This window comes from Nicotiana tabacum, chromosome 1 (assembly GCF_000715075.1).
Source record: "Nicotiana tabacum cultivar K326 chromosome 1, ASM71507v2, whole genome shotgun sequence".
NCBI classification, from domain to species: Eukaryota; Viridiplantae; Streptophyta; class Magnoliopsida; order Solanales; family Solanaceae; genus Nicotiana; species Nicotiana tabacum.
In genome coordinates, this window is record NC_134080.1 from 77,569,643 (window position 1) to 77,641,731 (window position 72,089).

Here is a 72,089-nt window from a genome sequence, read left to right on the forward strand (position 1 = left end):
CCCTCAACAGTAACAGAGATATGTATAATTGACCATACTCATTTCAGTTATACCCTATTGGGGGCTAACATGTGTAGATTATGAAAAGGACGAGATATCATGGTCCGGTTAGGGTTAGGGTAACCCATAATGGTGAATTGATTGTTTGTGTTAGTTGACAATTTCTGAAGCATAATGCAAATGTGCTAATAAATCTCCTTGTGAGATACCCAGATGGCGCACTCTAAAATAGTACAGCTAGATATGAGTACTATAAAGATAGCCACTGGAAGCCTTGAAGGGATAAATATTACCTTAGCATGGCTCGTGTCCCTAGGAGAGAGAATTTTAGGCATCCCGAAGAGCCAGTGAGATGAAGCAAGGGGAGCTAAAAGCAAAAGAATGTCTTGTTGATGTTTTCAGAATAAAGTGATAGACATAAATGTTAGTAGGAAAATAAGAATAGAGTTAATGAAGAATTATGAGTAAGATGTCCACATGGATGACAACGGTGGAAAAAAATGATGATGAAAATGACAGAATTATAGAGTCTATAGTTAAGTGAAGGAAAAAGATGAGAGGTGACATGCCTTGAAACAACAAAGGAGTATAGGCCATAAAGTATCTTCTTTTCGAGAAATAAGTTCGCAACTCTAACGCGATTACCAGCAGGAAAAGATATACCCCCAGAGTAGTAGAAATTAGTATGGGTTAGTAAACAAGATAAACTAAACGTGAACTAGGGACTAAATGATATGATAATAGTCGGCATCATGAGAATTTCAGAGGTTGCGTTCCGACGATAATAGAATGGATGACAAAAGAATGCCCTTTAATGGTCATTCAGGAAGTCGCTTCCCTAAAGATAGCAATATGAGCAACGTTAAGCTTAAGGGACTATGTGCGCCAGTTACACTAAGTGTCATCCTTGCGAGCAAGAAATTTTATTATCCTTGGTACAAAAAGCATTACCACAAGGCGAGTAAGGGTAATCGATGATGTGAAAAGACGTCAAATATATAGAGGTAAAATATCTATAGGTGGATCATCGTAGCTCCAGCTCTTAGTACTCGTCTAAAGGGGGGAATATGGAGTGATGTGACATGAAGTCAGAATTTGGTGGTTCTACTAATCATGGAGTGGTAGAAGAATAATGCGGTAATGTGAAAAAGGGATGAGATTGTACTTATTCAAAGCCTATAGATATGCTACGATATCAGTGCATTATACAAACACGACGTCAAGGAAAGGAAGTAAGGGTTCCTGCCCGAAATGTCATTGATAGATCAGAGGCTAGTGCATGAGGTAAGTTAAAACAAAGGAAATAACCCAAGAAAGATTACGCGGAAAATTGATGTGAGGATAGGCCAACGAGTATTTGGGATTTGATTAAGGAAGAGCCCAGTTATGGCTAAACAGGAGGTTATAGATGAGTCAACAGATCATGCAAGATAAACGTAGTGAATCCTAATATAGTGAATTCAGTCTCGCAAATATGACGTCATAAACCTTGAGAAATGCTCAGATAGGAGTTGGGGTATTTAAAGGTATTGTACAAGTATTACGGGAATAATGGAGGGTACCACTAAGGAGATAATCAAAATCTGATTTTACAATTAATCCTACGAGCACAACGACATGGAGGTATGTAAGTAAGGATGTTTGTAGGCGAGTAAGAATATCAAAAATTCCTTCGAGTATACAGTATAACAAGATCACAACTTTACAAGATCCAAAAGGTCTCCTAAGTACTACCACGAAAGACTAGCTGAGGAAATAAGGAAGAAGGTTTCCACCTAAGCATAGTGACCTAAAAAGGAAATTATCTTTGATCTTGTAACAACAGTCTCACTATAATATTGCATGCACTCCATAAGAAAGTGGCACCTATCATGGCTAATGAACAGAAAAAAAGGAAAAAAAAAATCAAAGGTGATACTTGAGAGCATACGAGTTACAGGGAATTCTAGTGTTCGTGGTCACTATGATAAGCCAAGTATCCATGTAGCAAGTGGCAGAACAACCAGAAAAAGTAATTATTAACATTTAAAGAAAGCTGAGAATGCGCAAAAGGGAATCTAAGGTGCTAGCAAGTTAAAGGAAGGTTCTGAGTAGAATAAATAAATATGTGTAGGTCGCAAGCGAAAGTATAGTAGAGTGAAAAGATTTTGGGTAGATGTGAGTAAGGGTGAGAAAAGGTGAGTTAGAAGCTGATAAGAATAGGTAAGACCTCGGTATTAAGCCCATCAAACAAGAGAGCTGATAGTTTATATATGTTATAAAAGGCTCAGTATAGCTTGAATTAACACGGAGGAGTCTAAGACTATGAGCATTTAGAAGAGATGGAATGCTCCTCTGGTCGTAATGTAAGGGTGTAATAGTGGTAAATTATAAAAGGATGATATATAGGCCTTCATTTGAGTAATGATTCAAAGAGAAAAGATTTCATGGATGGCACGAGACTAGGATACCCCCATAAGACAAATCACATTGGGATGCTATGAAATACGGTTATTGAAGTATAGTATTGTCCCTAGGTGGATTAGGAAAACCACTTCAAGTGTTCCCCGATGAGGCGTGAGACTTGTGGCAATGTATTACGTAAGAGGTTTCAAGTTATTAGTGGTGGATTATAGATTAACATTAAGGTAAATCAATAATAGATGGATAAATATTCCAAAGTATGAGAGGAGATTATGATGTCATTCTTTAGATGAACAGTAATAAGGATTATACATATAGGATAAGCGGTGAGAGAGTAACCTGGAGTTGGGTGGCAGACCTCGGTAATAGTAAACCGAAGTAAGAGTTATTGTATAATATGACCTACCTAGTTGTATTAAAGCCATAAGCATAGATAACTGAGGCAATGAAACAAGATATAGCAAAAGTTGTAAGTTTAACAAAGTACCGAGTGAAGAAATTCACCCATAGATGCCCAGACGGACAAGATATCAAGCGTTGTATATGTTTACAACGTGCTACCTAGAGATTGGATAAAAGTTGGAGAAAAAAAAAGAGTCGCATAGGCGCACATACAAGGAAAAAGTCGTACAGGCTGCATGACAAAAAGGAGCAACAGTTACGAGATTGGAAGGGGTCCGACCACAATTCGTGGTATTAGAAGGAGGACTAAAGGGGGAATACCCTAGACTTTGGATTTATTCAAAAAATAGTTGCCTACATGGCTAGAAGAGTATTAAAGTGTTCACAAGAGCTATGGGTTATGAAAATGATAAGTGGATCAGCCAACATTCGAGGACGAATGTTCCAAAGGGGGGAATGATGTTACACCCTATGTTTTTGTATGTTAGAGTATCCGTAAGTCAATTGATGTAAGCTCAGAAATGAGATCAACTTTGAAAGTACGTAAAGTAAGTTAATCCTTTTATAATGGAGGTTACAAATCTTTATGATCATGAATAATGAGTATCAAAAGGGTTGGAAAGCTTAGGCGCTAAATGAATTAAAGAAAATAAGTTTCGTCGAATGTCGACAAGTTTGGAATGATATAACCTATACTTTTAGGGTGAGACAAGTGTGATTAACATGATGATGAGGTTATGTTATGAGTTATTTTATTTGTATGATAGTCGTGTGTTATGTTTTTAAGTCAAGAAAGTTGTGGAACAAAAGTTGGAGAAGGTCATCACAAGTTACATTCAAAAATGAGTTGAAACTTAGGTTAAATGTAGCTGAGCTTTTCTCCCAACATACTTTGAATCAAGGGATGATCTACATATGAAATTGAATATCTATGAGTCTAGTTTTTAACTCATTAAACCGTTTATCAATACGATCTCTAAGTATAGAGATATTCGCATTTTCACAAGACCGCGCAGCGAGTAGGTGACAAGTAGGTGCATCACCTACTTGCCAAAAAGAGAGGCCTCAACTAAGTCGATCAAGAGGGGACTTTTAAGGTATTATAAACTCAGTTATTTCACCTATCTTTCAGACCAAGAAAACCTAATTGAAACCCTGCAAATCCTCCCCAAAAATCCCACACAAACCCTAGGGTATTCCGGGTGTTACGACACGATTCTAGTGCTGAAAAGTCTGGACAGCTTGCTAGTTTCTCTTTCTCCTTCTTGTAGACGTGTTGAGGAACTTATTTTTGATGAAAAAGGACCAGGTTTCGTGGGTTATAATCAGTACAAGGTAAGTTTATGCTTCTCATTCCATTATCTATGCGTTTGCGAGTTGTAACTCGATCGTAAAGAATAAACCTAGCTAGTTTCGAAAGAATGGTATGTTGTTTGTTCTTGTGTAATGGTTGGCTGGTTGTAAACTAATTTTTAAGTGGAATTCATGGCTGGTTTATTGGATAAGAGGTATAATGATGTACTTTTGGTTGTATTTCCCAATTTGAAAGAAAAGACAAGTCGAAATGTTTTTAAGTAAACTGAAAAATTATTTTTGAGTTGATGAACTTGTGGGAATATTTTTGGGCTGTTTTGTGTTGTTATTGGGTTGTCTCTTTTGCTACTATTTTTATGGAGTTTAGAGGAGGAAGGTTATGGAGAAACACCACATAATGGCAAGGTTGTTTGTTGGTCGTTCGTCGTAACATTTTCGGGTTGGTTGACACTATTATGGTTGTCGTGTTGTGTATGAAGTGATAGGTGTATGTTGGGCTATTCGTGATTGTTTTGACTAGTGTGAAGTCATATATATAGGGGAGGTTCTGTCTGTTTCATTGTAAACTAGGTTGTGGTCGATACATAATAGTTACGACGCTTAAATGATAACGAGAGTGTCATTTCTCTTATTGTAGACTAAGGAGCCGTGAAATTGCATAGCTTGAGGTTGGGAAGAATATAAAAGGTATGTTAAGGCACTTACTTCTTTCTTTTGGCATGATCTAAAGTGACATGAACATAAACGGTACGCTAATTCATAACGGATCTACTCCTAGAAACTAAGGTTGTCCATGTTGTTCTTTCCTTATAAAGTTATTCTAAACAAGTGTGTATGATCCTTAAATCCCACTAAGGTTAATATTGATGGTACGGATGTCCATAATGTTAATCGAAGGTGCAATGACCTTACATCACTCCGAAAGGGTTAGAACGTGATTCCATGAGTCGAGCATGCATTATATATGTATCTATTTTACTCTACCGAGCCGCGCTATAGTAGGTCGGGAACGACACCTATTGTGCAACCACTGATCAGTTGGGTTTACCGAGCTCCATGTGGCCGGGTACGATTCTACCGAGCCTTATGATGGCCGGGTACGTTTTTACCGAGTCCTCTTTGAGGCCGGGTACGATATGATGATGATGATGATGCCCACAGAGGTGAATGTTTTTAAAAAGTTCATGTATATATATGTATTATGCATTTCATGTCAGTAGCCCCCAGAGGCACTCAGATGTTACAGGTTGTATCTCCTCTATCTCTCTTTACATTACTGTTCTTGTTTATGCTTTCCTGCCTTACATACTCGGTACTTTATTCGTACTGACATCCCTTTTGCTTGGGGATGCTGCGTGTCATGCCCGCAGGTCCCGATTTATAGGTTGACAGTCCTTCTAGTAGGCTATCAGCTCAGCGAAGGTGTTGGTGCACTCCACTTGCTCCGGAGTTGCCTAGTTGGTCAGTATACTTTGGATATGTATTGATTGGTATGGCGGGGTCCTATCCCGATCTTTATGATTTTATGTACTCTTAGAGGCTTGTAGACAGATGTCAGGCGTAGGGACACTTGTATGGCCTTGTCGGCCTATGTTTTGAGTTTACAAATGGTCATGTCGGCCTTATAGGCCCGTATGTCACATATATAAGTTTGTATATCATTTTGGGTCTTCATATGTTGAGTATTCCCTTATGTTTTATTCTTGTTATCTCATGACCGGTTTTCTAGCTCATTTACTCATGATAGTATGATAAGAAAGATATGTTACATTAGTACTCGGTTGAGTAAAGCACCGGGTGCCCGTCGCGTCCCTCTGATTCGGGTTGTGACAATTATGATTTTACAGGTTGCAGGTATTGCAATTGCGACCAGGGTTCATTAGACCTGAACATACCAGCTGAAAAACCTGCAATTTCCTAAGTTGAATTCCATTCGTGGCCTATCCAAAACTCACCCGAGCCCTCGGGGCTCCAAACCAAACATGCACACCAACCTAAAAAACATCATACGGACTTGCTCGTACATTCAAATCACCAAAATAACATCAACAACTATGAATTTAGCATCAAAATAATGAAATCACTTAAGAACATTAAATTTTTCCAATTTTCTCAAATAAGGTCTGTTTCACGTCATTTCAGGTCCGTTTCTTACCAAACTTCATAGACCTGACTTAAATCACATATAAGACCTGTACCGGGCTCTGGAACCATAATATGGGCCCGATACCATTAAATTTCAAACGCATTTCATTTCCAAAAACATATAAATATTCCAGAAAATAATATTTTTTAAAAATTCATTTCACGGGCTTGGGACCTCGGAATTCGATTCCGGGCATACGCCCAAGTCCCATATTTTCCTACGGACCCTCCGGGGCCGTCAAATTATGGGTCCAGGTTCGTTTACCCAAAATATTGACCGAAGTCAAATTAAACTCATTTTAAAGGCAAAATTCATCATTTTTCATAGATTTTCACATAATGGCTTTCCAACAACACGTCAGGACTGTGCACGCAAATCAAGGTGAGATAGAAAGAGGTTTTTAAAGCCTCGGAATGCAAAATTTATTTCTAAAACAAGTGATGACCTTTTGGGTCATCATATTCTCCACTTCTAAAACAACGGTTCGTCCTCGAACGGATATAAGAAGGAAGTACCTGAGTCGGGGAAAAGATGGGGATAACGGCTCCGCATATCAGACTCAGACTCCCAGTTCGATGCCTCAGCAGGCTGACCTCTCCACTGAACACGAACAGAAGGGAAACTCTTCGATCTCAATTGACGAACCTGCCAGGCTAAAATAGCTTCCAGATCCTCGTCATAGGTCAAGTCCTTGTCCTACTACATAGTGCAGAAATGTAACACGTGAGATGGATCGTCGTGATACTTCCGAAGCATAGACACATGAAACACTGGATGTACGGCTGATAAGCTCGGTGGCAACGCAAGCCTATAAGCCACCTCTACCACTCGATCAAGAATCTCAAACGGGCCAATGAACCTAGGGCTAAGCTTTCCCTTCTTCCCAAATCTCATCACACCCTTCATAGGCAACACTAGAAGCAATACCCTCTCACCGACCATGAAATCCAAATCACGAACCTTACGGTCGGCATAACTCTTTTGCCTGGACTGAGCTATACAAAGCCTATCCTGAATAATCCTGACCTTGTCCAAGGCATCCTGCACTAGATCCGTACCCAACAACCGAGACTCTTCCGGCTCAAACCATCCAAACGGCGACCGACATCATCTACCATACAAAGCCTCATAAGGAGCCATCTGGATACTGGTTTGATAGCTATTGTTGTAGGCAAATTCTGCTAAAGGCAAAAACTGATCCCACGAGCCTCCAAAGTCAATGACACAAGCTCGGAGCATATCCTCCAAAATCTGAATGGTCCACTCAGACTGCCGTTCGTCTGAGGCTGAAACATTGTGCTCAACTCAACCCGTGTGCCCAACTCTCGCTGAACTGCTCTCCAAAAATGTTAGGTAAACTGCGTCCCTTGGTCCAAAATGATAGACACGGGCACACCATGAAGACGAACAATCTCCCAGATATAGATCTCAGTTAACCTCTCAGAAGAATATGAGACTGCCACAGGAATGAAATGTGCTGACTTGGTCAGCCTATCAACAGTAACCCACACTGCATCGAACTTCCTCTAAGCCCGTGGGAGTCCAACAATGAAGTCCATAGTAATACGCTCCCACTTCCACTCAGAAATCTCAATCTTCTAGAACAAACCACTAGGCCTCTGATGCTCGTACTTAACTTGCTGATAGTTCAAACACCGACCCACATATGCAACAATGGCCTTCTTTATTCTCCTCCACCAATAATGTTGCCGCAAATCCTGATACATCTTAGCAGCGCCCAGATGAATAGAGTACCGGGAACTATGGGCCTCCTCCAAAATCAACTCTGAAATCCATCCACATTAGGCATACAAACTCGACCCTACAGCCTCAAGACTCCATCATCTCCCAATATAACCTACTTGGCACCTCTGTGCTCCACCATGTTCCTAAGGACACAAAAATGAGGATCATCAAACTGCCGATCTCAGATACGCTCCAATAATGAAGAACGAGCGACTGTGCAAGCTAACACCCCGCTGGGCTAAGAAACATCCAACATCACGAACTGATTGGCCAAAGCCTGAACATCCAAAGCAAGCGGTCTCTCATGAGTGAAATATGAGCAAGACTGCCTATATTGGCTGACTTCCTACTCGAAGCATCGGCCACCATGTTAGCCTTTCCCGGATGATATAAGATGGTGATATTATAGTCTTTAAATAGCTCCAACCACCTTCTCTGCCTCACACTTAGCTCCTTCTTATTGAACAAGTACTGCAGACTCTTGTGATCTGTGAATGCCTTACATGCCATGCCGAACAGATAATGTCTCCAAATCTTCAACGCGTGAGCAATGGCTGCTAACTCCAATTCATTAACCGGATAGTTCTTCTCATGAATCTTCAACTACCGCGAAGCATAGGCAATGACCTTGCCATCCTACATCAACACCGCACCAAGTCCAATATGAGATGCATCATAATAAACTGTATATGGCCCTGAACCTGTGGGCAAAACCAATACTAGTGCCATAGTCAAAGCTATCTTGAACTTTTGAAAGCTTACCTCACACTCATACGACCACATGAACGGGGCACCCTTCTCGGTCAACCTGGTCATCGGGGCTGCAATAGACGAAAACCCCTCCACAAACCAACGATAGTTGCCTGCCAAACCCAAGAAACTCCGGATCTCGGTAGCTGATGCGGGTCTAGGCCAGTTCTTTACTGCCTCTATCTTCTTCGGATTAACCTGAATACCCTCTGCTGATACAGCATGACCCAAGAATGCAACTGAACTCAACCAGAACTCACACTTTGAAAATTGGTATGCAACTGACTATCTTTCAAAGTCTGAAGAACCACTCTCAGATGCTGCTCAGGCTCCTCCCGGCTGCGGGAATAGATCAAAATATCATCAATGAAGACTATCACGAACAAATCCAAGTAAGGCCTGAACACTCGGTTCATCAAATCCATAAAAGCTTCTAGGGCATTTGCCAACCCGAATGACATCACCAAGAACTCAAAATGCCCGTACCGAGTGATGAAAGCTGTCTTAGGGACATCGGATGCCATAATCCTCAACTAATGGTAGCCAGATCTCAAGTCAATCTTCGAAAATACCTTGGCACCCTAAAGCTGATCAAACAAATCATCAATCTTCGGTAATAGATACTTATTCTTAATTGTAACCTTGTTCAACTACCGGTAATCAATACACATTCTCACAGATTCGTCCTTCTTCTTAACAAAAAACATCGGCGCACCCCAAGGCGAGACACTAGGTCTAATGAAGCCTTTCTCAAGCAAGTCTTGCAACTGTTCCTTTAATTATTTCAACTCAGGCGGGGCCATATGATACACCGGAATAGAAATGGGCTGAGTGCCCGCAGCCAAATCAATGCAGAAGTCAATGCCCCTGTCGGGTGGCATACTCGGCAGGTCTGAAGGAAATACCTCCTGAAACTCATGAACAACAGGCAGAAAATCAATAGAAGGAACCTCGGCACTAGAATCACGAACGTATGCCAAATAGGCCAAACACCCCTTCTCGACCATATGCCGAGCCTTCATATAAGAGATAACACTATGGGTAGAATGACCAAGAGTCCCTCTCCACTCTAAATGAGGTAAACCCAGCAAGGCTAAGGTCACAGTCTTGGAATGACAGTCCAAGATAGCGTGGTAAGGTGATAGCCAGTCCATCCCCATTGTGACATCAAAATAAACCATGTCTAGAAGTAATAAATCTACACGAGTCTCAAGACCCCCAATCACAAATATACACGAACGATGGACTTGATCTACCACAAAAGAATCACCCACCAGTGTAGACACATATACAAGAGCACTCAAAGAATCACTAAGCATGACTAGATACGGTGCAAAACAAGATGACACATATGAGTATGTACACCCTGGATCAATTAGAATTAAGGCATATCTACTACAAACTAGAACAGTACCTGTGATAACTACATCAGAAGCCTCAACCTCAAGCCTGGCTGGTAGAACATAACATCGGGGCTGGGCCCCACCACCCTGAACGACATCTCTGGGATGGCCTGATATTGGTTGGACTCCACCTGTAGGTGCCTGACCTCCACCTCTAATACATCTACCTCCACCTCTAGCACCTCTACCCCCACCCCTAGCTGGCGGAGCAGACGGTGGAACACATGTTGCCTAAACTATAGCATGGGAACCCTACGACTGAATAGCCACCAATCTCGGGCTTATATGACCATACTCACCACACTCAAAGCATCCACCTGAGTGATGCGGCTGAGGAAACTACGACTGACCCTAGCGACCAGAATGATCGCCTTAAAAACTCTGGAGCGGCGGTGCACTGATAGGAGCTGGTGGTGCACTGTAAGGCTGCTGATCAGAATACTACATATAAGAACCACATCCTGAAGCGCCTTGAGAAACTTGAAGTGCTGACTGAAAAGTCCTAGGAGGATGGCCTCTACCATACGAATCCCTGCCTCCAAATGAGGCATCAGTGAATCTGCCTGAATGATGAGGCCTTTTGTCAGACCCCTGACCATCGCCTGCGACAGAACCATCTCAACTCTCCCGGGCACATTGACCGCCTCCTGAAAAGAAATCTCACTCCCCGTCTCCTTAGCCATCTAAAGTCGAATAGGCTGAATAAGTCCCTCAATGAACCTCCTCACCCTCTATCTCTCTCGGTGGGAAGTACGATAAGAGCATGATGGGCCAAGTCGATGAATCTAGTCTTGTACTGAGTAACAGTCATAGAACCCTACTGGAGAACCTCAAACTATCTCCGACAGATCTCTCTTCGAGTGATAGGGAGAAACTTCTCCATAAATAGCTGAGTAAACCGCTTCCAAGTCAAGGCTGGCGATCTGACTGGTCTAGCCAAACAATAATCTCTCCACCAAATCTTGGCGGGTCCACACAAACGAAAAGTAGCAAAGTTGACCCCATTGGTCTCCACTATCCCCATGTTCCTGAGAACCTCATGGCAGCTGTCTTAATAATTCTAGGGATCCTCAGAAGATGCACTGCTGAAAGTGGTAGTGAAGATCTTGGTGAAACCTATCTAACCTCCACAAAGCCTCCAAAGATGTAGCTATTCTATCACCGGTTTGTGCTACTGCTCGGCGGTAGAAGCGGTACGTGACCTCGCCATTCACGAAAGGACTAGAGTAGAGGTTTCAATTTAGCATTGAGAGAATAAAATCACATGATAGGAAGGAATAAATGTGAAGTTTTTCCTAACTCTGTAGCCTCTGGGGGATAAATACAGACGTCTCTATACCGATCTCTCAGACTCTACTAAACCTGTCTATGAATTATGAGACCTATGTAACCTAAAGCTCTTATACTAACTTGTCACGACCCGGATTTCCCACCCTCGGGAGTCGTGATGGCGCCTACTAGTGAAAGCTAGGCAAGCCGACCATTTACACAAATTACCTTTTTCCCATTTTAATTCTTTTAACAAGTGTGAATCAACAGTTATAAATAGCGAAAATTTAAAGCCAGCGGAAGAAACGATAAACTATTTGAATATGCATCCGATACAACATCTTAAGCAAACATCTACCAAGAACTAGTGTCGCGCTTCACAGACAGTCTAGAATTACTACAAACAAGGTCTGAAAATAAATAATACACTGTTTAGGAAATATGTAAATGAAACAGGATGAAGGGATAGAGGAAGACGCCAGGGCCTATGGACGCCTTCAGGACTACCTCGAATCTCCGACTGGACTAAAGGCAGCAACCCAAGCTAAGGTCCGAATGCTGCTGCTCCAGGATCTGCATACAATGTAGAGTATAGTATCAGCACAACCGACCCCATGTGCTAGTAAGTGCCTAGCCTAACCTCGGCGAAGTAGTGACGAGACTAGCACCAGACTACCAAATAAACCTGTGCAGTTATATCATATACTGCGGAAAATAAAACAAAAATATACAAATAAGGATGGGAGAGGTACTTGCTGCGGGGTGGATATCATTTACCAACAGTAACTCAGGAGAAAAGTATAAAGAACAATCTAAGATCTACGGCAGAAAGAACAAGGAAACTATAACCAAACAATAACCACTTTTATCATTTATTGTTGCGGTGCACAACCCGATCCATATCATAAAATAACTATTGCGGCGTGCAACCCAAACCATATCACTTATCACTGTTGCGGCGTGCAACCCGATCCAATTATAATGTTATTGCGGCGTGCAACCCAATACAAATATAATATTGTTGCGGCGTGCAACCAGATCCAAATATAATATTGTTGCGGCGTACAGCCCGATCCAAATATAATACTGTTGCGGCATAAAGCCCGATCCAAATATAATATTATTGCGGCGTGCAACCCGATCCCAATATACAATTCAACACCAATCACAAAAAGAGTCCCGGCAAGGGAACAATAAGGAAACAATACTCTCCTGACCAGGGAATCAACAATATAAGTAAATACGTCCCGGCAAGGGAGTCATCTATAACCAAACTTGTTCCAACATTAACTTCACAAAAGAAACCTCAACTAGTACCAATACTCAACAATAAACAACTTCCATGAGAGTAAACATAATTCTTGCCCAACAAAGAAAATCAACAACTTAGGCACTCGTAGTACTTATTAAGAAGACAAGATTTCAATTTAAGACTCATGGTCATGCTTGACACCAACGTATAGGTACTCATCACCATACCTCAAGCTAAGGTTAGACCAAACACTTACCTCGATGCCACGAACATAATTCAAGTCTCAACTATCGCTTTACCTCTTGATTCCACAACCAGTTTGCTCGTATCTAGCCACAAGTTACTTAATTACTTCAATAAATGCTAAACGAATCAATTCTAATGCATGAAAATAAATTTTCTAAAGTTTTTCCCAAAAAGTCAAAAATTGCCCCCGGGCCCACATGGTCAAAACTCGAGGTTTGAACAAAACCCCGATCACCCATTCCCCCACGAACCCAAATAGATAATTTATTTTGAAATCGGACCTCAAATCGAGATCCAAAACCCCAAAATTTGAAAACTTAGGTTCTACCCAAAACACCTAATTTCCCCCATGAAAATCATAGATTTTGAGTTGAAATCATGTGAAAAGATGTTAAAGATTAAAGAAAACAAGTTAGAAATGACTTACAATCGATTTGGAAGAGAAGTTGTCTTTGAAAAATCGCTCAAGAGTGTTTTGGTTTTGAAAGGGTTTGAAAAATGGAAGATTTTTGGCTCAGTTATGATTTTACAGGTTGCAAGTATTGCAACTGTGACCAGGGTTCGTAATTGCGAACCCCTCAGAAAACTGACCCTTTCGCATATGCGAAGATAATGTCGCATTTGCGACCAAGTCAATTTTCACCTTCGCATTTGCGAGGGAACTTTCACAAATGCGATATCGCTTTTGCGATAGAACAGTCGCATTTGTGCCAAGGCTGCCCAGGTCCGTTATCGCATTTGCGATGCTTTGTCGCATTTGCGAGCCAGGCTTTGCATGCAGACCTGAACATACCAGCTGAAAAACCTGCAATTTCCTATGTTGAATTTCACTCCGTGGCCTACCAAAACTCACCCGAGTTCTCGGGGCTCCAAACCAAACAAGCACACCAACCGGAAAAACATCATACGGACTTGCTCGTGCATTCAAATCACCAAAATAACATCAACAACTATGAATTTAGCATCAAAATAATGAAATCACTTAAGAACATCAAATTTTTCCAATTTTCTCAAATAAGGTCTGTTTCACGTCATTTCAGGTCCGTTTCTTACCAAACTTCACAGACCCGACTTAAATCACATATAAGACCTGTGTCGGGCTCCGGAACCATAATACGGGCCCGATACCATCAAATTTCAAACACATTTCATTTCAAAAAACATATAAATATTCCAGAAAATAATTTTCTTTAAAAATTCATTTCTCGGGCTTGAGACCTCGGAATTCGATTCCGGGCATACGCCCAAGTCCCATATTTTCCTACGGACCCACCGAGACCGTCAAATCATTGGTCCAGGTCAGTTTACCCAAAATATTGACCTAAGTCAACTTAAACTCATTTTAAAGGAAAAATTCATCATTTTTCATAGATTTTCACATAATGCCTTTCCGGCTACGCGCTCGAACTGTGCACGCAAATCAAGGTGAGACAGAAAGAGGTTTTCAAAGCCTCAGAATAAAAAATTTATTTCTAAAACAAGTGATGACCTTTCGGGTCATCACATTCTCCACCTCTAAAACAACCGTTCGTCCTCGAACGGATATAAGAAGGAAGTACCTAAGTTGGGGAAAAGATGGGGATAACGGCTCCTCATATCGGAATCGGACTCCCAGGTCGATGCCTCAGCAGGCTAACCTCTCCACTAAACACGAACAGAAGGGAAATTCTTCGATCTCAACTGACGAACCTGCCGGGCTAAAATAGCTACCGGCTCCTCCTCATAGGTTTTGTCCTTGTCCAACTAGACAGTGCTGAAATCTAACACGTGGGATGGATCGGTGATACTTCCGAAGCATGGACACATGAAACACAGGATGCATGACTGATAAGTTCGATGGCAACGCAAGCCTGTAAGCCACCTCTCCCACTCATTCAAGAATCTCAAATGGGCCAATGAACCTTGGGCTAAGCTTGCCCGTCTTCCCAAATCTCATCACGCCCTTCATAGGCGACACTCAAAGCAATACCTACTCACCAACCATAAAAGCCAAATCACGAACCTTACGATCGGCATAAATCTTTTTCCTGGATTGAGTTGTACAAAGCCTATCCTGAATAATCCTGACTTTGTCCAAGGCATCATGCACTAGATCTGTACCCAACAACCGAGCCTCTCCCGGCTCAAACCATCCAACCGGCGACCGACACCGTCTACCATACAAAGCCTCATAAGGAGCCATATGGATACTCGACATATAGCTATTGTTATAGGCAAACTCTGCTAAAGGCAAAACTAATCCCACGAGCCTCCAAAGTCAATGAAACAAGCTCAAAGCGTATCCTCCAAAATCTGAATGTCCCGCACAGACTGCCCGTCCGTCTGAGGATGAAACGTTGTGCCCAACTCAACCTGTGTGCCCAACTCTCGCTGAACTGCTCTTCATAAATGTGAGGTAAACTGCGTACCTTGGTCCGAAATGATAGACACGAGCACACCATGAAGGCAAACAATCTCTCGGATATAGATCTTAGCTAACCTATCGGAAGAATAGGAGACTGCCACAGGAATGAAATGTGCTGACTTGGTCAGCCTATCAACAATAACCCACACTGCATCGAACTTCCTCTGAGCCCGTGGGAGTCCAACAATGAAGTCCATAGTAATATGCTCCCACTTCCACTCAGAAATTTCAATCTTCTGGAACAAACCACTAAGCCTCTGATGCTCATACTTAACCTGCTGACAGTTCAAACACCGAGCCACATATGCAACAATGTCCTTCTTCATTCTCCTCCACCAATAATGCTACAGCAAATCTTGATACATCTTAGCGGCGCCCGGATGAATAGAGTACCGGAAACTATGGGCCTCCTCTAAAATCAACTCTTGGATTCCATCCACATTAGGCACACAAACTCGACCCTGCAGCCTCAAAACTCCATCATCTCCCAATGTAATCTGCTTGGCACCTCTGTGCTGCACCGTGTCCCTAAGGATACACAAATGAGGATCATCAAACTGCCGATCTCGGATACGCGCCAATAATGAAGAACGAGCGACTTTGCAAGCTAACACCTAGCTGGGCTCAAAAACATCCAACCTTACGAACTGATTGGCCAAAGCCTGAACATCCAAAGCAAGCAGTCTCTCACCGACCGAAATATAAGCAAGACTGCCCATACTGGTTGATTTCCTACTCGAAGCATAGACCACCACATTGGCCTTTCCTGGATGATATAAGATAGTGATATCATAGTCTTTCAACAGCTCCAACCACCTTCTCTGCCTTAAACTTAGCTCCTTCTGCTTGAACAAGTACTGCAGACTCTTGTTATCCATGATTGCCTCACATGCCACGCCGTATAGATAATGCCTCCAAATCTTCAACGCGTGAACAATGGCTGCTAACTCCAAATCATTTACCGGATAGTTCTTCTCATGAATCTTCAACTGTCGTGAAGCATAGGCAATGACCTTGCCATCCTACATCAACACTGCACCAAGTCCAATACGAGATGCATCACAATAAACTGAATAAGGCCCTGAACCTTTGGGCAAAACCAACACTGGTGCCATAGTCAAAGCTGTCTTGAGCTTCTAAAAGCTCACCTCACACGTCCGACCATCTGAACTGGGCACCCTTCTGGGTCAACCTGGTCATCGGAGCTGTAATAAACGAAAACCTCTCCACAAATCGACGGTAGTAGCCAGCCAAACCCAAGAAACTCCGGATCTCTATAGCTAATGCGGGTCTAGGCTAGTTCTTGACTACCTATATCTTCTTCGGATCAACCTGAATACCCTCTGCTGATACAATATGACCCAAGAATGCAACTTAACTCAACCAGAACTCACACTTTGAAAACTTGGTATACAATTGACTATCCTTCAAAGTTTGAAGAACCACTCTTAGATGCTGCTCATGCTCCTCCCGGTTGCAGGAATAGATCAAAATGTCATCAATGAAGACAATCACGAACGAATCCAAATAAGGCATGAACACTCGGTTCATCAAATCCATAAAAGTTGTTGGGGCATATGCCAATCCGAATGACATCACCAAGAACTCATAATGCCCGTACTGAGTGCGAAAAGCTGTCTTAGGGACACTGGATGCCCTAATCCTCAACTGATGGTAGCTAGATCTCAAGTCAATCTTCGAAAATACCTTGGCACCCCGAACAATAGGCACAAAATCAATAGAAGGATCCTCGGCACTAGAATCACGAACGTATTCCAAATAGGCCAAACACCCCTTCTCGACTATACGTCGAGCCTTCATATAAGAGATAACACTATGGATAGAATGACCAGAAGTCCCTCTCCACTCTAAATGAGGTAAACCCGGCAAGGCTATGGTGGCTTCACATTGCAGACCTAAACATACCAGCTGAAAAACCTGCAATTTCCTCAGTTGAATTCCACTCGGTGGCCTATCCAAAACTCACCCGAGCCCTCGGGAATCCAAACCAAATATGCACACCAACCTAAAAACATCATACGGACTTGCTCGTGCATTCAAATCACCAAAATAACATCAACAACTATGAATTCAGCATCAAAATCATGAAATCACTTAAGAATATCAAATTTTTCCAATTTTCTCAAATAAGGTCCGTTTCACGTCATTTCAAGTTCGTTTCTTTCCAAACATCACATACCCAACTTAAATCATATATAAGACCTGTACCGGGCTCCGAAACCAGAATGCGGGCCTGATACCATTAAATTTCAAACACATTTCATTTTCAAAAACTTATAAATATTCCAGAAAATAATTTTCTTTAAAAATTCATTTCTCGGGCTTGGGACCTTGGAATTCGATTCCGGGCGTACGCCTAAGTCCCAATTTTTTCTACGGACCCTCCAAGGCCGTCAAATTATGGGTCTGGCTCCGTTTACCTAAAATGTTGACCGAAGTCAACTTAACCTCATTTTAAAGGCAAATTTATTATTTTCCATAGATTTTCACATAATGGCTTTCGGCTACGCATTCAGACTTTGCACGCAAATCGAAGTGAGACAAAAAGACACAGCCTCGGAATGCAGAATTTATTTCTAAAACAAGTGATGAGCTTTTGGGTCATCACAAGGGACTACTAAGCCGCGTACTTGTTTTTAAATCTTATGATATCTCATGGTTTAGACATTTATATTGTATTATGGGTTGTATGCCATGTTTGGGGCCTTGTGCTGACTTGTTGAGACCCTTAGAGGCATTTTTACTATTATTCCTCACTCTATTTATTTGAGAGCATATCCTCAGTCATGTTTTACCTGTTTATTGTTTAAAACTGGTTTTATCACTCTACTTCTTAAATGTAAGAACTGTTTGGACTGAGTTTCCTTGAATTCTTCTGTTATGCCCGAGTGGCTGTGAGGTTAATGACTAAGAGAGGTTGAGTACCGAATGGTGAGGATTATAAATATTACGGATCGGGCTGCACGTCGCAGTAATATATTATATGCATACATTATGGATAGGGCTGCACGCTGTAGCGATACTTATATGGATCGGGTGCACGCCGCAACGATATATATATATATACTGGATCGGGCTGCACGATGCAATGATATATATATACTAGATCGGGCTGTGCATCGCAACGATATGACGCTTGTTCTGTAGGATCCCAGTGAGCGTAGTCGACTATAAACTATGGATCGGGCTGCACACCGTAGCGGTTACTATGATCATTACTATTATGATATATTAATGAGCCTGATTACTGAGAGTGAGTACTGGGTGACAAGAGCTGAGTCACGAGTGACTGAGAGGCCATATTTTGAGTGATACCTTGCCCGGGGGACCCATTTATGATATTTTCACTGATTTCACTCTTCTTTTAAAATAAGACTCTGTTGAAAATTGCTAAGTAAACGATTTCAAGTATTCCAATTAAAACTAAAGTTATTATGACGAAGATGGTTTTTAATCTGTGGAGTTTGATCTGTTATTCTGTTGTTTACTCCTTTATATGATTTTAACTGCTCGTCACTGCTTTCAGGCCTTATTTACTTTAGATACTTACTGAGTTGGCGTATTCACGTTACTCCCTGCACCTTGTATGCAGATCCAGATGCCCGAGCGGCAGAGTGAGGGTCCTCAGCATTATCAGAGTTTGTCGGAGACTGCAAGGTAGCTGCATGGCATCCGCATCCCTGCTTTCCTCCTTCCTATCTTGTTCTTTTCTGCATTTTAGACTTGTTATATATTAGACAGTTAAATTTGTATATTTAGAGGCTCTAGACTCATGACACCAGATATTTGGGCTGTGTTGGTTTAATGTTTTATTGATTTTCTGCACATATTTGGTTGTTTATACATTTCTTATATAAATTGAGATTTAAGTTCGTGTTAGAAAATGGTTTTAGAAAAGAAATTTGTTGTGATTAATGGTTTGGGTTGGCTTACCTAGTAATGTGATAGGTGCCATCACGATCGGGTATTTGGGATCGTGACAAGTTGGTATCAGAGCATAGGTTACATAGGTCTCGCGAGTCATGATCCGGTCTAGTAGAGTCTCGTGGATCGGTACAGAGACGTCCGTACCTATCCTCGGGAGGCTACAGAACCTTTAGGAAAAACTTCATATTCTTGAAATTATTGTCGTGTGAATCTGTTAATCCAAGTACGAAACTTCTGTTATTCCATTCTCTCACAGATGGTGAGGATACGTGCTACTGGTTAGATGACCACCAGTACCACCAACTGGGGCCACTTGAGGCCGAGGATGCAGTCGAGGCCGTGGTAGGGGTAGAGCAGCTAGGGCAACACCTACAGATCCACCAACGGCCCCAGTTCAGGATCAGGTCCCAGTTGTGGATGCTACAGCAGCACCAGCTCAGGCACCAGCTGTGCCTATTGTGATTCCAGGCCTTTAGGAGGTTTTATCTTAGATTTTATCAGTGTGTACCGGTCTGACTCAGGCGGTCTCAGTTACTACAGTCGCAGCTACTTCTCAGGCCGGGGGAGGTACTTAGACTCCCGTTGCTCACACACTTAAGCAGGTTGTGCAGGGACTTCAGACACCGGGTGCACCTCTAACCCAACCGATTGCACCAGCTTAGGAGTATGTGGTACCAGTTATGCCAGACGATGAGCAACATCGTTTAGATAGGTTTAGTAGACTTCAGCCACCGACTTTCAGTGGTGCACAGGGTGAGGATGCCCAGGGTTTCTTAGATAAGTGTCAGAGGATGCTTCGTATAGTGGGTATTCTGGAATCAGCGGGGTCGCTTTCACTACCTTTCAATTTTCTAGAGTTGTCTTCACTTGGTGGGAGGCTTACGAGAGGCATAGGCCTATTGGTGTAGCACCCCTTACCTGGCAGTAGTTCTCTGTTCTCATTCTGGAGAAATATGTGCGACAGCCTCGCCGAGAGGAGCTGCGCAGGCAGTTCAAGTAGTTACGTCAGGTAGAGATGATTGTGACACGGTATGAGATGCGGTTCTCTGAGTTAGCTCATCATGCGGTCTGGTTGGTTCCCATAGATCGTAAGAGGATTAGGAGGTTCGTTGATGGCCTCACATATCAGCTTTAGATTCTCATGACTAGGGAGAGGGTGTCAGGTTCTACTTTCGAGAAGGTTGTTGACATCGCCCGTAAGATTGAGTCGGTTCATCGCCAGGAGCGAGAGGAGAGGGAAGCCAAGAGGCCTCGGGGATCTGGTAGCTTTAGTAGTTCTACTTCGAGGGGTCAGTTTTAGCACGGCAGGGGCCATCCATTCAGGTAGGCTCAGTAAGCTCACCCAGGTTATCGTGGGGCATCATCAGGTCATGGTTCTCATAGTTCTCATCAGGGCCATTCATCACTCAGTTCCCTTCCAACTAGAGTTTGCCCCGTGCTCCATCAGTTTAGGGTTTTTCCATGGAAGGTCCTGCTACTGGTCATTCTGGTGCCAGGGGTTCCCTTCAATCCCCATTTCCAGCACCGGGGAGTTGCTATGAGTGTGGAGAGTTTGGGCATATGAGGAGGTAGTGTCCTCGTCTACTTGATGGTCTGTCTCAACAGAGGGGTCAGCCCTCGACTTCAGCTCCAGTTACTTTACCACATACCCACCCAGTGAGGGGTGAAGGTCAGTCAACTAGGGGTCGCCCTAGAGGGAGAGGTCGATCAGGTGGTGGTCAGGCTCATTTCTATGCCCTCCCAGGTAGACTAGATGTTGCTGCTTCAGATGCCATGATTTCAGGTATTGTTTTAGTCTACCGCAGAGATGCCTCTGTGTATTTGATCCTGGCTCCACCTTTTCTTATGTGTCATCATATTCTACTCGTTATTTGGATACGCACCTTAAGTCTGTTATTTCACCTATTCATGTATCTACTCCAATGAGCGATACTGTTGTTGTAGACCGTATCTATCGGGCCTGTGTGGTGACTATTTTGGGGTCTAGAGACCCGAGTGGATCTTTTGTTATTATGTATGGTGGATTTCGATATCATATTGGGCATGGATTGGCTATCTCCGTATCGTGCTATTTTGGACTATCATGCTAAGACAGTGATGTTGGCTATGCCGGGAGTGCCACGGATCGAGTGGTGAGGTTCGACTGATTTTGTCCCCAGTAGGGTGATCTCGTTTCTGAAGGCCCAGCATATGGTTGGGAAGGGTTGTCTTTCGTATTTAGCCTTTGTGAGGGATGTCGGTGCAGAGACTCCCAGTATTGATTCTGTTCCAATTGTGAGGGATTTTCCCGATGTGTTTCGTGAGACCTGCCGGCATGCCACCGGACAGGGATATTGATTTTGGTATTGACTTGGTGTCGGGCACTCAGCCCATCTATATTCCACCGTATCGTATAGCACCAACGCAGTTGAAGGAGTTAAAGGCGCAGCTTTAGGAACTCCTTGATATGGGGTTCATTCGGCCTAGTATGTTGCCTTGGGGTGCGCCGGTTCTATTTGTGAAGAAGAAGGATGGAACTATGCGGATGCGCATTAATTACAGGCAGTTGAACAAGGTTACAATTAAGAATAAATATCCTTTGCCTCGCATTGATGATTTGTTTGACCAGCTTCAGGGAGCGAGAGTGTTCTCCAAGATTGGTTTCCGTTCAGGTTACCACCAGTTGAAGATTAGGGATTCAGATATCGTTAAGACGGCTTTTAAGACCCGATATGGTCATTATGAGTTCTTGTGATGTCTTTTGGGTTGACCAATGCGCCAGCAACATTCATGCACTTGATGAACAACATGTTCCGGCCGTATCTTGACTCATTTGTCATAGTTTTCATTGATGATATTCTGGTATATTCACATAGTCAGGAGGAGCACGCGGAGCATTTGAGAGTTGTGTTGCAAAGATTGAGGGAGGAGAAGCTTTATGCAAAGTTCTCCAAGTATGAGTTTTTGCTAAGTTCAGTGGCATTCTTTGGGCACATAGTGTCTAATGAGGGTATTCAGGTTGATCCAAAGAAGATAGAGGCGGTCCAGAGTTGGCCCAGACTGTCCTCAGCTACAGAGATTTGCATCTTTCTTGGTTTGGCGGGCTATTATTGCAGGTTTGTTCAGGGATTCTCATCTATCGCATCGCCCTTAACCAAGTTGACTTAGACGGGTGCTTTATTCAGGTGGTCGGATGAGTGCGAGGAGAGCTTTCAGAAGCTCAAGATCGCTTTGACCACAGATCCAATATTAGTTGCCATCAGCTTCAAGTTCATATACCATGTATGCAATGCTTCGAGAGTTGGTATTGGGTATATGTTGATGTAGGAGGGTAAAGTTATTGATTATGCTTCCAGTCAGTTGAAGCCCCATGTGAAGAACTACCCTGTTCATGATTTGAAGTTGGTTGCCATTTTCCATGCGTTAAAGATTTGGAGGCATTATTTGTATGGTGTGTCTTGTGATGTGTTTACTGATCATTGTAGCCTCCAGCACTTGTTCAAATAGAAGGATCTCAATTTGAGGCAGTGGAGATGGTTGGAGTTGCTAAAGGATTATGATATTACTATTTTGTACCATCCGGGGAAGGCCAATGTAGTGGCCGATGCTTTGAGCTGGAAGGCGGTGAGTATGGGGAATTTGGTATATATTCCAGTTATGGGGAGACCTCTTACAGTTGATGTTCAGGCCTTGGCCAATTAGTTTGTGAGGTTAGATATTTCGGAGCCCAGTCGGGTGTTAGCTTGCATAATTTCTCGGTCTTCCTTATATGATCGCATCAGAGAGCACCAGTATGATGATCCCCATTTGCTTGTCCTTAAGGACAGAGTTCAATATGATGATGCCAGAGATGTGACTATTGGTGATGATGGGGTGTTGAGGATGCAGGGTTGGATATGTGTGCCTAATGTAGATGGGCTTCGGGAGTTGATTCTGGAAGAGGCCCATAGCTCGCGGCATTCTATTTACCCGGGTGCCGCGAAGATGTATTAGGATATGAGATAGTATTATTGGTGGAGGAGAATGAAGAAAGACATTGTGGTATTTGTGGCTCGGTGTCTCAATTGTAAGCAGGTGAAATATGAGCATCAGAGACCGGGTGGCTTACTTCAACGGATGGATATTCTAGAGTGGAAGTGGGAGCGGATCACCATGGACTTGGGATTCCATGGACTTTGAAGAAGTTCAATGCTATTTGGATGATTGTGGATCGGCTGACCAAGTCTGTGCACTTCATTCCTGTGTGTACTACCTATTCTTCAGAGCGGTTGGCAGAGATCTATATCCGGGAGATTGTTCGCTTGCATGGTGTCCCAATTTTAATCATTTCAGATAGGGGCACTCAGTTTACTTTGCAATCTTGTAGGTCTGTGCAGCGAGAGTTGGGTACTCAGGTTGAGTTGTGCACAACTTTTCACCCTCAGACGGACGGGAAGTCTGAGCACAATATTCAAATACTGGAGGACATGTTGCATACTTGTGTCATTGATTTTAGAGGGTCATAGGAACAGTTTCTACCGCTTGCAGAGTTTGCTTATAACAACATCCACCAGTCGAGTATTCAGATGGCTCCGTGTGAGGCTTTGTATGGGAGGTGGTGTAGATCTCTAGTTGGCAGGTTTGAGCCGGGTGAGGCTAGGCTATTGGGGACAGGCTTGGTGCAGGATGGTTTAGAGAAGGTGAAGGTGATTTAGGAGAGGCTTCATACAGCGCAGTCGAAACAAAAAAGTTATGCTGACAGAAAGGTCCGGGATGTGTCCTACATGGTTGGTGAGAAGGTTCTGTTGAAGGTTTCACCGATGAAGGGTGTTATGAGATTTGGGAAGAAAGGGAAATTGAGTCCTCGATTCATTGGGCCTTTTGAGTTGCTTCGGAGGATTGGGGAGGTGGCTTATGACCTTGCTTTGCCACCCAGCTTGTTGAGTGTTCATCTGGTATTTCATGTTTCTATGCTCCGGAAGTATATTGGCGATCCATCTCATGTTCAAGATTTCAGCACGGTTCAGTTAGATGGTGATTTGACTTATGATGTAGAGCCGGTGGCTATATTGGGGTGTTAGGTTCGAATGTTGAGATCAAAGGATATAGCTTCAGTGAAAGTGCAGTGGAGAGATCGGCCCATGGAGGAGGCTACTTGGGAGACCGAGCAGGAGATACGGAGCAGATATCCTCACCTATTTGAGGCTTCAGGTATGTTTCTTGACTTGTTCGAGGACGAACGTTTGTTTAAGAGGGGGATGATGTGACGACCCGGCCAGTCGTCTCATGAGTTACCGCTCTGTTTCCTCCATTTCTGCTTCTTATTGCTTTTTCAGTTGTATTATATGTCATTGGGTTGATTGGCTCAGGTTCGGAAAGGTTTTGGTAAGGTTTGAGACACTTAGTCTCTTTTGAGGAAGCTTAAGTTGAAAAAGTCAACTGTATGTTGACTTATTTGTTAAAGGGCTCGGATGTGAGTTCCGATGGTTCAGATAGCTTCGAGAAGTAATTTGAGACTTAGGAGCGTGGTTGGAATGAGTTTTGGAGGTTCGGAGTAGATTTAGGCTTGAATTGGCGAAATTGGAATTTTGGCGTTTCCAGTTGATAGGTGAGATTTTGATATAGGGGTCGGAATGGAATTCTGGGAGTTGCAGCAGTTCTGTTGGGTCATTTGGGATGTGTGTGCAAATTTCAGGTCATTCGGACGTGGTTTGGTGCACTTTTTGATCAAAAGCGTAATTCGGAAGATTTTGGAAACTTAGGCTTGAATCCGTTGTGTTTTGGTTGACTCGATATTGTTTGAGGTGTTTTGAAGATTGGTATAAGTTTGGATGGTGGTATATGATGTGTTTATGCTTTTGATTGAGGTCCCGGGGGCCTCGGGGTGATTTCAGATGGTTGGCAGAAAGGTTTGGAGTTGGTTGTGACAGCTGAAGTTTCCCATTGCTGTCATAACCGCATCTGTGGCTATGGGACCGCAGGTGCGGTCTCGTAGAAGCGAGATTTGAATCGCAGAAGCGGAAAGGGCCTGGGAAGGTAGAAACCGCAGAAGCGGTCAAGGAGCCGCACCTGCAATGGCGCAAGTACGAATTATGCATCGCAGATGCGGAGTTAGCAGCTTAAGTGAGGACCGCAGATGCGGCACTTGGGACCGCAGAAACGGTTGCGCAGGAGCGGGGAGTGGTCGCAGGTGCGGAATCCTTGGGCCAGAAGGTATATAATGTTTCCTTCACGAAATTTTGCTAAGTTCTTCATCTTTTGAAGTCGGGAAGCGAGCTACGGCAGTGAAATCAAGGGAGAATCGAAGGGAATCGGTTGGGTAAGTTCCCTAAGCTTCATTACTTGAGTTTATGATCATTTTTCCATTAGTTAATCATAGTATTAGTGGAGATTAAGGGTTAAAATTGGGGAAACAAAGGCTTGGTATTGGAGACATAGACTTGAGGATTTGAGGGACCATTTGTGATCGGATTTTGGTATTCTTGGTATGTATAAACTCGTGGGACGATAAGGATTTTGTTGATGTGATTTTTATCGAGTTTCGAGACGTGCGCCTGGGGGTCGGGTTTGGCCAATTTCGGGATTTTTGGTATAATTTGATTATTTTCGCTTGGGCTTCGATCCTTTAGCATATTCTAATGTTGTGATTATGATTTTGGGTAGATTCGGCACGAGTTAAGGACGAGGCAAGAGGCAAAGGCATTGCGGAGTAGTAATTCACCAGGTTTAAGGTAAGTAACCATTGTAAATCTGGAACTGAGGGTACGAACCCAGGTATTTCGAATTGTTTTGATAAATGAGGTGACGACATGCTAGGTGACGAGCGTGTGGGCGTGCACCGGTAGGGATTGTAACTTGGTCCGTCCCGTAGCGACTATTAAGCCGAGTACTTTATTTGAAATCTTATGATATCTCATGTTTTATACATTTATACTGTATTATGGGTTGTATGCCATGTTTGGGGCCTTGTGCCGACCTATTGAGACCCTTAGGGGCATTTTACTGTTCTTCCTCACTCTATTTGTTTGAGAGCATACCCTTAGTCATGTTTTACCTGTTTATTGTTTAAAACTGGTTTTATCACTCTACTTCTTAAATGTGAGGACTGTTTGGACTGAGTTTCCCTGAGTTCTTCTGTTAAGACCGAGTGGCAGTGAGGTTAATGACTGAGAGAGGTTGAGGACCGAATGGTGAGGATTATAAATATTACGGATCGGGCTGCACGACGCAGCAGTATATTATAGGAATATATTATAGATCGGGATGCACGCCGCAGTGATATATATATACTGGATCAGGCTGCACGCCGCAACGATATGACACTTGGGCTGTAGGAGCCCCTCCAGAGTCTGTACACCCCCAGTGAGCATAGTCGACTATAAACTATGGATCGAGCTACACGTCGTAGCGGTTACTATGAATATTATATATTATGAGATATTAATGAGCTTGAGTGCTGAGAGTGAGTACTGAGTGACGAGAGCTGAGTCACGAGTGACTGAGAGGCCATATTCTGAGTGATACCTTGCCCGAGGGGCCTATTTATGATATTTTCACTGATTTCAGTCTTCTTTTAAAATAAGCCTTTGTTGAAAATTGCTAAGTAAACGATTTCAAGTATTCCAATTGAAACTGAAGTTTTTATGACGAAGCTGGTTTTTAGACTGTGGAGTTTAATCTGTTATTCTGTTGTTTACTCCTTTATATGATTTTAACTGCTCGTCACTGCTTTCAGGACTTATTCACTTTAGTTACTTACTTAGTTGGCGTACACACGTTACTCCCTACACCCTGTGTGCAGATCCAGGTGCCCGAGCGACAGAGTAAGGTTCCTCAGCATTATTAGAGTTTGTCGGAGACTGCAAGGTAGCTGCATGGCGTCCGCATCCCTACTTTCCTCCTTCCTATCTTGTTCTTTTCTACATTTTAGACTTGTTATGTATTGGACAGTCGGATTTGTATATTTAGAGGCTCTAGACTCGTGACACCAGATGTTTGGGTTGTGTTGGTTTAATGTTTTATTGATATTCCGCACATTTTTGGCTGTTTATACATTTCTTATGAAAATTGAGATTTAAATCCGTGTTAGAAAATGGTTTTATAAAAGAAATTCGTTGTGATTAATGGTTTGGGTTGACTTGCCTAGTAATGTGATAGGCGCATCACGATCGGGATGTGCAACTTTGTGCTATTTAATACTCCATTAGAACTTTTTGAAAATGGTACTACTTGAGGTTAGATTGATCAACTGAGGTTCACGATATAAAATAAAATAAAATTACAATTTATCATTTATCTTAAGGGCAAAGAGTTACTTAATGCAGAAATTGTGCTTTTCTTTTTCATATTAAGATAGAGGGAGTATTTTATATCAATAAAATATTCCCTAAGAAATGAAAAATAGGATGGTGGCGAAAATCAAAGGCTTTACCCTGAAAAGTTTATTTCACCATACAAAATTAAAATAAAAACAACTAGTAAAACGAGAAAATGTAGGATGTGAGTATTATATATGGCATATATAGCCTACAAACTTCTCCGAATATTACCAAGCTGTCGTCTTCTGCAATTAAAAATTGGTCACGGTAGAGGGCATGATGGTCAAGTTTGGACGTAGCCATAACATTAGCTACGGGTTTGAAAATACGCAATTTAGGTCATGTAATTTATTAGAAAATTTAATAAATATTTAACTTATAATTCAATAACTAAAACAAACTAAAAGCATGATAGTAAATTCAAAATACATAAATTTCAAATTTTAAACCCCGCATCTATCAACGCTTGTCCAAGATGGTGAATGTATAGCAGGATAATTATGTTTCCTTCTTGTTAGAGGTGTTTTAGAGAATATGACCATATAAAAGTATTACATATAGTGTTTAAAATATAGTTTCCTGAAACCACTTTGAGAAATGTAGAAACACTCGGTTGTTATAAAATAAAGACTGTAAAGTAAAGACAAGTATAAAGAGAAACTGTTATATTATTCGAATTCAAATTGATGTACATAATGAACTGAAATCTCTTCTATTTATAGAAGAAAGGAAGTTGCTGTGTAAGATGCTACTATACCAGATATGGATAAGCTTCTACTGAGAGCAATGTTTATCCATAACGGAGTACTGAAAGGATAAGCTTGTTATACCCAATATGGATAATCTTCTACCGGGGGTAATGTTTATCCAAAACTGGGTACTAAAAGGATAAGCTTATTATACCCGGTATGGATAGTCTTCTACTGGAGGTAATGTTTATCCATAACTGAGTACTGAAAGGATAAGCTTATTATACCCGGTATGAATAATCTTCTACCGGGGGTAATATTTATCCATAACCGGGTACCGAAGTGATAATCTTCTTCAGGAAGCTTATTTTCCAATAGAGTACTTAAATAGATAAACATATTTACGGTGGAGTCCCATATGGATAAACTTCTTCAGGAAGCTTATTTACAACGGAGTACTAAATGAACATCCATAATATAATATATTTATAACACTCCCCCTTGGATGTTCATTAAAAGATAATATGCCTCATTAAAACCTTACTAGGAAAAACCACGTGGAAGAAAATCCGAGTAAAGGAAAAAGAGTACACATATTTAGTAAGACGCATTGCTAGGTGCCTCATTAAAAACCTTATAAGGAAAACTCCATAGGAAAAAACCTTAGTAAGGGAAAAAGAGTGCATCGCGTATTTTACTCCCCCTGATGAAAACCTTGTTTCAAATATTTGAGTCTCCGCATTCCAATCTTGTATACCATCTTCTCAAAAGTTGAAGTTGACAAAGATTTAGTGAATAAATCTGCTGGATTATCACTTGAACGGATTTGTTGCACATCAATGTCACCGTTTTTCTGAAGATCGTGTGTGTAGAATAATTTTGGTGAAATGTTCTTCGTTTTGTCTCCTTTTATAAATCCTCCCTTCAATTGGGCTATGCATGCAACACTGTCTCCGTATAAAATTGTGGGTCTTTTCTCATATTCCAAACCACATTTTTCTCGAATAAAATGAATTATTGATCTCAATCATACGCATTCCCTACTTGCTTCATGAATAGCTATTATCTCAGCGTGATTTGAAGAAGTAGCAACAATATATTATTTTGTGGAGAGCCATGATATGATAGTACCTCCATATGTAAATACGTAGCCGGTTTGAGATCGAGCTTTATGGGGATCAGATAAATAACCTGCATCTGCATAACCAATAATGTCTACACTATCTTTGTTAGCATAAAACAAAGTCATATCAAGAGTTCCCTTTAAATATCACAATATATGCTTAATCCCGTTCCAATGTCTTCGTGTAGGAGAAGAACTATATCTTGCTAGTAAATTAATAGAAAATGTTATGTCAGGCCTTGTAGCATTAGCAAGATACATTAGTGCACCAATTGCACTGAGATAGGGTACTTCGGGATCAAGGAGTTCCTCGTCCTCTTCTGGAGGTCGGAACAAATCCTTATTCATTTCAAGTGATCGAACAACCATTGGTGTACTCAATGGGTGCGCTTTGTCCATGTAAAAGCGTTTTAAGACCCTTTCTGTATAGGCAAATTGATGGATAAAGATCCCATCTGCTAAATGTTCAATTTGCAGACCAAGACAACGTTTTGTCTTTCCAAGATCTTTCATCTCAAATTCTTTCTTAAGATATTCAATTGACTTTTGGAGCTCTTCTGGAGTTCCAACAAGATTTATGTCGTCAACATAAACAGCAAGTATAACAAATTCTGATGTCATTTTCTTTATAAAAATACATGGACAAATAACATCATTTATGTAACCTTCTTTCAGCAAATATTCACTAAGGCGATTATACCACATGCGCCCAGATTGCTTTAAACCATACAAAGATCTTTGTAATCTGATTGAATACATTTCCTGAGATTTTGCTTCAGGCATTTTAAATCCTTCAGGGATTTTCATATAAATTTCATTATCAAGTGAACCGTACAGATAAGCTGTAACTACATCCATTAGATGTATTTCAAGCTTTTCATGTAGTGCTAAACTGATGAGATATCGAAATGTTATGGCATCCATAACAGGTGAATATGTTTCATCAAAATCGACTCCAGGTCGTTGTGAGAATCCTTGTGCAACAAGGCGAGCTTTGTATCTTTCAACTTCATTTTTATCATTCCTTTTTCGCACAAAAACCCATTTATGATCAACTGGTTTTATACCAGCAGGTGTTTGGACTACTGGTCCAAAGACCTCTCTTTTAGCAAGTGACTTCAATTCCGATTGAATTGCCTCTTGTCATTTTGGCCAATCAGATCTTTGTCGATATTCTTCGACAGATCGAGGTTCAAGATCCTCACTATCTTGCATAATATTAAGTGCAACATTATATGCAAAAATATTATCCACCACTATTTCATATCGATTTAAATTAATCCCATCACCGATCGAATTTATTAAAAGTTCCTCACTCACATGAGCTTCAGATTCATTGATTTCTTCAGGAATCTCAGAACTAATCAGATTTTAGGTCTCTTCAGGAGATCCCTTCATAGTATCGTTTTGATCATTTGTTGGTTTTCTTTTTCGAGGATTTCGATCCTTAGAACCCAAAGGCCTACCACGCTTCAGGCGTGCTTTAGGTTTACTAGCTCTCATGCTAGTAGACGGTCCTACTGGAACATCAATTCGGATAGGCACATTCTCTACTGGGATATGTGACTTAGTTATCCTTTTCAAATTAGTAAATGCGTATGGCATATGATTTGCTATATTCTGTAAATGGATGATCTTGTGGACCTCCTGATTACATATAGGGGTACGGGGATCAAAGTGAGATAATGATGAAATTTTCCACACAAATTCTCTTTTGATTTCCTTTTTCTCTCCCCCTAATTGTGGAAAATTTGTTTCATCAAACCGACAATCTGCAAATCGAGCAGTAAATAAATCTCCTGTCAATGGTTCAAGATAGCGAATAATAGAGGGTGATTCAAACCCAACATATATTCCTATCCTTCTTTGTGGTCCCATCTTACTACGTTGTGGTGGTGCTACTGGCACATATACAGCACATCCGAAAATTCGTAGATGGGCAATATTTGGTTCATGACCAAAAACTAATTGTGACGGAGAATATTTATTATAATGTGTCGGTCTGAGACGGATAAGTGATGCTGCATGCAAGATAGCATGGCCCCAAGCAGTAGTGGGCAATTTTGTTTTCATAAGTAGTGGTCTTGCTATCAATTGCAGGCGTTTAATAAATGACTCTGCAAGGCCATTTTGAGTATGAACATAAGCTACAGGATGTTCAACTTTTATCCCAACGGATAGACAATAATCATCAAAAGCTTGAGATGAGAATTCTCCAGCATTATCAAGGCGAATAGCCTTCATAGGATAATCTGGGAATTGTGCCCTTAATCGAATTATTTGGGCTAATAGCTTTGCAAACGCCAGGTTGCGAGATGATAGTAGGCACACATGAGACCATCTTGAAGATGCATCTATTATGACCATAAAATATCTAAATAACCCACCTGGTGGGTGAATAGGTCCACATATATCCCCATGTATACGCTCTAAAAAGGCAGGGGATTTAATACCACCTTCATTGGTGATGGTCTAGTGATCATTTTTCTTTGATAACAAGCATCACAAGAAAATTCGTCATTTGTAAGAATCTTCAAGATCTTTAATGGATGCCCACTCGAATTTTCAATAATTCGTCTCATCATTATGAATCCGGAATGGCCCAAACGGCCATGCCAAAGCACAAAAGTATTTGAATTTGTAAACTTCTGGTTTACGATAGAGTGTGCTTCAATTGTACTAGTTTTTGAATAGTATAAGCCAGAAGATAAAGTTGGTAACTTTTCTACAATGCATTTCTGGCCAAAAATATTCTTTGTAATAAAAAGATATTCCCTGTTCATTTCATCTATTGTCTCAACATGATACCCATTTCGGCGGATATCTATAAAACTCAACAAGTTTCTTCGGGACTTGGAGGAGAACAATGCATTGTCTATAATAAGTTTTGTCCCTTAGACAGAAATATAATGGCTCTTTCGGAGCCTTCAATCAAACTTATATTACCAGAAATTGTTGAAACATTTGCTTTTTCCTTATGCAAATAAGAAAAGTATTTCTGATCGTTGAATATGGCATGAGTTGTTCCACTATCAATAACACAAATATCTTCATGATTTGTCTTTGATCCAAACATAATTTGAGGGTTATCCATATTCTTCAAAATAACATAAATAAAATATATTATAGTAAACATCATTATCAAAACATAACTTTTATTTATGTACAACAATTACATAACCATACTATCTATTACAAACAACAAAAATTAAAATATTTACATTTCTACAGATTCACTACCAATTACATGACTTGTTTCTCCTTCTGGGAGTGCAAAGTAATCAGCTACATCCAAATGCATGAAGTCTAAATTATCTTCAGAAATAAAATTTTCTTCAGCATTTTTCTCTGTCTTCTTCAGGGAGGCTTGATAAAGCTCAACCAGGTGCTTTGGCGTACGACAGGTACGTGACCAGTGCCCTTTTCCTCCACATCTATAGCATGCATTTTCTGCATTTGGCGCTTGCACCGCTTCATGCTTTTGTTCCATGACTGGGCTTCTTTAGTGCATTATTATTACCATGACTGGGGTTTCTTCTCCGACCACGGCCATGACCACGACTGGGGCCACGACCTCTTCCACGTTTAGCTTGGTGGAAGTTCGTCTCATTCACTTCAGGGAATGGACAAGAACCAATAGATCGATTTTCATGATTTTTCATTAATATCCCATTATACTGCTCTGCTATAAGAAGATGTGAGATAAGTTCAGAATACTTTTTAAATCCCATCTCTCGATATTGCTGCTGCAGGAGCATATTCGAGGCATGAAAAGTGGTGAAAGTTTTCTCCAACATATCATGATTAGTAATATTATCACCACGTAATTTCAATTGGGAAATAATTCTGAACATAGCAAAATTATACTCACTGATAGATTTAAAATCTTGTAGCCTTAGATGAGTCCAATCATAACGTGCCTGTGGAAGAACGACCATCTTCAGGTGGTCATATCTATCTTTCAAATTATTCCATAGTATGACTGGATCTTTAATAGTGAGATATTCCATTTTCAGGCCCTCATCAAGGTGATGGCGTAGGAATATCATTGCTTTGGCACGGTCTTGGTTTGATGCCTGATTTTTATCCTTGATGGTGTCTGCCAGACCCATCGCATCAAGATGAATTTCAGCATCAAACACCCAAGACATGTAGCTTTTGCCCGATATATCCAGGGCTACAAATTCAAGTTTAGAAAGATTTGACATTATTTAGGAAAAGAAAGTTCTTACCTCAGATACTTTCAAAATATTTGCTCGAGATGTCAGAGTCTCGTGCTGATAACGTGTTATAAAATAAAGACTGTAAAGTAAAGACAAGTATAGAGAGAAACTGTTATATTATTCGAATTCAAACTGATGTACATAATGAACTGAAATCTCTTCTATTTATAGAAGAAAGGAAGCTGTTGTGTAAGCTGCTACTATACCAGATATGGATAATCTTCTACTGAGAGCAATGTTTATCCATAACGGAGTGCTGAAAGGATAAGCTTATTATACCCGATATGGATAATCTTCTACCGGGGGTAATGTTTATCCATAACTGGGTACTGAAAGGATAAGCTTATTATACCCGGTATGGATAATCTTCTACCGGGGGTAACGTTTATCCATAACTGAGTACTGAAATGATAAGCTTATTATACCCGGTATGAATAATCTTCTACCGGAGATAATATTTATCCATAACCGGGTACCGAAGTGATAAGCTTCTTCAGGAAGCTTATTTCCAATAGAGTACTAAATAGATAAACATATTTACGGTGGAGTCCCATATGGATAAGCTTATTTACAACGGAGTACTAAATGAACATCCATAATATAATATATTTATAACATCGGTTATATTTTAATAAATTTGTGAGAATTTCATGCTAATGACCATAGCTAACAACATGGAGTAAATTAAAAATGAAATTGAGAGCGTTGCTTTGGGAATCCGATTCAACGAATGCGGTGACATGATCTCTTCGTAGTCAAATTTATCAATGTTGGTCTATGAATCTACAGTACATTTTCAATCCAAATTGGACTTTTTTTTTTTTGGGTCAAAACATAGACATAAAATATTTCAGAACTAATTCAACTTGAATTTATAGGAGTAAATACGCCAGAGAGGTCTATTCGGACAAACAAATTTTTCAATTTTGTAAGAATACTAAAATGTTCTCTTTTATTTTTGACAATGTTTTTTAACTTTAAACCAGATATTAAAGGTGCTTACATCCATAATTTGAACCTTGCGCGCAAACTTTTTTTTCAAAGGGAAAAGTTGAATGACGAACCTATAGTCCACTCCACTCCCATTATTCGCTATTATTCATAATAGAATATATTCATAATACGGAGTACTTATTTATTTCTCTCTTCATGCAGCGTACTGTCCTTCTCGTCGAGATTTTAAGTTTTATGTAGTACTAGCAAAAGATATTTATACAATTAAATTATTTTGAATTAATTATAAATAAATTTTTGCAATGAGTATTACTTTATCCATTTCAATTTATGCGACACTCTTTCTTTTTTGTCAGTCTCAAATTGAATATCACCTTTTTTATTTTTAGTACCAATTTCAATTTATCTTTAAATTACCCGTAATGAGATGTTTTCTATCCACACAACATTTGCATCTATACCCGCTTTTTGGGTCACGTTTTAACTTGTGCACGCTTTGCAAAAAATTGCAAGCGTACCCACTTTTTCGCGTAACTTCAGCATACAGGGCTGAAGTAGCAAAGACAATTAAAAATTTCAGCATTCTAGTAAACGAGCCTGAAGTAGCAAGTGTGTTGAACCAAGTGTGCTGAACTTTTTGTTTGTAATTGCTGAACTTAAGCATAGTAGCTGAAGTTTTGTTCTCTATTTGATGAAGTTTTTGTTTGTAAGCTAAAGGTTTTTTGTCCTAGATTCATTAGTTTTGTCATTAAGCTTTTTCAAAAACTTCAGCAGAAGATGCTGAAGTTATTTAGTTCATTTATAAAAACTTCAGCACTAAATAAGCTGAAGTTTTTTTGTCCTGGATAAGCTTTTTCAAAAACATCAGCAGAAGATGCAACTATGTATTTTTTTTTGCTTCATCTTAACGTACAATGTAGACTTCACTCTAACTTCTATTCTTTTTAATTTCTTCTATAGATATAATGTCTATTTGTTCCAAGTGCATATTACTTCTATTTTGGGTGTCAAGTTTGTAAGAAGTTTGGAACTCCATCAATTTAACCAAATAGAAAACTTTTAGCAAATATAATTGAGTACTAGTTGTGTATTTTGACAAGGTGGGTTGCTCTGATGGTAAGTACCCTCCACTTCCAACCAAGAAGTTGGTCAGTTTGAGTCATCCCAAGAGCAAGATGGGAGTTCTTGGAGGGAAGGATGCCGAGAGTCTACTGGAAACAGCCTCTCTACCCAGGGTAGGGGTAAGGTTTGTGTGATGACCTACTTGTTTTTAACAGGAATTCTGTGTTCCGAGGCTTTAAGAACCTCTTTTAGCATCACCTCGATTTGCGTGCGTAGTCTGGGCACGTATCCGAAAAGCCTAAATGTGAAAATCTGTAAAAAATGATAAATTTTGACTATAAAATGAATTAATTTGACATCGGTCAATGTTTTGGGTAAACGAACCCGGACCCGTGATTTGAGGATCCTGGAGGGTCCGTAGAAAAATATGGGACTTGGCGTATGCCCGAAATCGAATTCCGAGGTCCCAAGCCCGTGAAATAAATTTTTTAAAGAAAATTATTTTCTTTGCGTTGGTTAAGGATTATGGTTATTCTCGGGGTTTAGGTTTGGTTATAGCTGAGGTAGTTAGATGTTGTAACAAGTTTGATTATAGCTGAGGTATTCTTTGCGTTGGTTAAGGATTATGGTTATTCTCGGGGAACAAGTTTGGTTATAGCTGAGGTAGTTAGATGTTGTAACAAGTTTGATTATAGCTGAGGTATTTTGATGTTGTAACAAGTTTGGTTATAGCTGAGGTAGTTAGATGTTGTAACAAGTTTGATTATAGCTGAGGTAGTTAGATGTTGTAGCAAGTTTGGTTATAGCTGTTTCTCCATTGCCGGGACGTAACTACTTATGATGTCGGATCCCTTGCCGAGATAGTGTAGACCTTATTGATCCCTTGTCGGGACTCTCATTATAATTGTAAATAATATATGTAGATCGGGTTGCACGCCGCAATAATGATATATGTGTATCGGGTTGTACACCGCAATAATGATAAATGATATGGATCGGGTTGCACGCCGTAACAATGATAAATGATATGGATCGGGTTGCACGCTGTAATATAGATATATGTGGATCGGGTTGCACGCCGCAACAATGATAAATGATATGGATCGGGTTGCACGCCGCAACAATTATTGATATAAGTGTATTTAGCTTGGATATTAGTTTCTTTTTTTTTGCTGTGAATTCTAAGCTGCCCTTAGACTGTTACTCTTGATTTACTGTTAATACTGGTATACCCCCGTAGTATGTATCCCCTCTCATCCTTACTTGTTCATTTCTATTTTATTTTCCAATGTACATTATATACTGCACAGGTTTTTTGGTAGTCTGGTCCTAGCCTCGTCACTACTTCACCGAGGTTAGGCTAGGCACTTACCAGCACATGGGGTCGGTTGTGCTGATACTACACTCTGCACTCTTTTGTGCATACCCCAGTGTTGTAGACTTCGGACCGCGGTGGGATTGCTGATTCTTGTTCATCAGGAAACCCGAGGTAGCCCTGCAGGCGTCTGCAGGCCTTGGCATCTCCTTCCATCTACTATTCTTGTTTCTTTCATGCATTTCCAGAGATAGTGTTGTATTTATTTCTTTCAAACCTTTATTTGTAGTGTTTTTAGACCGTCTGTGAAACTGTGACACCAGTTCTGGGTAGTCGAGATTCAAACAGATCTATTAGATTCATGTTCTGATAGTTTATTGCTCTTTGTTTCGCTTATGTTAAATTTCGCTGTTTAAATGTTATTACTTCGAAATTATTAATGATTATAAAATGGGTAAAAAGGTAAATTGTGCAAATAATTGGCTTGTCTAGCTCGTATTAGTAGGCGCCATCATGACTCCCGAGGGTGGAAACTTCGGGTCGTGACAAGTTGGTATCAGAGCTCTAGGTTATATGGGTCTCACAGTTCACAGACAAGCTTAGTAGAGTTTGAGAGATCGGTACGGAGACGTCTGTATTTATCCCCTAGAGGCTACAGAGGTAGGAAAAACTTTACATTCTTTCTTTCCTATCGTGCGATATTGTTCTCTCAGTGCTAAATTGAAACCCCTACTTTTATCCTTTCACGCATGGCGAGGTCACGTACCGCTTCTTCAGCCGAACAACAGCTCAGACCGGTGATATTTCAGCTACGTCTTCGGAGGCTTTGTGGAGTTGGATAAGTTCACCAAGCTCTTCACTACTACTTTCAGCGATGCACCTACTGAGGATCCCCAGGATTATCTAGACAGCTATCACGAGGTTCTCAAGAACATGGGGATAATTAAGACCAATGGGGTCGATTTTGACACTTTTCGCTTGTCTGGATCCGTCAAGACTTGGTGGAGGGATTTCTGTTTGGCTAGACTAGCCGAATCACTAGCTTTGACTTGGGAGCAGTTTACTCAGCTATTTCTGGAGTAGTTCCTCCCTATCACTCAGAGAGAGGCCTATCGGAGGCAGTTTGAGTGTCTCCAGCAGGGTTCTATGGCTGTTACCCAGTATGAGACCAGATTCATCGACCTAGCTCATCATGCTCTTGTCATACTTCCCACCGAGAGAAAGAGGGTGAGGAGGTTCATTGATGGACTTATTCAGCCGATTCATCTTCAGATGGCTAGGGAGACTGGGAGTGAGATATCTTTTCAGAAGGCGGCCAATGTGGCTAGGAGAGTGGAGATGGTTCTGTCGCAGGGAGTTGGTCATGGGTCAGACAAGGGGCCCCGTCATTCAGGTAGATTCAGTGGTACTTTGTCTCGAGGTAGGGATGGATATGGTAGAGTCCATCCTCCTAGGCCTTTTCAATCAACATTTCAGGTTTTTCACGGTGCTTCAGGTGGCCGTGGTTCTCAGATGCAGTATTCTGATCAGCAGTCCTACAGTGCACTACTAGCTCCTATCAATGCACCATCGCTTCAAAGTTTCCAGGGTCGTTAGCCCCAGCAGCCGAGGGATTGTTTTACTTGTGACGACATAAGGCACATTGCTAGGTATTTCCCTCGAGCACCGAGCAGTTCTCAGCAGCAGGGTTCCCATGCCATGGTTCAAGTACCAAGTGTTCCACAGCCCGCCCAACCAATTATAGGTGGGGGTAGAGGTGCTAGAGGTAGAGGTAGAGGTGTTAGAGTCCAGCCCCAATGTTATGCTCTTCTAGCCAAGCCCGAGGCTGAGGCTTCTAATGTAGTTATTACAGGTACGGTTTTGGTTTGTGATAGAGATACTTCAGTGTTGCTTGATCCAGGGTCTACGTACTCGTATGTGTCCTCTTATTTTGCACCGTATCTAGTCATGCCTAGTGATTATTTGAGTGATCCTATTTATGTGTCTACGCCGGTGGGTGATTCTATTGTGGTAGATCGAGTCTATCATTCATGTATAGTTGTGATTGGAGGTCTTGAGACTCGTGTAGATTTGCTTCTTTTGGAACATGGTCAATTTTGATGTCATATTAGGGATGGACTGGTTATCACCTTACCACGCTATCTTGGACTGCCATGCCAAGATGTGACCTTAGCCTTACCGGGTTTACCTCGTTTAGAGTGAAGGGGGACTCCTGGTCATTCTACTCGTATTGTTGTCTCTTATGTGAAGGATCGACGTATGGTCGAGAAGGGGTGTTTAGCCTATTTGGCATATATTCATGATTCTAGTGTTGAGGTTCCTTCTATTGATTCTGTGCCCGTTGTTCGTGAGTTTCCTGAGGTATTCCCTTTAGACATGTCGGGTATGCCACCCGACAGGGATATTGATTTCTGCATTGATTTGGCTCCAGGCACTCAGCCCATTTCTGTCCCGCCATATCGTATGGCCCCGCCTGAGTTGAAAGAGTTGAAGGAGCAGTTGCAAGACTTGCTTGAGAAGGGTTTCATTAGGTCGAGTATTTCGCCTTAGGGTGCGCTGATGTTGTTCGTTAAGAAGAAGGACGGATCGATGAGAATGTGTATTGATTATCGGCAGTTGAACAAGGTTACAATCAAGAACAAGTACCCATTACCGAGGATTGATGATTTGTTTGATCAGCTTCAGGGTGCCAAGGTATTTTCGAAGATTGACTTGAGATCTGGCTACCATCAGTTGAGGGTTAGGGCATCTGATGTCCCTAAGACAGCTTTCCGCACTTGGTACGGGCATTATGAGTTTTTGGTGATGTCATTCGGGTTGACAAATGCCCAGCAGCCTTTATGGATTTGATGAACCGAGTGTTCAGGCCTTACTTGGATTCGTTCGTGATAGTGTTCATTGATGATATTTTGATATATTCCCGTAGCCGGGAGGAGCACGAGCAGCATCTTAGAGTGGTTCTTCAGACCTTGAGGGATAGTCAATTGTATGCTAAGTTATCGAAGTGTGAGTTCTTGTTAAGTTCAGTTGCATTTCTAGGTCATGTTGTATCAGCAGAAGGTATTCAGGTTGATCCAAAGAAGATTGAGGCAGTTAAGAACTGGCCTAGACCAGCATCAGCTATAGAGATTCGGAGTTTCTTGGGATTGGCAGGCTACTATCGTCAGTTCGTGGAGGGATTCTGATCTATCACAGCCCCGATGACCAGGTTGACCCAGAAGGGTGCCCAGTTCAGATGGTCGGACGAATGTGAGTTGAGCTTTTAGAAGTGCAAGATATCTCTGACTACGACATCAGTGTTGGTTTTGCCCACAGGTTCAGGGCCTTATACAGTTTATTATGATGCATCTCGTATTGGACTTGGCTCAGTGTTGATGCAGGATGGCAAGGTCATTGCCTATGCTTCGTGGCAGTTTAAGATTCATGAGAAGAACTATCTGGTTCATGATTTGGAGTTGGCAGCCATTGTTCAAGCATTGAAGATTTGGAGGCACTATCTATATGGCATGGCATGTGAGGTGTTCACGGATCACAAGAGTCTGCAGTACTTGTTCAAGCTAAAAGAGTTGAATTTGAGGTAGAGGAGGTTGTTGGAGCTGTTGAAAGACTATGATATCACCATCTTATATCATCCGGGAAAGGCCAATGCGGTGGCTGATGCTTTGAGTAGGAAGTCAGTCAGTATGCATAGTCTTGCTTATATTCCGGTCGGTGAGAGACCGCTTGCTTTGGATATTCAGGCCTTGGCCAATCAGTTCGCGAGGTTGGATATTTCTGAGCCCTGTCGGGTGTTAGCTTACACGGTCGCTCGTTCTTCTTTATTGGAGCGTATTCATGATCGGCAGTATGATGATCTCCATTTGTGTGTCCTTAGAGACACGGTGCAGCACGGAGGTGCCAAGTAGGTTACCTTAGGTGATGATCGAGTTTTGAGTTTGCAGGGTCGATTTTGTGTGCCTAATGTAGATAGGCTCCGAGAGTTGATTTTACAAGAGGCCCATAGCTCCCGGTACTCTATTCATCCAGGCACCGCGAAGATGTATCAGGATTTGCGGTAGCATTATTGGTGGCGGAGAATGAAGAAGGATATCATTGCATATGTGACTCGGTGTTTGAATTATCCGCAGGTTAAGTACGAGCATCAGAGGTCCAATGGTTCATTTCAGAAGATTGAAATTCCTGAGTGGTAGTGGGAGCGTATCACTATGGACTTCGTTGTTGGTCTCCCACGGACTCAAAGGAAGTTCGATGCAGTGTGGGTTATTGTTGATAGGCTGACCAATTTAGCGCATTTCATTCATGTGGTAGTCTCCTATTCTTCTAAGAGGTTGGCTGAGATCTATATCTAGGAGGTTGTTCGTCTTTATGGTGTGCCCGAGTCTATCATTTCGGATCGAGGTACGCAGTTTACCTCCCATTTCTGGAGAGTAGTTCAGCGAGGATTGGGCACACGGGTTGATTTGAGCACAGCGTTTCATCCTCAGACAGATGAGCTGTCCGCACGGACTATTCAAATTTTGAAGGATATGCTCTGAGCTTGTGTCATTGACTTTGGAGGCTCGTGGGATCAGTTTTTGCCCTTATCAGAGTTTGCCTACAACAATAGCTACCAGTCGAGTATTCAGATGGCTCCGTATGAGGCTTTATATGGTAGAGGCTCGGTTGTTGGGTACGGATCTAGTTCAGGAGGCCTTGGACAAGGTCAGGATCATTCAGGATAGGCTTCGTACAGCTCAGTCCAGGCAAAAGAGTTATGCCGACCGCAAGGTTCGTGGTTTGGCATTCATGGTCGGTAAGCGGATATTGCTTCGAGTGTCGCCTATGAAGGGCGTGATGAGATTTGGGAAGAAGAGCAAGCTTAGCCCTAGGTTCATTGGCCCGTTTGAGATTCTTGATCGAGTGGGAGATGTGGCTTATAGACTTGCGTTGTCGCCGAGCTTAGCAGCCGTGCATCTAGTGTTTTATGTGTCCATGCTTCGGAAGTATCACGGCGATCCATCCCACGTGTTAGATTTCAGCACTGTCCAGTGGGACAAGGACTTGTCTTATGAGGAGGATCCGTTAGCTATTCTAGACCGGCAGGTTTGTCAGTTGAGATCGAAGAGTTTTCCTTCTGTTCGTGTTCAGTGGAGAGGTCAGCCTCCTGAGGCATCGACCTGGGAGTCTGAGTCTGATATGCTGAACCGTTATCCCCATCTTTTCCCCGACTCAGGTACTTCCTTCTTCTGTCCGTTCGAGGACGAATGGTTAATTTAGAGGTGTAGAATGTGATGACCCAAGAGGTCATCACTTGTTTTTACAAGGAATTCCGCATTCCGAGGCATTAAAAACCTCTTTTAGCATCACCTCAATTTGCATGCGCAGTCCGGGCGCGTAGCCGGAAAGCCTAAATGAGAAAATCTATGAAAAATGAAATATTTTGACTATAAAATCAATTAATTTGACCTCGATCAATATTTTGGATAAACGGACCCGGACCCGTGATTTGACGGTCCCGGAGGGTCCGTAGGAAAATATGGGACTTGGGCATATGCCCGGAATCGAATTCCGAGGTCCCAAGCCCGAGAAATGAAGTTTTTAAAGAAAATTATTTTCTGAAACTGTTTAAAGGATTTGGAAATGAATCTTGATTAGAAGATTTTAATATCGGGCCCGTATATGGGTTCCGGTACAGGTCTTATATGTGATTTAAGATAATTCTGTGAAGTTTGATGAGAAACGAAATCTGTTTGACGTGATTCGGACCTTAAATGCAAATTTGATGTTTAAAGAAGTTTTGAGAAAATTCCACTGATCTTGAGGTTTAATTCGATGTTCATGATGTTATTTTGGTAATTTGAGTACACTAATAAGTTCGTAGGATGTTTTTGAGGTTGTGTGTATATTTGATTTGGAGCCCCGAGGGCTCGGGTGAGTATTGGATAAGCCACGGGGTGCATTTTGTACTTAGAAAAATTGCAGGATTTTTGCTGGTGTGATCAGGCCTGCAGGCTTCGCATTTGCGAAGCGCTCGCAAACGCGATATCGCAAATGCGAGGGCTTGGTCGCAAATGCGAACCAGCCCAGACCTGCCTTATCTCGCAAATGCGAGTTGTGCTTCTCAATTTCGACCTCACAAATGCGAGGGTCCCTTTCGCAAATGCGAATAATCCAGATTTCCTAAGGGTTCGCAAATGCGAGCTTCCCTTCGCAATTTCCAAGCCAACAGAGGTCGGTATTCGCAATTGCAAACCCCTATTCGCAATTCCCACATCTGAGACCTACAACTTTTATACTTAGACGATTTTAAACCCATTTTTTATATCCTCTCAAAATATAAACGCACTAGAGCGATTTTTCAAAGGCTTCTTCTTCTCCAAATCAATTGTAAGTCATTTTTAACTCATTTTCTTCAATCAGTAATATCTTTTAACATGATTTCAACTTAAAATCAATGATTTTCATGGGGGAAATTGGGTGTTTTGGGTAGTACCTTTGTTTTTCAAAAATCGGGGATTTGGACCTCGATTTGAGGTCCGATTTCAAAATAAATTATATATTTGGGTTCGTAGGGGAATGGGTAATCGGGTTTTGGTTCGAACCTCGGTTTTTGACCCTGTGGACCCGGGGGCGATTTTTGACTTTTTGGGCAAAACTTTGGAAAACTCGTTTTCGTGCATTCAAATTGATTCATTTAGCATTTATTGATGTAATTAAGTAACTTGTGACTAGATACAAGTGAATTGTTGGTGAAATCACAAGGCAAAGCTATAGCTGGGGCTTGAATTGTGTTCGTGGCATCGAGTTAACTGTTTCGTTTAACCTTAGCTTGAGGGATTAGGAGTTGTGTCCTATTTGCTATTTGTTTCTTGTTGAGTACGACATATAGGCATGGGGACGAGTATCTATACGTTGGTATCAAGCATGACTGTGAGTCTTATATTGTGATTTTCATGACTTCGTTGTCTTATTCATGCCTTGGTGAAAGTTTCTATTATTGTGGAAAGAATTGTGATCTATGAACATTGAGGAGCGTTGTCTCAAGTTGTATAACGAATTGTAAATGTATAAGTGATAATTGAACCTCTAGAGCATTGGCTCGAGTTCTGGAGTGAATTGTGAAGTAAAGGTGAGAAAGAGAAGAGATCATTATGTTGCCTTCTTGCCGGTCTATTGTTGAGTTGTGGTTCCCTAGCATTGTGTTCTTAGTTGATATTACGGATGCTTAAGTTGATAATTCTTTGCGTTGGGTAAGGATTATGGTTATTCTCGGGGAACAAGTTTGGTTATAGCCGAGGTAGTTAGATGTTGTAACAAGTTTGATTATAGCTGAGGTAGTTAGATGTTGTAACAAGTTTGGTTATAGCTGAGGTAGTTAGATGTTGTAACAAGTTTGATTATAGCTGAGGTAGTTTGATGTTGTAACAAGTTTGGTTGTAGCTGTTTCTCCATTGCCAGGACGTAATTACTTATGTTGTATGATCCCTTGTCGGGATAATGTAGACCTTATTGATCCCTTGTCGGGATTCTCGTTATAATTTTAAATATTATATGTGGATCGGATTGTACGCCGCAATAATGATATATGCGGATGTGGTTGCACGCCGCAACAATGATAAATGATATGAATTGGGTTGCACGCCGCAATATAGATGTATGTGGATTGGGTTTCACGCCGCAACAATCATAAATGATATGGATCTGGTTGCACGCCGCAACAGTGTTGTTATATATTGGGATCTGGTTGCACGCCGCAACAGTGTTGTTATATATTGGGATCAGGTTGCGCGCCACAATAATTATTGATACAAATGTGTTTAGCTTGGATATTAGTTTCTTTTGTTTTGCTGTGAATTTTAAGCTGCCCTTAGACTGTTACTCTTGATTTACTGTTAATACTGGTATACCCCCGTAGCATATATCCCCTCCCATCCTTACTTGTTCATTTTTGTTTTATTTTCCGATGTACATTATATACTGTACAGGTTTATTTGGTAGTCTGGTCCTAGCCTCGTCACTACTTCACCGAGGTTAGGCTAGGCACTTACCAGCACATGCGGTCGGTTGTGCTGATACTACATTCTGCACTCTTTTGTGCAGACCCCAGTGTTGTAGACTTCGGACCGCGGTGGGATTGCTGATTCTTGTTCATCAGGCGACCCAAGATAGCCCTGCAGGCGTCCGCAAGCCTTGGCATCTCCTTCCATCTACTATTCCCGTTTCTTTCATGCATTTTCAGAGACAGTGTTGTATTTATTTTTTTCAGACCTTTATTTGTAGTGTTCTTAGACCGTCTGTGAAACTGTGACACCATTTCTGGGTAGTCGAGATTCAAACAGTTGTATTGGATTCATGTTCTATAGCGTATTGCTTTTTCTTCCGTTTATGTTAAATTCTGCTGTTTAAATGTTATTATTTCGAAATTGTTAATGATTATAAAATGGGTAAAAAGGTAAATTGTGCAAATAATTGGCTTGCCTAGCTCGTATTAGTAGGCGCCATCACGACTCCCAAGGGTGGGAAATCCGGGTCGTGACAGTTTGCGTACACACTACCCTCCCTAGACCCCACTAGTGGGATTATACTGGGTTGTTGTTGTTGTTGTGTATTTCCTATTATTATTTTTGTTAGATATAATTTCTAATTATTTCAATTGTGTATTTTTATTTTTAAGTCAAATCAGTAAAAAATATTTTGGCTACAACTCCATTATTTTTTACCAACTAAAAAAGGTATAGCCAAAATAGTGAACTTGCAATTGTACACTCTTTTTATTTCTTCTTTTGATGCGTATTTTTATTTTTTTCAAATAAAATTTTTTAAAAAAATATATACATTTTTAGATCTCCATAATTTAGAGCTATATAAAAAATTATATCCAAAATAATAAAGTTCAAAACTACGTAGTTTTTATATCTTTTTAGATGCCTTGACTATTTATTCAACTGTATAAATCTTTATTTTCAGGTCAAATTAAAAAAGGAATAACTAAAAATTTATTATTTTTAGCCAAATAAAAAATAATTAACCTAAATAATGTAGTTCTATCCAAGTTTTATTATAAATAATATCCGAAAAATATTAGCTAAAAAAGTAACTCACTTAAAAAGGTAAAAATATATATTTTAGTATTCCAAAAAATGCCACATGGGTAGGAAAATCCACGTGGCAGGCAAATGCATGCTACTTTCCAGGGATGAGATCGTCCAAGGGGGTAACATCTATCGAATAACCAAGTATAGGGAGTAATTACGATCACGAATAGTTTAAGGATGTAACCAATAATGCGTGCCTAATTTAGGAGAGTTTTAAGGTATTTTACGTATTAATTAAACTACACTGAGTAAAGTCAGATGGCTGGTCAATCTCAGAGATCTTATCGGTCGGTTAACAAGACAACATGGGTTTTCTGCCCGAGGAATGGAACAATAAAAGTTCTTTTGAGAATTAAAAAAAATATCCCAACAAGACGAACCATTTTTCATTATTATAAGGAGTCATTTGGTACGCGAAAGGTGGGATAAAATGTGGGATTAAATTAGGGGTGGACATCGGTTGGTTCATTTTGGTTTTGAATGTTGGTTTGGCATATTGGTTATCAGTTTATAAATATACTAAATGGATAACCGAACCGATAAGATATCGATTATCGATCCTTACCGGTTTGGTTATCGATTTACCCGATAAAAATAAAAAATATCCAAAGATTTTATGTTTTTATGTTAGAAATCATGATCATACTATTAAGAGAAAGAAACTGAATTTTTGCTAGTAAGAGAAGAGGGATTAAATTTCAAGTTCAAGCATATCTATGCTAGAACTCCAGTATAATATACTGGCGTATTTTTTGGGTTTTGAATAGTGTTTTCGCTCAGATTTATCTTTACATGAAAAGTGGCTAAAATTCGATTACTTTTGAAACTGCGTTATTTTTGAACGACCAGTTGTAAATCTGGCTATTTTTGAATTTCTCCCCAAACACTTAGTTGATTGTATAAATTTATCCCAGAATAAATTTATACCGTCAGCTAAACATGGTATAAATTTCATCTCAATCTTAATATACAGAATATCACACCTTATCCCATTAAACTTAAAATTATATTATCCCACCTCCCAAATAAAATAAATTAATTCACGGATTAAAACTATAATCTCTAGATAATTTAATCCGCATGCCAAACAATCTCAAAGTGTCAAATGCAAGCACAGTAATGTAGGCAGCTCAAGCATAATGCACAACTTAAATCCGTTGATCGTAATCAAGTGCATATCTCTCCTGAAAAAGAGAATTTTAGTATGGGTAACTACGGATGAGTAGGGGCCTTTCTCTTTACAAATGCTTTTATTTTGTCATCATGTCAGTAGGTGAGTCAAGCAAATTTTGAGCTTGATGTATTGGAAATATCAAAGCAAAAACTTATTACGATATTTTATGTGAGATCATTGTTTCCAACTTTCCTTACCTTGTTATTGAGCTACAGTCAGCGAAGCTTATAAAGGGAAATGTAAAGTCAAAGGAACAACTTTTTTATTTATTTTGATAATGGCAATTAATGTTACTAGATCTTTCTATTTCATCATTTATTTGACAATAGTAAAAATCTTGATTGCAGCTTTAATGGTAATCTCTGAAAATTAAAAAAAAATTGGGTTGTTAAAGTTATATGATTCTAAGACCTGTAGAACTCAAGTAGCTAAATCACAACCCCAACAATTTATAGGGTAAGTGATGCACTTTGACTCACTCTAGTCAAACACAAATATGAGGTTTATAGTTTACAAAGATATTCTACGAGATGCTTTTAACTAAGCTGAGTAGGAATTACAGTTGAATGACATTAACAAAGATACAACAATACTAAGGACACATAATGAACTCAGTGTTGGAATATGGTCCTTTGTTCTGTTGCTACTTTGTTCTTCAAGCCTTGGAGTAAATGAAGGCGACGACACACTTGAGAGAGAATTAATAATTTAGGGTTTGCAAGTGTATGTATTCCCTTGCCTCATGTTGGTAATATATAAGTGAGGTCACTGTGATGATGTAAGCTAGTATGCGGTCGATAGCATGCTTCAAAAAGTGACTGTTGCATTGTTGCGTGTGCAGTGTAACAGTGCAGCAACATTAACAACTGTAAGGAGTTGACTTGTACTGTGACCGGAGAAACTGATAGCTATTTGTTCCCTCTACAGTTCCTTTGACTGATATTATTGGAACTTGTGCCAAACCTGTGACTTGTTGTCCCTGAGCACTATGAAGCTTTGTATCAGGTTTCCTATTTGATTCTCACAAGAATTTGCTAAATCATCAAAAGACAAAGGCACATAACTTATCGATTTTTTCCTCTTTGATGATGACAAACTTAGAATTGAAGTTCCCCCTGAGAACCAAATCAACATATGATCCCCCATACAGATTAGTTGTACTCCTCCTGAAAACCTGTTTTCTCCCCTTTAATTTTTCTTCCCCCTTTAGGCATCATAAAAAGAATTTATGCAAGTAAATACAAAAAGAAGTCCAGTAAAGTTAACTCATGCCACTTATGTACACACAACATAGCTAAGAACAGAGCACAAGAGAATAATATGCATAGCAAAAGACTGAGATGCTCATTTGATTAATTAGAGAGAAAAATATAGGCGGTAGTACCATTATTACAAAACATCCACACAATAAACAAAACTTAAAGTATTACAGTTATAAAAACAAACAGGACACTGGGACCAGGACAGACGCGGATAAACTGGACACTGACATGGAGACTGTTTAAGGGGCACTAGAAGAGGGAGGGAAGGACGAAGAGGCAAGGGATTTGAGAAGAATATTCACTCGAGCATTTGTAGACCACTGCGCATTTATCAGCTGCTCTTTCAGGTTCTCAACCTGTTTCCTCAGGTCTGCATTTTCAGCAATCAAGCGGGCAACCTCTACACCCTGTTCACTGCTAGAACCAGGTTCCTCTTTGGATTGACTGAGTTGTCCTTCAAGAATGACATTTCTAGCCTTCAACTTCCTTATTTCCTCGTTAGCAGCAGTCTGAGCATCGATCTGTTGAGCAATCATAGAGTTGCTGCCAACTCCCTCCTTGTTGTCTATACACTTGTACTCTTCCAAGGTAGTTATTGAGAACTTTTGTTTTCGAGTTCCCACTACTGCTCTTCTCAAAGGAACTTTGAAATATTCAAACACTCTAGTGAGCAAGAACCCATAAGGAAAACCATGGTTCCCATCCTTGAAGTCTGCCACCTTTTTCATATGTTCAATCATGATTCTAGGCAGGTTGATGGTAGTGTATCCATCTATGCTTCCAAGAGGAACATGCCCGCTATTGAAGTAATGGGAAGTCTTTCCGTGTGAGGGAGAAGGACCATGTTCACCATCTCAACATGAGCTGGTATTCTGGAAGCAGGGCCTTCTTATGCATTCATTCCCCTCTCTGAATATCCTGAGGCTTTAGAATGATCTTCCTAAAGTCAGGGGAACAGGTCCCTTCAACAGATGAGAGCTCCTTAGTAGGCACACCTAAGATACGTCCCAGTACAGCTTCATCTATCACAAAATCCACTCCATTAACCTTCATGCAGATATTGTCATCTTCCACAGTGAACAAATCCACGTAGGGCGAACTTCCTCTTCATAGACTTTGGGACTCTGAATGGTAAATAGATGAGTCCACTTCTGAAACTCGCAGATTGCAACTAGCTGTCACATGCCTGACATTTCAAGATTTTCAGCATCAAACACTCTGCCACACAACACCCTTTGCTTCTTCAAGTTTTCTCACCAGTCAAATTCAAACACTTCCATTTTGGCTTTCTTGGAGGAACCAGGTTACTCTTTGTCACTTGCCTTTCTCTTATGAGATTTCTTCACTCTTTTTTCCTTCTTCTCAGTCTTACTTCTTTCACCACTCTTTCTGTTCAACTCTCTTCTCTTTATTAATCTCAACACCTTTCAGAAATGACCCTCTCTTATGCTTCACAACCACAAATTTCTTAGAGGATTTACGAATAAGGGAAGTCGGTTCCTCATTTACCTCTTCATCCTCAACATCCACAATGTTTTCCGGAGGCAGATCCTCCCCATTCACTAATTTTCCCCCTTTCACCAACCTTCTTCTTTTCTTTTCTCCTCATTTCTTTTCAGTTGGTCCCTTTTGCAATTACTGGATATTAGAGACACGTGGCTAGTATGCCATTAGAATAGGGAATCCTTGGTTGGTTTTGTTATATGCTCACAGTGTACTCATTTTCAGATTTTTATCAGAAATATTATCCAATTTCTCTCTCTCTCTCTCTCTCTCTCTCTCTCTCGCTCTCTCTCTCTCTCTTCTTCTTCTTCTTCTTCTTCTTCTTCTTCTTCTTCTTCTTCTTCTTCTTCTTCTTCTTCTTCTTCTTCTTCTTCTTCTTCTTCTTCCTTCCTTCTTCTTCTTCTTCTTCTTCTTCTTCTTCTTCTTCTTCTTCTTCTTCTTCTTCAGATAATGGCTTAATCTCAGGAATCGCAAAATTTAATGGAACTATATCTAGATGAGGAGAAGGAAGAGGGTCAGTAATATCCAGGGGATTTTTAGTGGAGCATGGAGTTCATCCCATGTAGGAGCAGAGTGCTCTTCTTGGGCATAGGTAGCAGGTCCCTTTGTTAGCTCCCCTGTAGTAATAACTAGTACCAATTCTGCTTAAGGTACCAGTTCCCCACTTCAATCCTTATTGCCATTTTCTTCCTGCTGAGTCTCAGCACTCACATCACCAAACACATACTCCCCAACCAAACCCCCCTTCAGTAGCAATAAACAACATATTCTCTATAGTTTCCTTCTCATTCACATCCAATAATGTAGAGTCAGTAGACGCGAGAGAGGCGTTACCTGATGGCGATGTAATATTCAAATCAAACGTAGGAGGAGAAGGAGTGGTAGACACACCAGATGCTTCACCAAGACCGGAAACAATCTTTTAGGCTATAGTTACCTTCTCAACCTTTTGGCTCGACACCTCTGTTCCCTCTTCTCCGTCATTTGCCATTTTTTCCGGCGTAATAGAGTGAGAGTTTGTCGCGACAAAGTTTTTGGGTGTTTGATTTTTCCAGCTACGGTGGGAACCAGAACTCGATGGAGTCGGAGAAGAGATAGTGGGCGGTTGTTGGTCGGACATAAGGTTTTCACTAGGTAAAGGTGGAGACTCAGACTCGGGCTGTTGTGTTTTGTGAGACAAAGACATAGTAGGAGTGACAATGGTGGCTTTAGGAAACTCTGGTTTTTGGGAACACATAGTAATTTTTTAGAACAAAGGCACAAGAAAGAGGGTTTCTGAGAGAAGAAGAAAATTTAATGGCTTGGATGTCGACAGTTGTGAGAGAGACAAGTCTTTTGGAGTTATTTAGAGAGAAAAAGGAACTGGTTACAATTAGGTCAACGGACTGGGTAGACGAGTCAGTTTATAACGGGAGTGAAGTTTGGCCTTAAAAAGGTGTGGGAGAAATAGTGGACACATTTTAATGAGTGCAAGAGGAACTACGAAACTGAAAGGAACCAAGTTCCCTGACTGATTTTTGTAAATATGAGCCTTATCCTTCTACCAAATTGCAATATCATTAGCTACTTGTTTGTCCTGTAATTGCCATGTGTGTTTACCTGTAGTAGTATAGAATTGAGTTATAAATTACCGGAAAACACTTTTTAGTTGTTTACCTTCACATTCCTTCATAGCTAGTCATTGAGGAACCAGGTTGCAAGTTCAATTTTTTTAGCCTAACTCAAGTCGATTCTTTCAAAAATGCTCTCTGCTCAATGCTTTGGTGAAGATGTCAGCTACTTGGTCCTTCATTTTTCAAAACTTCATATAGATGAGGCCTTTTACAACATTGTCCCTGAGAAAATAATGTCGCACATCAATGTACTTTGTCCTCTTATGATGAACCAGGTTCTTTGCCATGTTGAGAGCACTTGTGTTGTCACACAATAGTGGCACACAATAAAACAACATACTAAATCTTCGAGTTGTTGCTTGATCCACAGAAATTGGGCACAACAGGAAGCAACTGCCATATATTCAGCTTCTGCAGTAGAGAGATCTATAGAGTTTTATTTCTTTGTACCCCATGAAATCAAGCATGATCTTAGAAAATGTGCCATCCCAGATGTACTCTTTCTACCCACCAAATAAGCAGCATAATCAGCATCAACATACCCAATTAAGTCAAAATTGTCTCCTGAGGGATAATAGAAGACCAGGTCCTGTGTTCCTTTGAGATACCTAGAATTCTCTTAGTAGGTTTTAGATGAGATTCTTTTGGATTTGATTGGAATCTAGCACATAATCCCACAATGTCAGGTCTTCTGGCTGTGAGATACAAGAGTGAACCAATAATACCCCGATACATAGCTTCATTCATAGGGGAGCCAGGCTCGTCCATGTCGAGATGAGTGACATTGGCAATGGGAGCATCAATAGTCTTTGAGATTTCCATCTCAAACCTCTTCAGAAGCTCTTTAATGTATTTTTGCTGAATTATCATCGTTCCCTTAGAGGTCTTACTTAACTTGCAGACCTAGGAAGAAGTTCAGTTCCCCCATACTCATCTCAAAATTTCTTCCCATAAGCTTGGAAAACTCCTCACATAAGGAATCATTTGTTTCACCAAAGATGATGTCGTCAACATAGACTTGCACAATAAGCAAGTTCCTCCCTCTTTTCTTCAGAAAAAGAGTGATGTCAATTTCCCCCCTAGTAAAACCATTTTCCAAAAGGAACCTAGACAACCTTTCATACCATGCACGAGGGACCTGCTTCAATACATATAGTGCCTTGTCAAGCTTGAAAACATGTTCAGGATACTTATGGCATTCAAAACCAGGTGGTTGTTTGACAAAGACTTCTTCCTTCAAATATCCATTCATAAAAGCACTCTTGATATCCATTTGGAATAATTTGAATTCCATATGAGGTGTAAAGGCAGTGAGAATTCTAATGGCTTTCATGCATGCAACTGGAGAAAAAGTCAAAAAAAATCCCACACAAGGGGATTAAAAACTACGACCTACTCTTTTAGGCTTTTCACTAACTTGCAATCTCCCTATTACAAGCCACTTTGCAAAATCCCTATTGTAAAGACTACAACTAACTTGTGATGCACCCACCACAAGCCACTCTATAACTATCCTAGTTACAAAGGCTTTAAACTTATGACTATTCCTAGTCATAATATAAACTACAAAGTTTACAAATTTTTGGTTTTTTTCCTAAGACAAAGCTTCTAAGAAAGCAAACTAGGAAATACAATGAAGAGCAAATAACAAGATTACAACTTAACTACGGATGTACATAAACTCATTAAGAAATTGATCCTTAGTGGAGTTGTATTCTTGTTCTTGACACACCAGTGACTTCAATGCCGGATGAATACTGTTGTTGCTTGAGAGAATATCACTGAATGCACAAAAGAAGTTGTGCCTTGCACCAGGTTGTTATATCACAAAAGACATCACAATAGATAGTGATGTAAATTCTTGGTACACGCTTCTTCCCAATGAGAAGTGACTGATGTTCTGTCTGGACAACCACTTCTATGCAGTTGCGTTCCAGCTGGATAGTCTACATGTACTTCTGTCAGAGAACACTAACGAACCAGGTCCTTGTTGTGTTCCTCTTCTGTAATAGTTGCAAGATGGTCACCTTCTGCTGCTACATTCTAGTTGTACAGTGACTTGTACTTCTGTTAGAGAACCCTAAGGTACCAGGTCCCTGTTGTGTTCCTCCCTGTGGTCGTTCATTCATTTGCTGATTTTTAGACTTGGACCAGGTTAGTTGAAATGTATACCATGTGGGCAAGGTTCTTTATCTAGTTCTTCACAACAAGTTTGTTAGATTATCAAAACATAAGAAGCATAAGGCCAAGACATTGAAAACCCATCAATTTTCCCCTTTTTGATGATGGCAAACTTAGGCATGGATAGCATTTGTTTAGAGCAGAATTAACCAGATAAGATACCAAAACTACACAAAGTTCCCCCTTAACCCATGAGGAGGAGCCGGAGTGGGTAAGGTAGTAGAAGGTATGAAATAGTGACGCTCTAGGGATGCTTTCAAGGATAATAAGGAAGTGGGAGCGGTGTTAATGATGGGAAAAGGAGACGATTGTTCGATCTCCATTAGAGGAATACTTGGTAGACGAGTAGAGTGAGAGAGAGAGAGAGAGAGAGAGAGAGATGAAGAGAAGATCTCAGCTATACAAAGGAAATGAAGGTTTATGTCTTGCCGTGAGAGAGAAAGAAAGTTTTATTGGAAGAAGGGCTAATGATGAGAAGAGAGAGAAACATGTTCTGAATAGTTCTGAAAACGGCGGTAGGTTTGTGGGAATGTGTTACCGTGCAGAGGGGATGAAGGGATTTGAAAGACAAGACATGACATGCAGACTTTGAAACGTCGAATGATGTGGCAGTTGAGTTAATTTTGTTAAACACAATTTTTTTTGGTTTGAGAAGGCATGCAGAATAAGCACATTACTACTAACCTGAAGTACATGAACTTGATGCCAGAACAATTTTTTTTAAAAAAAGGTTTTAGCAGCTCCTCACTCGTAGTTCATAATTGTACCTTTAGCTTCTATGATCGTCATGCGTGTTTACCTACAATGGTATTGATGTGAGTTAGGCTTGGTCAGAAAATACTTTAGCTAACTTTACCTGACGGTGTCTTGCATAGCTAGCTGATGGAGGATCAGGTTTTTCATTAGTCTCTTATGACCCCATCTTCACCTTGTTTGATCCAGAATATTCACTACTCAAGGCTTTGATACAGATATCTGGAATTTGATCATCTGTTCTGCAAGACTTTCCACAGATCAACCCTTTCTTCATATTGACCCTCAGAAGATAATCTCACCCCTCAATGTGCTTGGTCCTCTTGTTTTGAGATTCTTCTTTAGTTGTTGATGAGGCCATTGAGTTTTGCTTCCTTGTCTCCCAAATTATAAGGCATGAATCATGACAAGTGAACTGTTCTAGAAGTGTTTTTCCTTTCCACAGAAAAACCTGCATAGTTAACATCATCATACCCAACAGGATTAAAAACACTGTCACCTGAGGGGTAACACAGGACCAGGTCCGAAGTTCCCTTAAGGTATCTCAAACTTCTGTGGGCAACCTTCAAATAGGATTCCTACGGACTTACACTTTGGATTCTATTTAGGAGTGGAGATACAGAAGGGACTAAAGAAAAATATTTTGTTTTTAATTTTTTAAATACTTATCTAACTCTAGAATAAAAGAAAGTGATTGACTTGTCACACATATGAAGCCTTTGTGTTTCCAATTTGAGACTGAAGTTTGATTGGTAGGGGAGATTTCGAGGTTAATTTGATTTCTCCACACTCTGTGTTTTGTTGCTTGTGGAGTGCCATGAGCTGCATCTCTACTCTTCCTTCGACTTCAGTGGTAGTATGTGAAGTACCAGGTTCCTTGTGAGACATGGAGGATGATGTTGCATTGTCTTTCGCCAGTCTCCTTCATCTTACTCATTTTATCAGCCTCCTTATTTGAAGCCTCAGATATTTCCCAGGGACCAGAGTTGGTTCATCATATTGATCATCACTGTTTCTTCCTTGGCTAGAGGATGTGTCTTGTTGAATACCCCATGAGCACGTCCTTCCATTTAGTGCGCCCTTTGTTGGAAACTTTGAGGCCTTGCTTTGTGGAGCGTACCCTGGAAGGATTCCTTCGCTTGTCTTTTGCATTGAACTTCCCAAGCTAATCTTTCCTGTCATTGAGAGCATGGCATTTTCAGCCAAGATGGTTCTCAAATGAGTTTTCTTTTAGTCAAGAGGGCATTTTCTTTCGTTTGGTAGCTCATTGTGGTTTTTGATTTAGGAGGGACCTGATCAGACACCTTTTCTCCAAGTAGAAAGCAGTATTTACTGATTTTACCCAGAATTTCTTGGCGATTCCATAGTCGATGAGTACTATCCATGCTGCATTTTCCAGTTCCATTCTTTCTTTCAGGAATACCATTTTGTTGTGGAATCCTTGGTATTGAGAAATTTTGCGTGATCCCTTCTTTTTTTTTGTTTTTGCTTGAATCCTTTTGGAAAGAACCATTAACACCTCGAGAGTCTCCTCCTTTGTTTTGTGAACCCGTGTCCAGGTGACACTTGAGTTTGGCAGACCACGGATCAGGTCCTGCTGAGTTAATTTATTCGGAGGTGAGAAACTTTCATATACCAATCCTTCATGCCAAGGTTCCGACTTCACCCATCTCATACCACCAGCTTATGGAAATTTATAGTTGATCAGAGTGGATGTTCTTTTTTCCTTTGTCCACTGAGACCACTTGGCCAGTTATCAGATTGGTGACTGTACTTTTCAGGCCATTCAAATAGTACACATTCCCACTTGAGTGCCAAAGAACCTTTCCAACTTTTCATTCACTGAGAATGTACCCTCAACTTCCTTTTTAAGGATACATTCCCTTCCTGCAGGGCTTTCAGTGAGAACAGATTCATGATGTTTTCAGTTGTGTGCTTTTAAGCATCCACAGTCCATAGTCCATCAAGGTCCGCTTCCTCTCATTGTTCCCTGCTCATGCAAATCAAGGGTTAGATTTAGGAACCCAAACTAGTTTGGGTCCCTTGTAATGATAGAAAGGATGAATGAGGGCTTTCCTAGTCCATGCAGGCAACATCCACTTCTTGTGAGTGGTACCTGGTCCTTTGTTAGAAGTCACTTTATCAGTAAACATTTTGTTTTTCTGAGCAGACTGAGTCCTGGCCTAGAAATTTTCTTTAAAATGCCCGTTGTTCCTACAGTGGGTACATAGCCAGTTATCAGGTACAGTGACATACTTGTTGTAAGGTTGTAAGGAGTTTTCTCCCTTTGGAACCCGATTCCCTACCTATTCCCACTATTGTTAAGTTACATGGTAGTGACAGCATCTGAGGACCAGGTCCACTTCAGAGATTTCTCAAGATCAATTCTTACTTTCTCCAATTCAGCTTGAAGTTGTTAATTCTTATCGAGTTCACTACAGAGATTGGTTTTCACAACAGTTAACTCCTTTTCAAGAATGATGTGAGTCTCACTGGATACTTCCTTCCCTTTTCCAAGACTCATATTCCTATGTTCTCCATTGAGTCCCTCAATGGTTTCCTTTATATCGGTGCGTATTACTAACAGGTCATCACTTTTTTCTTTAGTAGTGGCAATTTTTTCTTCTAAGGTGTATTTCTCATTGTTAAGGCCTTCTATTATTTCTTTTACATCAACAACTACTACCATCAGATCGTGTCTCTCATTTTCCACACTAGTTATTATTTCATTCAAGGCTTCCTTTTCTTTTTCAAGATTAGCTATGGTCTCATTTAAGTCCACTACACAGACTACTAGATCATCTCTCTTGTTCGGCCTCTCCTAGTTCTATGGTCAGGATCTCCTTATCATTTATAATGCTATAATAGACATCAATTAGGACATTAGCTAACGACCTTAGCTTCTTATAAGAGTAGGATTTAAGATTTCTCTGAACATCCCTGAATTTTACCTCATCGTCTTCATCTTCTTCATCATCATCAGACTGAGCCATCAGCGCGAATAGTGAATCGTACTTCGTTGCTTCAATTTCCACCGCCATCATGGAACTGTTTTCTGCATCTGGTTCCCTTTTAGATTTACTAGAGGAGTCTCCCCAAGTAGCAAGAGCCTGCTTAACAATATTGTCAGTAGCACTTTTTTCGATTGAATCGTTTATCTGGAACTAGGTTCCTTTTTGCTGCTTTGTCAGGATTTTGCTTGTATTGCTCCTGTTTCGCTAGTGGGCAGTCTTTGATAAAATGCCTTGACTTTCCATATCTGTGACAAAGATTGTTGTTCCTTGTTTTACTTGAACTGCCCCACTTTGGTATACCACCATTTCTTTGAACCATCTTTTAAAATCTCTTAGTAAGATAGGCCATGTCACTATCTTCATTACTTGAGTCACTGTTTCAGCTTTGAGTACCAGGTTCTTTTCCTTCTTGGGCTCTCTTCTTTCACTGTCTTTCTTTCTTTTCATCTTGTATGTCTTCAGATTAACAATCAACTCATCCATGGTCAGAGTTTGTAGATCTTTAGCTTCTTTGATGGCATTTACCTTACTTTCCCAAGAACCAGGTAGAACATTGAGGATTTTCCTTACAAGCTTGTTTCTGGGAATGGCATCTCCAAGTGAGTGAAGCTCATTTGTGATGGAGGTGAATCTGGTGTGCATATCTTGTATAGACTCATCATCATTCATCCTAAAGAGGTCATATTCAGTGGTGAGCATGTCGATCTTGGATTATTTGACCTGAGTAGTTCCTTCGTGTGCGGTTTGTAGAGCTTCCCAAATTTCTTTGGAAGTATCACAAGCTGAGACTCTGTTGTACTCATCAGGTTCTATGCCACACATCAAGATTTTCTTGGCACGATAGTTCTTTTCTACAGCTTTTCTGTCAATGTCGTTGTACTCTTTTATACCTTTCGGCACCATTGGTACTGTTTCTTCAAGCTTCTTCAAGGGAACATGTAGACCATCACAAATGATGTCCCATAGTTCTGAATCTTCTGCCATCATAAAATCATGCATGCAGGTCTTCCACCAGCCATAGTACTGACCATTGAATCTAGGAGGTCTGTAGGTTGATTGTCCTTCCTCAAAGTTGGGTGGAGCAGCCATTGAGATCCTTTCTAGGTGTTAACTTTTTAGAAAGAACCTGCTCCGATACCAATTGTTAGTTTATATGAATCCACCAAACTATAGAGTACCTGGTCCTCTATGAGTTTCCACTGAGAATACTAATGAAACAGAAAGTAAATGAGACACGGGATTTTACATGGAAAAATTCCACTCAAGGGAACAAAAACCATGACATACACTTGTAGGATTTTAACTTCAATAACTTGCAATCTCCCTATTACAAGCCACTTTTCAAAAACCCTATTGCAAGGACTTCAACTAACTTGTGATGCACCCACCACAAGCCACTCTATAACTGTCCTAGTTACAAAGGTTTTAAACTTATGACTATTCCTAGTTACAACATAAACTCGAAAGTTTATGAATTTATGGTTTGTTCCTAAGACAAAGCTTCTAAGAAAGCAAACTAGGAAATACAATGAAGAGCAAATAACAAGATTACAACTTAACTACAAATGTACATAAACTCATTAAGAAATTGATCCTTAGTGGAGTTGTCTTCTTGTTCTTGACACACCAGTGACTTCAATGCCGGATGAATATTGTTGTTGCTTAAGAGAATATCACTGAATGCTCAAAAGATGTTGTGCCTTGCACCAAGTTGTTATATCACAAAAGATATCACAATAGATAGTGATGTCAATTCTTGGTACACGCTTCTTCCCAATGAGAAGTGACTGTTGTACTGTCTGCACAACCACTTCTGTGCAGTTACGTTCCAGCTGGATAGTCTACCTGTACTTATGTCAGAGAACACTAGCGAACCAGGTACTTTTTGTTTTCCTCTTCTGTAATAGTTGCGAGATGGTCACCTTATACTACTACGTTCCAGCTGTACAGTGACTTGTACTTCTGTTAGATAACCCTAAGGGACCAGGTCCCTGTTGTATTCCTCTTTATAATGATTGCAGACAGTCACTGACTTTTACTTGTGTCGGAGAACCCTAAGGGACCAGGTCACCAGGTCCCTATTTTGTTCCTCCCTGTGGTCGTTCATTCATTTGCTGATTTTCTGACTTGGACCAGGTCAGTTGAAATGTATGCCATGTGGGCCAGGTTCTCTATCTGGTTCTTCACAACAAGTTTGCTAGATCATCAAAACATAAGAAGCATAAGGCCAAGACATTGAAAACCCATCAATAAGTAGTCACCACTGAAATGAAATGAGTTGACTTGGTCAACCTATCCACAATCACTGAAACTGCATCGAACTTCCTCTGAGTCCGTAGGAGCCCAACAACAAAATCCATAGTAATCTTCTCCTATCCACTTTGGGATCTCTAGCCTCTGAAGCAATCCACCAGGCCGCTGATGCTCATACTTCACCTGCTGACAGTTTAGGCACCAAGCTACATATTCCACTATGTCCTTCTTTATCCGCCTCTACCAATAGTATTGCTTCAAGTCCTGATACATCTTGGCGGCACCCAGATGAATGAAGTACCGCAAACTGTGAGCCTCTTGGAGAATCAACTTACGCAAGCCATCTACATTGGGCACACATAGCTTGCCCTGCATCTGTAATACACTGTCATCCCCAATAGTGACCTCCTTGGCATCGTCGTGCTCAACTGTTTCCTTGAGGACAAGCAGATAGGGGTCATTACAATGACGCTCTCTGATACGATCATAAAGAAAAGATGGAGAAACCACATAAGCCAAAACTTAGCTCGGCTCTGAAACATCCAATCTAACAGACTGGTTGGCCAAGGCCTGAATATCCATGGCTAATGGCCTCTCTGCTACAGATAGATATGCTAAGCTTCCCAAACTCTCCGCCATGTGACTTAAGGCATCGACCACCACATTGGCCTTCCAGAGATGATATAGAATGGTGATATCATAGTCCTTAAGAAACTCTAACCACCTCCGTTGCTGCAGATTAAGTTCCTTCTATTTGAACAGATGTTGTAAACTCTGGTGGTCGGTGTAAACCTCACAAGGGACACCATACAAATAGTGCTGCCATATATTCAAGGCATGAACAATAGCTGCTAACTCGAGGTTGTGGACAAGATACTTTTTCTCATGCACCTCTAGTTGTCTAGATGTGTAGGCAATCACACTACCGTCCTCCATCAACACCACGCCGAGACTAATACGGGACTCATCACAGTACATAGTACAAGACCCCAAACCCGAAGGCAACACCAATATTGGGGCTATAGTCAAAGATGTCTTGAGCTTTTGAAAGCTCTCCTTACACTCCTCAGTCCACCTAAACAGAGCACCCTTCTAGGTCAATCTGGTCATAGGTGCTGCAGTAGACAAGAAACCCTCTACAAATCAACGGTAATACCTCACCAAACCAAGTAAACTTCGGATCTCCGTAGCTGAAGATAGTCTAGGACAACTCTTTACTGCTTCAATAATCTTTAGATATTACTTGATCCCCTCACTCGACACTACATGGCTAAAAATTCTATCGAATCAAGCACGAATTCACATTTTGAAAATTTTGCATATAACTTCTTTTCTCTCAATGGTTGGAGCACGGTCCTTAAGTACTGCTCATGATCCTCACGGCTCTAGGAGTACACCATAATGTCATTAATAAACACAATGATGAATGAGTCAAGATAGGGCTAAAATATACTATCAAGTGCATGAATGATGTTGGGGTGTTGGTCAACCCAAATGACATCACAATTAACAAGCTCGAATTCTTGAACCCTGAACCAGAGATTCTGTGTTCGGTCCCCAGTAGAGTCGCCAGAGCTGTCATACCTCCTTTTTACCTACACCCCGTAAAGGGTATAAATACAAGGGAGTTTTTCCAATTAAAGGACAATCGAAACGGGATTGTTTATTTATTAAAAATCAGAGTCTCCACTAGGGATAATTTAGGGTGTCCCAAGTCACCGGTTTAAAATCCCGAATCGAGAAAGTTTGACTCTATTATCGATCCGCGAACACAGAAATCCGGGTAAGGAATTCTGTTAACCCAGGAGAAGGTGTTAGGCATTCCCGAGTTTCGTGGTTCCAGCACGGTCGCTTTGATCATACTTGGCTTATTAAAATTGTTTAATTACTGATTTTAGATCCTATGTGCACTTACCCTTTACCGCTTTTAAATCACTTGATTATTCATAGTTAAAGAATTGAGTTACGCGTACGAATACTCTTTTCCTTTTGGCGCGTCAAAAATCATGTCACGTGAACGTGTCCATAATTAATAACACTTTGTATTTTTAAGAAAGTTTAGTGAAGTTACGCGAACGTATACTCTGATTTATTTTTTAAGAAATTGTAACTGTGCCACGCGAACGTGTCCACAATCACGATAGTCTTTTAAACGGCCCTAAAGGTTTCTCTACGAATATTTGTTATTTTACATCTATATTATGAAATTAACACAAGAGCCATTTGTTACTAAGTGTCTAATTATGGCTTGCCTCAAATTAATTACCACAAATAATTGAACTAACACGAATTAAGGCCGAGGTATGCAACTATTAGGTAAAGGGGGGGGGGGGCATTAGATGTTCAGAAGCCGGGCTACCCCTATTAGTTAACATTAGCAACAATAAAACTTTTATGCTCAAGAAGAGGCCCAGAACAAACAAAAATATCGAGATCACTCCTTATTTCCATAGGGGCTTCCAAGACTAGGCCCAAAAGTCAGCTGGGCCTACAGGACCTAGCCAGCACATGGCTAACTGACATGCGTATAAACCAAAGATGCAATATGCCCCAAGTGATCGTTATTTTCTAAAAAAATGGAACATTGAATAATAAGAATTCACGGCTAAATCATCAACATATTACATGGAGCTCGAATCCTGATGGTACTTTACTAGATTTGGTACTCGTCGAACTGTAAATTCATAGTATGAATCACAGTTCTTCGAGAGCGAACAATTTGCTCGAATTCTAAAGCTGTACCAGAAAATGTGATACAAAACCCAAGCAAGTTAAACGTAAATACCAATTTCAATCAGATCTACTAGTCCGTAAAATAAACAATCTTGAGTCAACAGTATCTAAATCAGTCCAACTACTTACCTCGAGACAAATGAATAGTAAAATGACTACATATAAAGAACTTATACTGAGGTAGACATTAGACTAGGCTACCATGTCGTATGACATTCAGAGATTAAAGGTTGATCCCATTGTTCACAGTTGAGAGGCAGTAAGTGAAATTTCCAGCAAAATAAAGTAGACAAGCATGCTTATTCTTAATTTAAACTTAAACTGAATACAACTCAAAGCTCCAGATTCCATTTTTGATTTCCCACATCAAGCTTTACATTCGAATAGAGTGGAGTGATGTGTACCTGGGAATGAACAAAGACAAAAATGAAAAATCAACAGGAGCAACAACAAGAATCAGCAATGAGGCAGCCAACAAAACTAGTCCCAACCCCAGAAATGATGTACAACAGCTCAATACAACAAATTCAAACACTCGGCAGCCCAATAAAACTTCAGACCCAACTTTTGGCGACCAAGTTCAGTCCCTTTCCCACTCAGATGAGTAAAAACAGTTTCAAAAGTTGAAAAGGAATCCACAATCACTGAAATTCAATGAAACAATAAAATTCCTGCCATTTTTGTATTTTTCTGAGCTTATCTTCTTTTCAGCTCTTGGGTCTTGCCTTGAAAGGCAAGAAAAGCTGCCTTTATAGGCAAGCTATTAGGGCAGACTTAGTTTTGCACTTTTCCCCCTTTTCAATTTTCATTATAGCTTAGATACCCTTATAAAAAACAGAAAATCAGAACCAACCCCTTCCCCAGCTTCCTAGAAGCTTCCTAGTCTGTTATAGCAAGATTCCTTTAGGTGACTTGAAACCCGTCCAGACTTGAACACGGGCTTTGAATCCCCAAACGGGATCAATGCTTAGCCAGATATGGGCTTTGAATCAGGCCAAACAGAACGCCTTTAATCATGAGATCTTAGACTGACCTCATAGCCCAAAGACGAAACCCAAACAAACTCAGAAAAATTAAAAACCAAACAAATTAACTAATTAACAATCACAAACAAACGGGGAACTAATTAACCTCAAAACAAAGACAAAAATGAGGAATTTGAGCGTGGAACTAATGAAAAATTAACCATACCATAAACTTCAAAAAAAAAAGCTGAAAAGCCAATGACACAGATACGAACGCAAAATCAATCTTAAGAGAACCTAGGTTTAGAACTTTGTTCGAATCCCAGTCAAAGTAAAAAAAAACATAAAGAAAGGGAGAAGAAAAGAAGAGGAACAAAAGGTAAACTCGGATAGAAAATAAAAAGGGAAGGAAACTTACCCTAGCAAACCCGAAATGGCATCGGACACCTTGATTTCAACGGAACTGATGCTAATCACTTGTTATTTGTCAAGAACAAATAAGCAGCATCAATTCGTGTTGAATCAGACTTCAAACTCGAGTAGATCAGAGGCTTAAGGCCATGCATGCCCACAGCTTTGACGGAATTTTTAGGGTTCGAACTCAGATTTGACATTCGGAGAGTTCTGGGGTGATTCGAGGGAATCTAAGTGGGGATTTGGGGTGAGGGAGAGACGAGGGTTCATGGGTGTGATTTTGGGGTCGAACCGAGGCGGCGCCGCCACCAGAGAACATAGGGGCGACGCTAGGGTTTTCTTTCAAATCAAGATTCGAGACGTTCTGGGCTTGTTCGATGGAAAGTGCTTGTAGATTTGGACTGAGGGAGTTGAGGAGGGTATTTGGTGTTAATCTGAGGTCGGTCTGTGGTGGCGCTGCCTCCGCCAGTGGGGGATTTTAGGGCGGCGACGTTAGGGTTTGGCAGGGGCGGGTTTGTGAGGGAGATGAGTGAGGGGTGGGGGGCAGGTTTGGACGTTTAAATACTAAGGGACCTGGGCTTCAGGACCGTCCGATCAAGAAACCTCGACGGTCCTGATCTGTTGCCCATGAAACGACGTCGTTTCGTTTGGGGGGGTAAGCCGGACCGGGTTACCCCGTGAGTTTGGGCCGGGCATTGGGTCATTCCGTCTGGGCTGGGGCAATTAAATGGGTTTTAGCCCAGAGTTGGATTTCTTTCATTTCTTTCTTTTCATTTTCAATTTCAAAATTCCTTTCTTTCCAAAATTAAAATAAATCCCAAATTAATTAATAATAATTTTTAAACTAAATTAACCTACCCAATTAGATTAATAACTCATCATAGTATTAAATCCTAAATTTAAAAAAAAATATACAATTCAAAATTAAAAAGTATAAATACAAAATGAATTATTTTTTGTGATTTTCATTTTTTTTAAAACAAACTAATTTGCTAATTAATCTAAAAATAAAAAATTAAATCCTAAATGCAGATGCAAAATATTTTTTGTAGTTTTCATGAATTAAATAAAATAAACGTGCACAGACAAATGCAAATAATTAACAGAAAACGCCACGAAATCCAACAAAATTGCAAACACTGAAAAAAATTATTTTGTTTTGAATTTGTTGGAGTAATTCATATAGGGCAAAAATCACGTGCTCACATCCGCCCCTCTTTGCCCGGAAACACGAAGAGTTTTCGTGCAAAGATAAGTGAGCGGATACGAGCAATTTTTGCCCGTTTTAATATTCCGTGGGAAGCATTTTTGAAAGATTTGACCGGACCCTACTTCCGAGGTTGCCTACATATCCTTGACTAAAAAGGAATCAGGTCAGTGTAGTTCGGGAATGTCTGGTAGCTGGGACTACCATGGAGCTGTGATTTCACTATTGCTGCTGCTGTTCACTGAACCCCTTATTACAACATGTCAAAAATAAAAGAAGCTAGACTAGACTATGATCTATGCTTAACAAAATCCTATCTAGATCTTCAAACTTGATCTTGTGTTTCTTGTTGCCTTGTTGCCTTGTATTCTCTCGGTAAAATTCCTTCATTGCCGCCTGAATTGTAAACCGAGATGCTTCCCTTTCTCCAGGTGGATGCCTGACTGCTGGACTTGATATGTAATCCCATGCTATCCAGGAGGGCTCCTGACTTCGAACATGAATATATTCCCATGCTATCCAGGCTGGCTCCTGACTTCGAACATGAATATATTCTCATGCTATCCAGGCGGGCTTCTGACTTTAACTTGAGATATATTCCCTGCTCTCCAGGCGAGCTCCTTATTCCAGCATAGACAAACCAAAGAAAATTTTCTGCCCCACTTTGGTGGCTGGGACCATGTGTAAGTGTAGAACGAATCACATTACCGAATATCGATAAGAATTTCGAAAAACCAAAACTTGAATTGTACTCCCTTGTTCTCCAGGCGGGCTCCTGACTGCTAAACTTGAAAGTATTCCCTACTTTCCAGGCGGACTCCTGACTTCAACTTGAAATGTATTCCCTTCTCTCCAGGCGGGTTCCTGACTTCAAAATAGACAAAAAACAAAGTTTGAACGCTGAAACTTAAATTGTACTCCCTTGTACTCTAGGCGGTCTCCTGACTGCTACGCTTGAAAGTATTCCCTACTCTCCAGGCGGGCTCCTGACATCAACTTGAAATGTATTGCCTGCTCTCCAGGCGGGCTCCTGACTGCTGCATTTGAAAGTATTCCCTTCTCTCCAAGCGGGCTCCTGACTTCAACTTGAAATGTATTCCCTACTCTCCAGGCGGGCTCCTGACTTCAAAATAGATAAAACAAAGAGAATTTTTCTGCCCCAGTTTGGTGGCTGGGCACAGATGTGAGTGTAAAACTAAATTGTATTACCATGTATTACTAAAAATTGAAAGCTAGGTCCCATTATCCAGGAGGGTCCTGAAATTCCTTGTTAAATGACAATTAAAAATCTAAGTTATATCTTCTAAAGTGTGGCTTCTGCTGAATCTTGTTATCTAAGAGGGTCTTCAAACTACTCCCCATTATCTAGGAGGGTCCTGAAAATCAAAAGTCGAGTTTTGTCTTAAGAGTGACAGTTTTTATGGCTGAATTATACTACCATACAACAAAATTTTACGCTAGATGTTGCTATCTAATCGAAATTTTACGGCTAAGTCCCATTATTCAGGAGGGTCCTGGAAATTCCTAATTGAATCCTATCTCGAACATGCAAGCTTCTAAGTTAACTTATGTTACCTTGGGATACATTTATGTTAGATTTTGCTATTTCTGAACTTTAAACGAGGTCCCATTTTCCAGGAGGGTCCTGAAAGTTTGAGGTCAAACCTGTTTTGATGCTTGCTCTTTCCCCTATGGAGAGTTTCTCCGAAGCAAACAAATTTTATGCCCCTGTTTCAATCAAAGAAAGGTTTTTCAGTTTAAAATGGTGGTTAGCTGATGGCATTCTTGCTGAAGATCTTTCCACTATATTGTTTTGTTCTGAATGGCTTTCCTGAACTGGCCCTGAACCGCTTTGACTTTCTGACTGACTTTCAAATCCCATGGACTTTGACGAACCGAGTATTCTATACCCATGTTTTTGTTTCACACCTCTGACCCCTTGATCTGAACCTTTGCATCTCCCATGACACACCAAATCATTCCACCGATGCAACTTCTGGTGATTCCTTGTACCCCACCTTACATCATGCTGTCTTTGGTATGCTCTGACCACATTATGATTTGCAATTTTGGGAGTTGGTAGTGAGCTCTGAAATTCTTTTCCTCTTACTTGGGACAAGGCTGACATTAAAACCTCTTAGACAAATAAGCCCAAAAGAAAATGAAATGCAATGACTTTGCGGGTTAAGGATAAGAAGAATCCAAAACCAGATAACTGCTACAAAGGAAAAAAGAAAAAGAAACTTATCTGAGTGGAACAGCTGGTACCAATGATCATGACATGCATTTCAGATTAATTGGCCCAATCTGTCCAACTAATCAACTTTCAGTTGCCGTACTTTGTCCCCTCAGAATTTCCATGACCTGATTACTTTGCCCAAACCTTGACCTTGCTCATCCTGCGGTGCTTTGAAACAGTTTTCTTTCCAACAGGTCTTTCTCACTTGTTGACTTTTCAACTCACTTTCGCCTCAAGGTGCCCGTGAGGGTTTTCACCAATAAGACTCTCTCATTTTATTTCTCTCAACTCCCATCGCCTTACGGTGCCTGTAAAGGTTTTCACCAATAAGACTCTATCATTTTATTTCTCTCAACTCCCGTCGCCCTACGGTGCCTGTGAAGGATTTTACCAATAATCTCTCATTTTTATTTTTCCTGCTTAAACCAGAGTGTTGCCCCTGACATGAATTACCTTTACCTGCTCGACTTGGCATTTCCCAAAGATTGATCAGAAGGTCTTTCTTTGGACCGTAATGTGTGCTTTTGGACCGGGTTGGAAAGAAAAAGTATAAAAGGCTCAAAACAATTCAAATGGGTTAAAGTTACAACTTTCGGAATTAGGTTTCTCACAACAACCACGACTTCTGCCCCAGTTTCTTGCTTGGGGCTTTTGGATTTTGTTTGATGAGACCGAACCGTGAGGCTGCCTACGTATCCTTTAAAGGAATTAGGTCGAACGTAGTTCATGTCATAGAAATTACTTTGTTGTTGTGATTTTCTCTTTTCTCTTTCTTTTCTTTCTCTTTTTTCTTTCTTTTCTCTTTTTGTTATTGTTTTTTTTCATTCTTTTCTTTCTCTTCGCTTTTTTCGTCTTTTCTTCAATTTTCATTTTTCTCCTCTCCCTTTCGTTCTTTTCTTTTCTCCTTTTCCTTTACTTATCTTTCACGCTTATGCTTCTGATCTTTGCTACTAATTCCGAATGAGGGGTAAGAAAGAAAATAAATAAGGCTCAAAAGGGGTGACGAGGGATAAAGTGTTTAGATAGCAGAACAAAACGCCTTCGTCATTTCAATCTTCAAAATATGTCAAATACAAACAAGTACAATCAAACAAAGGAATCATACATAGTATCTCTTGACTGCATCGGAAATGATAGCCATTTCCACATATTTCCCTTCCACATCCGTCAAATATAACGCGTCATTGGACAACACTCTAGTTACGACAAATGGCCCCTGCCAGTTTGAGGCGAACTTTCCTTTTGCTTCAGCCTGATGAGGCAAGATACGTCTCAACACTAAATGACCCACTTCGAACTTCCGTGGACGTACCTTCTTGTTGTATGCTCTCGCCATTCTCTGTTGGTATAATTGGCCGTGACATACTGCTGCCAATCTCTTTTCATAAACTAGACTTAATTGCTCCAAGCGGGTTTTGTCCCATTCAACGTCATCAATTTCTGCCTTAGAGACAATACGAAGGGATGGGATTTCAATTTCTGCGGGTATTACTGCCTCCGTGCCATACACCAACAAATAAGGAGTGGCCCCTACTGAAGTGCGAACAATAGTGCAATAACCCAACAATGCGAAAGGTAACTTCTCATGCCACTGTCTAGAACCTTCCACCATTTTTCGAAGTATCTTCTTTATATTCTTGTTGGCTGCCTCGACTGCTCCATTCGCCTTAGGTCGGTATGGGGTGGAATTGCGATGTATAATCTTAAACTGCTAACATGTCTCTATCATCAAATGACTGTTGAGATTAGAGCCATTGTCCGTGATGATTACCTTTAGGATCCCAAACCGACATATGATATTTGAATGCACAAAATCGACCACTGCTTTTTGGTCACAAATTTGAAAGTTTTCGCTTCAACCCACTTGGTAAAATAATCAATGGCTACCAGGATAAACCTATGTTCGTTTGATGTTGCTGGCTCAATTGGCCCAATGACATCCATGCCCCAAGCAACAAAGGTCCATGGTGCCGACATTGTATACAATTCAGATGGTGGGGAATGAATCAAATCTCCGTGCACCTGGCACTGATGACACTTGCGCACAAAACTGATGCAATCTCGCTCCATAGTGAGCCAGTAATAACCTGCTCGGAGAATCTTCTTTGCCAGAATGTATCCACTCATATGCGGTCCACAAACTCTGGAGTGTCCCTCCGTCATGATAACTGCGGCCTGACTGGCATCTATGCATTTTAGCAATCCAAGATCTGGAGTTCTTTTGTATAACACCCCTCCACTGAAGAAAAATCCGCTTGCCAATCATCAAATTGTTCTTTACTGATCACCTGTGGCCTGTACCAGATATACCCTCATTCGGAGGTATTCTTTGATATCATGGAACCATGGCTCCCCATCAAGTTCTTCTTCTATCATATTATAGTAAGCATGCTGATCACGGACCTGAATCTGCAAAGGGTCCACATAATCCTTATCTGGATAATGTAACATTGACGCTAGAGTAGCCAAAGCATCGGCGACTTCATTATGGATCCTTGGGATATTCCTGAATTCTATTGACTGAAACCGTTGACAAAGATCATGCAAACAGTGTCTGTATGGTATGAGTTTCAAATCCCGTGTTTCCCATTCTCCCTGAATTTGGTGCACCAGGAGGTCCGAGTCACCCAAGACCAAGACTTCCTGGACACCCATATTCACATCTAACCTCAAACCCAAAATACATGCCCCGTACTCAGCCATGTTGTTGGTACAGTAAAAACGAAGTTGAGCCGTAACAGGTTAGTGCTACCCTGTTTCAGAAATAAGTACTGCTCCTATCCCCACGTCCTTCATGTTTGCAGCCCCATCAAAGAAAAGTTTCCATCCAGGCTTCTCAACTTGCCCCAACTCATCAATGTACATCACCTCTTCATCGGGGAAATAAGTTTTCAAAGGTTCATAGTCTTCATCAACCGGGTTCTCGGCCAAATGGTCCATCAAGGCCTGTGCCTTCATTGCAGTTCGAGTCACGTAGACAATGTCAAACTCTGTGAGCAGGATCTGCCACTTTGCAAGCCTCCCTGTGGGCATAGGCTTCTGAAAGATATACTTCAATGGATCCAAGCAAGCTATGAGGTAAGTAGTATATGATGACAAATAATGTTTCAGCTTCTGTGCTACCCAGGTTAGGGCGCAACATGTTCTCTCAAGATGAGTATACTTAACCTCGTACGGCGTGAATTTCTTGCTAAGGTAATAGATTGCTTGCTTCTTCCTTCCAGTGATATCATGTTGACACAATACACAGCCGAATGAATTGTCCAAAACTATCAAATATAGAATCAAAGGTAGCCCTGGTTCTGGCGGGACCAACATGGGTGGATTTGACAAATACCCCTTTAACTTATCAAATGCCTCCTGACATTCATCTTTCTATTTGACTGCAACGACTTTCTTTAAAAGTTTGAAGATAGGCTCACAAGTTGTTGTGAGCTGAGCGATGAACCTGCTGATATAATTCAATCTCCCCAACAAACTCATCACCTTGGTCTTGTTCCTCGGAGGTGGCAATTCCTGTATGGCCTTGACCTTTGATGGATCCAGTTCAATGCCCCGGCGGCTGACTACGAACCCCAACAACTTTCTAGACGGCACCCCAAAAGCATACTTTGTAGGATTAAGCTAGACATTGTACCTGCAAAGCCTTCGGAAGAACTTCTTTAGATCCCTGACATGGTCAGACTGCTTTCTAGACTTCACGATCACATCATCCACGTACACCTCGATTTCCTGGTGTATCATATCATGGAATATTTTTGTCATTGCCCTCATGTAGGTTGCCCCAGCATTCTTTAAGCCAAATGGCATGACCCGATAGCAGTACGTTCCCCACAGCGTGATGAATGCCGTCTTTTCTACATCTTCCTCGTCCATTAAGATCTGATGATAACCCGCGTAACAATCCGTAAAAGAACCAATCTCATGTTTGGCACAATTATCGATCAAGATATGGATGTTTGACAATGGGAAATTGTCTTTTGGACTCACCTTGTTGAGATCCCGATAGTCAACACACACCCTGGTCTTGCCATCCTTCTTCGGTACCGGCACAACATTGGCTAACAAGGTGGGATACTGGGGACCCAAATGACTTTGGCATCGAACTGCTTGGTAACCTCTTCTTTGATCTTTATACTCATATTCGTTTTGAACTTTTTCAGCTTCTGTTTGACGGGAGGGAATGCCGGGTCAGTGGACAACTTGTGAACCGCTAAATCAGTGCTTAGACCCGGCATGTCGTCATAGGACCATGCAAAAACATCTTTGTATTCGAACAATGCTTTAACTATCTCCTCCATGAGTTGAGGTTCCAGATGTACACTTATCTTAGTTTCATGGACATTTTCTTGGTCCCCTTGATTAACTGCTTCTGTATTGTTCAAATTAGGTTTGGGCTTTTCCTCAAAATGACTTAGTTCCTTACTAATTTCTTCGTAGGCCTCATCATTATCAAATTCTAACTCGTCATCACACTCAATTTCTTGTATTATTATTTCAGAGTTAGATTGGCTTTTAAAACTGGGCTGAAGATTTCTCATGCATATCATGTCATTGATATTAGCATAAAAAGAACTGTACAAAAGAATAAAACAAAATAAAAATTAGAAGAAATGAAGGAAAAATGAGCAATTGCATTTCATTGAATTTAAAGATAACAGGGTTTTAACACATCCAACTGGACGAGACATAATATCTGAATTACAGACCCTGGAATAATCCAGACAACAAAAGAAAATCAAAACCCACTACCAAGACTCCCTCCAGATAGGAAGAGGA